The 72,089-nt window shown below is 37.8% G+C and overlaps 1 protein-coding gene across 1 annotated transcript; it reads left to right on the top strand.

The window, feature by feature from the left end:
• Positions 1-8,130: 8,130 nt before the first annotated feature.
• On the top strand, positions 8,131-55,268 carry LOC149811637 (eukaryotic translation initiation factor 4B2-like). The gene is made up of 3 exons (XM_089993173.1): positions 8,131-9,425; positions 53,965-54,387; positions 54,937-55,268. Exons 1-3 carry the CDS (start codon positions 8,341-8,343, stop codon positions 54,959-54,961), a joined length of 1,533 nt encoding a protein of 510 aa, XP_089849299.1. The 5' UTR covers positions 8,131-8,340; the 3' UTR covers positions 54,962-55,268.
• The last annotated feature ends 16,821 nt before the right edge of the window (positions 55,269-72,089 follow it).

Here is a 72,089-nt window from a genome sequence, read left to right on the forward strand (position 1 = left end):
TGCATTAACAGTTGCTCAAAGGCGAAGTCTATATTCATCTTTCTGTCGAACACTTTGTTTATAAAGTATAGCATCAATATGTTGTTTTTGTTGCATCAAATTTTGACACTTCATTATACTGAATTGTGAAAATTTCTAGAGCTTCCAACATGTTTATCAAACCTCTTCTTATCTTTCCTGTTATCAAATCCTTCAGATACAAATGCATTTGCACTAATCTTCTCTATGCTTTTTGGCCTGTAAAGATAATATTGTAAACAATATGCTTTAGGCTTACTTGTACTATACTCCAACCAATCCTTATACTCATCATACCAAGCTGAAATGAACCTTCATTTTTGGTGGTTTAGTTGAAACGTACAATCTCAAGGTTGACAAGGACCTCAGATCATATATGCTCTACGAACATTATCTTGAATATTAGGATGATAACTAGAAATAGAAGGACGAAGTGCAGGGTCTGCAGGTAACTCTGATTCATCAATTTCTGTTTTGCTTATTTTCTTACTTGGTTCTCTTTCTCGAGTTACAAAAGATTTATCAAAGATTGACCTTTTCATTATAAACTTATTTATTCATATGCAACGACAAAAAAAAATAAGGCAATGTTCTATGAGCCAAATCTCATTGAAAAAAAAATCAAGCAAAATGAAAATAATAATCTTCTATGAGGCTAGTAATATGCCACTATGCTTAAAATATTAGTAATATGTCGCTAAAAGAATAAACACACAAGCATAAGCCAAGCATTAACCCATCATCGTATGATCATACGAAGGGGCTCGGTTCCCCGCTTGCAGGCAGCAGAGGCTTTCTGCCTGCAAGCTGCAGAGGCAAAGGCAGAGACACCGCACCCTGCCTATAAGGGTGCTAGGGGCAAATGCCTCCTCACCCTTGTCTGACAAAGAGCAGCAGAGGCAGGGAGCAAGAGCTCCCTGCTTGCCAGGACAAGGAAGGCAGGGGAGGGAGAAGGGACTTCCTACCGAGCCTGCCACAACAGAACAACCCCCCCCCCCCTCGCTGGAAAGGAGAAAGGCAGGGACTCCACCCCTTCTGGCAACAAGAACAAGGCAGGGGGGCAAAGCCCCCTACCGGCAATCAGAGGAGGCAGAGCCCCTGCCGACAATCGAGGGACAGGAGGGCAAAGCCCCCTATCGGGAAGGGCTCACAAAGGCAAGGGGGGTGAAGCCCCGTGCCGAAAACACCAGCAGAAGCAAGGGGGCCGCCCCTCTGCCAGGAAACAACAAAAGAGGTGGGAGGGTCACCCACAATTGGGAACCAGAAAGAGGGCAAAGGAGCCTTCGACCCCCTATTAGAAAAACATCAAGGAGGCAGGGGGCAGAGCCCTCTGCCGCAAAACATAAGAGGGAAAGAGCACCCCCCCCCCCCCCCCCCGCCGGGAAACAAGGGGACAGGGGGCGGATCCCCCTGTTGGGAAACAACACAAGGCAGGGGGGAGCGAAGCCCCCTGCCGAACAACATCAAGAGACAGGGCCCCTCAAAGCCCTTGTCGACCACACCCACCGGTAGACCACGCCCTGCCAGAAAATGGAGAGACAGGCAGGGGCTTCAGCCCCTACCGATCAACTAGAAAAGCAAGAGAGAGGGAGGTGGGGAGGTTACCTGCGATGGCCGGCGGCTGGCGATGGTCGCCGGCGAAAGGAAGATGACAAAGGAGGTGGAAGGTTCGACACTGATGGCTCACATCGTCGAAGCTTGCAGCAAAGAGAGAGAAGCTCAAAGGGGGCACTGGGGGTTCACCAAAGGGAGGCCGGCGATGCAGTCACCAGTGGCTGTAGAGCACGGGGGAGGAGCATCGACGAATGTGGTCGCCGGACCGCCGGTGATAGATGTGGAACGGAAGGGCGGAGCAGAGGAGAGAGAGAAAGTGGCAAGGGTTTTACCCCTCGCCCCTCTCGGTCTGCATCTTTTAAAGACACAGGCTCTCGAATGATCGAGAGTCCGGGTCTGGGTCTAGCTTGGATCTAATCCGTGTCCAACTTAGGAGAGCACCATCGACACGTGTCTGATTTTTTTTTTTTGGGTGGGCAACTGCCCACCCCTGGCTCCGCCACTGCACAGTACTGACACTTGTCATTGCAAATTCAATAAAACTGTCAACACCATCCATATATTCAAGCGACACCTCATTATCAACTATTCTATGATACATCCATTCACGGTTTGCAGTCATTTTATCCTATGATGCTATGGATATTATCTTAACCAGTTAAAAGATAATCATAATAATGCTATGATGAAGAAAATATCTAATTTATCATGCATTGATGGTGGATGTAATGATTTGATATATATATATATAATGACATTCACTTCCAAGAAAACTACTGTCAAGCAAAAGTAGTTTTTCACACATTCAAATGAAATTACAAAGTAGGTTCCATTTTTCCAAGTTAACAGAAATGAAACAATTGATTTCTCCTTGTTGGTTTGCTATAATTTGCATATTGTAGGTCATAAAGTCTTTACTTTGCTTGTTGCTTGTGTTGAGTTGGTTAACACTTTATTGTGGTTTACAAATCTATTAGAAATTCTTGTTTGGTGATTGTTGGTGAGCAAATTTTTTATTTTAGTTAATGTGTAAATTCTCTTCTCCTCTCTACCAGAAACATGCTTAACATAAAATACAATTCCATGAACTATTATGCATGCATTGATAATTTAATATTTTCATGTGTAACACCATCACATCATATTTACACACATCACAATGATATTTAGAAAGATGAAATCACATTCACAAAACATGTATCTACAAAAAACACACTCCAATATCCCGCTAACTACAACTATGACTAGCATGAAATCCGTACTACAAAAATAAGAGCACTTCTATTCTCATATATTCAAATCATACTCAGCATAATCTCCAAACTCCAACAAAACAGTCCTAGATATCCATAACTAAGTGAGTGTGTGAGCAGAAAAGTGTTGCATCCAAGAAAGTAAATAACATGTGATGTACTTGCATCACTTACTCACCACGGGTATTTACCCGATTTGCATGCTTTTGCATTTGCATTTTTCTTGTTTTTTTTCGCATGACATTTTAAGCTGCATGCAATGTTTAGCATTAGGCATTGTGAATTTTGCTCTGCTACACACCTGCAATGCAGATTTATATAGGCAATACAATGCAATTTCTAACATTTAGATTCCTATCATACAACATGAATAACATTTTAAAACATGTACCCAAATCCAAGGGCTGGGGTAGATTTGGCAAACAGGCTGAGCTCGGCCTGAGCCTGATCCTAAGAAACGAGAGAGGGAGAAAAGGGAGGCCGGAGGGCTAAGGCTTTTCGGTCGGTGCTAAAAGAGAAGGAAAACAGGGAGAGGGGCGAGCCCCTCCCCTGTCAAACGAGAAGAGGGAGAAAGCGAGGGGGTGGGCTTGCCTGAGCCCGACCCAGAGCAAGCGAGGGGCCCCGGAGCTGAGGTGGGCTCGACAACCTAGCAGAGCCTAACCTGACCTTGCAGGAGGGGGGGGGGGGGGGGGGAGAAAAGGGAGGCAGTGCCAAAAGAGTGGGAAAATAGGGAGGGGGCCAAGCCCTTCTCCTATCAAACAAAAAGCAGGAGAAAGTGAGGAGGCCCAGAGCTGGGGTGGGCTCGACAACCTGGCCGAGCCTGACCCTGCCAAACAGGGGGGGGGGGGGGGGGGGAAGGGAGTTCGAAGGGCCAATGCCCTCTGGTCGGTGCCAAATAAGAGGGAAAACAGGGAGGAGGTTGAGCTCCACCCCTGTCAAACAAGAAGAGGGAGAAAGCGAAGGGGGTGGGCTTGCCTGAGCCCCCCCCGCAGTGGTGCCCTCCCCTCTGTCGCAAACGATCGGAGAAGGAGAAGGGAGATGAGAAGAAAGAAGATAAAGAAGAAGACAACGAAGAGGGGGGAAGAGATCACCTAAGAGAATCGAACGCAGAGTGGGGGTCGCCTGCGTTGGGTGGCCGGAGTACAGAGAGAGGGAGAGAGGGCTCACCCAAGGGAAAGCGGCGACAGAGGGGGAACGAGGGAGGAGAACAGGAGGTGGTCGGTGAGGTCTCCAGAGGGAGATGTCAGATGGTGGGTCTTCGGAGAGCGGAGGCAGAGAAGGCGAGCAATGCGAGGGCAATCGACGAAAGAGGAGAGAGAGAGAGAGAGCAGGGGTAGGAGAGAATTTTGTGCCCCAGTGGGCCATTTTATATCAAAAATTAGCGCCGAAAATATTTTGTCTCAAATGCCGATGCAAATTAGCGACGAAATAGCGACGGAAAAATTCTATCGCTCATCCGTTGTGAAGTTGTGACGAAGTTTGAGACAAAATATTTTCATCGCTAATTAGCGATGGATGTTGAGACAAAAAATTTTCGTCGCTAATTCCGTAACTAATTCTAATTTTAGAGACAACTAGTTTTCTCTAGCTAATTCGTCGTAAATTTACAACAGATTATTTCCGTCGCAAATTTTTGTTGCTAATTAACATTTTTCTTGTAGTGCCCGACCCATTATATACGTGGGCTGGGCACGGACCAGTCTGATGGGCTTGAGTTATTTATTAATTTTTTTAATAATATAAAATTTTTAAAAATTAACTATTACATAGTAACTTGGATAAGTATTATTATTTACCTACTTAGTTGTATGAAAACTTGTTATTTGTTAATTATTATTATTTACCTAATTAGTTATACTAATTAAAAATTAGTTGCATAGGGAACTTGCTATTCTATCATTAACCAATAATTTCAGTCAATCATTTATGCATTTTAAGATTGGGCCAAGCTGAACCTAGACCGCTTCACATTGGCTTTTAAGATTGGGCCAATGGGCCGGGCCATGGGCTTCTCTTCAAACCCAACCTTGTTAAGAATTGGGCCAAAACCCGAACCGTTATTAAATGGGCTAGGCCATTGACCGAGCAGCCCGATTCATTAGTGGTCTGGGCCGTTCACCAGGTGGCTTGATCCATTAGTGGGCCAGGCGCGGCCGAGCCAACCCTATGCCCACCCCTAACTAAAACACAAATATTGTGTTTTAAAATACAATATTTATGCTTTTATGACAACCATTGTGACATTTTGAAAATATCATGAGAAATTACTGTTAAAATTTTAGGTAATTTCATGCGATATATTTTCACGAATAATAAATATCATAATATTTGTCACATTGTCCAAAAGTCACCAATTTGCCTTCAAGGGTCCGATTGATGGTATTTACTATTGAATATTCTTCAAGTAGGTGGGATCTAGGAGCTTGGAGGCTCGCAACAATGGCGCTTTCTTAAAAGCAATAATTGTCTCACTGGGTGTGAACCTTGGTGCAAGAGAGTTGGATACTGGGATACAACCAAACTTGCACCACATGTGCAATGTCAATATCATATATCATTGCGAAGGCTGACCACCATAACATGACTACTCTGAGTAGCTTCACAAAAGAGAGAGAGCACAAAGAAGAGGGAGGAAGAGATCTAGAACTTGTCGATAAAGGTCGAGAGGCAACTGAGGTTTATATAGACCCCAACATAACAGTCTAGAAGACTGTTTGCATGACCCCATTAAGGTCAAATGGGTAGCATGAACTCATTATTGCTCAAATGGGTAGCATGCACCCATAATGGTCCAAACAACCACCCACAATGAGCTGCATGAACTTACTAACATCCCTACATGCCTTGGGACATTGAGGCTAGCCGTTAAGGCTAGGTGGCACATCACAAAAAAGGTTAAAAGTGACCTTTGACTGCCCTAGTCAAACACAAAAAAGAAAAGTTTAATAAAATTCTTCTATAAGGTTTGATGAGGTACATGACGGACAGAAAAATGTGTGATAAAAAGAATAGTCAGTCACACCAAGACCAAACCGAACTGAGAGCCAAGATGAATCTGAATCCAAATCCAAATCCAAGTTAAATCGAAGACCGAATCGAGTCAAGCTGGGACAAATCCGAATCGTAATTTAAATTCAAGTCTATACCAAAGCCAAAGCCAAATCCTTGTTGAAGTCAAAAGCTCAAATTTTAATATTTCTTCCAAATTTTATTTTCCAAAAAACTTAGTTAAAGAGAAGGTTATTTGGCCAAAAAAGCTTGATTAAAAACTAATAATTTTAAGCCAAAACCACATGTACCGCATCATGTGTAGACGATTCTACTGTCAATTTAAAACACTAATACAACTCTTCTATAAATACATACAAATTGAAAAATGGTATAAAAATTACTATTCTAAAGAAGCATACAAAATTTGAGAGATATAAAAGACATTTTTAAAAACCGGTTTGAATGCAGCTTCGATTGCGTCAATTCAGGTTTTGGCAGGGTATGAAACGAGTTTGAGTATAAACTAGGTTTGGGTTGGTTCAAGTATAAATTTCACATAACCAGAACTGGCTGGCCTCTTTGAGTTTTGAGGCCACTACCGAGGACCTCCTATTTTTTAGGGCTTATAAATTTGAGAAAATCTCGATAATAATGGTATTATATAAATATATGTATATCATCTTTCAAGGGACCTGAATGTTGTTTATGTTAAAAAAAAAGACTTGCATAATCAAAACTATGCCAGTAGGTAGATTTTATATTTTTTAAGATTTTGCAAAAAAAAAAATTACGAGATATCAATTTAAGCGAGTTTTTGAATATCTAATGAAAAAATGAATAATATATCATTTATTGTTTGTATTGTATTTTTTTGTGCGATATTCAAAATATGGACCATGTTTGAAAAATAATTTAATGCCTCATTTTGCATACTTTGCTTAGGGCCTCAACTTCTCTTGAGCCGTCCCTGCACGGAACCATTTGAGTTGGACATAAAAAATGGGTCAGATATAAGCGAATATTTTTTTCTTGCCTAAGAGCTGACCCATTTTGGAGATGGATATAGCTTTTTATGACCTAAACCTATGAGTCTATAAAGATCGGGTCGGGTACGGTTTAATTGGTTTGGAATATCGGTTTGGAGTGGGGAACCTTGTTACACGCCTAATTAACGGTGTCAATACATCATGCCATTACCAAACTTGGTGGGTTTGGCCGTGTACCCGACTCCAAGGTACTGGTCCTGGGTCTGAATCTGGGTTCAACCTGATTTACCATAGGCAAAAAGCCAAAAACATACCCAGCTCCCATAAGAATAGCATAAACGAAGCTTAGGCCAGACCCACTAGAATAAATAATTTTTTTTTATAGCTTTACATTAAAAAATTGACCCAATAAAATAAATATTTTTTTATAGCTTTGCATTAAAAATTTGACCCAATATAATAAATAATTTTTTATAGCTATACACAAAAAAAATTGCTATCAAGCAATCTCGCGTTTGGTATAAAATTTCCTAAACCATAACTTGGATCCAATATGAGTTAGAACAGATTCGTACACAACCCGATGTCATTGCACAAGTAGCTGCAGGGATGTCAATAGATAGGATTTTATCCAATATTCGACCGAACCCAACTTCGTTTAGTCAGACCAAAACCATATCAGATTATAATTGGATGTGGATATGGTTTTGGTTTTCTACTACCGAATCTGATAGGTATGCAGATTTAATTGATATCCAAGTCCGACTACATGTAAAAAAGAGATTAGGTACGAGCCTATGATTTTTTTTCCATCCAAGAATCCGAATCTGTTCGGGTAAGATCTTATCAGACCTGATTTTGAGTTAGGTCTAAAAGTAAGACCCAAACTCGACCCAATCTAATTCGGGTTCTGTTACAACTAGAAACTGTAGACCCATATAGGTTAACGGGTTTGGGTCTTTAGTAGACATATTTTGATTCGGGTCAGGTTTGGGTCTGGGTATCTCTGAAAAAAACAGACCCATATAGGTTGGTGGGTTCTGGTTTCAGCTCACTACAGGTCTATATTTGGACCCGACCTAAACCCACTGGCCAACCAATATCGGTTCTGGTCGAGACATCGAGTTGGGTCAGATATATACCCGACCCAGTTACTTAATATTTCAAGGATATTTCTGAAGAAGTTCCAAACTTAAACTTAAACGTGGCAACCTGCACGTCTTTACCTTTTTCCATCTGTGATCCCAAAATCATGCGTTTGTTTGTATGCTGACACGCCCATGAAGACCAGATTCTTTTCTTCTTTTGTCTCTTCGTCTTTCTTCTTCCTCTCTTCCCCTCGTTTTCATCAGAGAGAGTGAGTGAGAGAGAGAGAGAGAGAGAAAGAGAGAAGGCGCTCGCAGCCTCGCATGCTTTGTGAGCTCGGGCTCCAATAGGGAGCCAAAGCTCGACCGAAAACAACCAAAGCAGACGAAGCAGCAAACCCCCTAAACCCTAACCTTAACAACCCCCTTCTCCTCCTCCTGCATCTCCGAGGGATGTCTAAGCCATGGGGCGGGATCGGCGCGTGGGCGGCGGACGTCGAGCGCGAGGAGCAGGAGAACGAATTGGCCGCGGGCTCGCCGCTCACTGCCGAGTCGCAGAGCTTCCCCAGCCTGAAGGAGGCGGCGGCAGCCGCCAAGCCCAAGAAGAAGAAGCAGGTCATGACCCTGTCTGAATTCCAAATGGGCGGCTCCGTCGGGGGAAGCCGCCGAGATCCTGCTCTTGAGCCGAAGGGTCTTACTCCGGAGGAGATGCGCCGTCTCCCGACCGGACCGAAGGAGAGATCCGCGGACGAGGATTACAGCCGGCTCGGCGGTGGATTCCGGTCTTATGGCGGTCCCAGGATGGGCGGTGGTGGTGGTGGTGGGAGCGGCCGGTGGGATAGAGGGGAGGAGATGGATAGTTCACGGGGTTCCGGCGCAGGACGATCCTACGGGGGTTTTTCGGAGGAAAGGAGGCCCCCTAGGGTTTCCGATCTCGATCAGCCTTCGCGTGCCGATGAGGTTGATAATTGGTCTGCTGCGAAGAAACCAACAGGGCCACCACCAGATTCAGTCCGTAGCCAAGAACGGTACGGCTCGTTTGGTAGTGGAACCAGTTCTAAGGCCGATGATGTCGATAATTGGAACGCGGGCAAGAAGGCCTTTCCGGCGAGATCTGGGAGCTCCTTCGGTTCGGGTTTCAGGGATCTGCCGCGAGAATCTGAGCGGCGGAGAATCGTTTTGGATCCACCGAGCAGAGAGTCTGCGGTGATTGAGCCCCCGAGGACTCGGCCGAACCCGTTTGCGGCTGCCCGGCCGCGTGAGGAGGTTCTGGCGGATAAGGGTTTGGACTGGAGGAAGCTCAATTCGGAGACTGAGAGCCGAAGGAGCAACTGGCCGGCAAGCGAGCACTCCAGCCGGCCTTCCAGCAGTCACTCGAGCAGGCCAGATAGCCCGGCGGCTCAGCCGGAGCTGGTGCACAAGCCGAAGCCCAAGATTAACCCTTTTGGAGACGCGAAACCTCGAGAGGTGTTGTTAGAAGAACGGGGTAAGGATTGGCGGAAGATAGATTTCGAATTGGAGCATCGGGCAGTGGACAGGTTTCTTACCCCCTCCATTAATCTCATTGTCAAAGATCTTTTTTTGTTATTCTCTTTACTTCTCTTCCTTCCTTCAAAAGAAATCTCAACATTGTTATCATAAATATCATAGCATCAGCTTTTTGTGTGTTGGGTGATTGTACTGATAGTAAACTGTATTTGTTGCTTTGATGAACGTAGGAAGTTTTGTTGTTTCTATCTTGCTCCTCTGAGCCTAATGTGCTAAACTTTCCAGGTAGTTGCTTTATGTGTTGGGCTTTCCTATTAGATTTTATGTGGAAGCTGTTAGTCTTGCCCCGGATGTATACTGAACGGGAATTCTTCTGTTTATGATTCTTAATGCTGGTTTTTCTTTTACCATCTTGTCTTGGCAACCTAAAAAGTATGGGAATCAATGTTGACTGTCATTCATCGTGCATGTTCCTTTTTCCTTGTTATTTTAGTCTTAACTCAGGTCCTCTTTCTCATCCTGTTTGTTTCCTTGGAGGAGTTTGTTTTTAGCATGCCATTTCTGTTTGGTTCTGGGTATCAGTTGCACTTTATTAGACTAGCTGTTATTGGTTTTTTATGTAATTTTAATTCAATGATAGGACTTAATACATGATAATTGTTACGAACAACAGTACACCAATGATAAAGAAGGATATATAAACAAAATAGAAGGTGAGAATCTCTCGATACATATGAGCATCATGCAATATGATTTATGTACCCCCTGTTCATCAAGATTTTATCTTTAAATTGGTGGGCTTGATATTATCTGTGTACTTCGAACTCTAATGTCACTTAATTGTGATAACTCTGATAATTTAGTGTTCCATTGAAAGACAGGAGTGAAACTGTCATGGCTGGATTGGCATCTCTGGCGGAAAGCTAAATGGCTGCAGGTTCCATCATGTCTTGGTGGGTTGGTGGGATATGGTGCAGATGGTCAATGTGGTGTGTCTAGCCTTCTTCTGGACTACACTGATTGTCATAAGTATTTGGATGGCTTAAGTATGTCATGTAATGTATTGCTATCAAAATCAGATTGCAAGATCAGGACTTTTTGGAAGTTTCTGGGTTGCACTAGTGGTTAGTTTTCTCTGTCCACAAGGCTCTTTAAGGTGTTTGTGCACGAGGAGTATATACTGATGTGAACCACAAAACAGAGTGAGGTTGGTCTTTGTTCATTGTTTTATATCAGTCTATGATTTTATTGTGTGATCCAATGGTTGAACCATTTATAGATAAAACTATAAGGTGGAAGGGATGCAACCTTCAAGGTGAATCATCGCAAGATTGATCTCATGCCTGCTAAATAACAAAGAGGACAATTAGGTAGCACAAAGTCACAAACAGACCGTACTAAGGAGCTTGGATGCTGCCCATCTTTATGGTTGTCAGAAGGTGCCTACTTCAACCTTGAGTAGCGGGTACAGGTTGATGATGTCTTCTTTTAAATCGTTGTAATTTTGAAAAGATTTTTATATGAAAAACATGTGAAAACCAGACATCAAATAATAAAAACCGGTTCTCACTAGTGGATGAGACCGGGTCGAACTCAGGGAACGGGAATATTTTGTATTCAAGCACACAATTCTAAACTATTCTTTATTGCTGAATTATTGAAATGTAAATTGTTCTAAGAAAAGTAAAAACAACTAGCTATTACAACAAATGAATACCCTTCGCAGAGGGCGTAAAGTGCAATATTTACAAACCCAAAATCAAATTCCTAATTCTAAACTGAAAAGTAAAAATCTTCTATTCTTGCACTTCATGTCACGTAATCGCTTCCGTTCCAGTCTTGTGCTATCCTGCACAATTCAAAGGACACGAGCAATACCAGAGCTAGAACATGAAAGAAATGATAAAAGACATCTAAATGACTAATTACAATTGAAAAACTAATTATAATTAAATCTACTAACCAATTAACTAATTAGAAAACAATTAACTAACAATTACTTAACTAATAACTAATGCTTACTTAACAAAAGATGAATGTAAAAAACAAAACAGGAAATTAGAAAACACAGAAAATAGAAAATTACTAAATGACTAAAACATGAATTCAAGGATTTGTAAAACAGGAAGTTGCTGAATAAGGTAAAGAAACTTAAAAATTTCAGAAAACAAAATATGAGAGGAAAAACATGAAAAACTGAATGATGAACAAGAAATGAATGTAAATGAAGACAGGAAATGCAATACTATAAAACAAACAAAAGAAACATTAATGAAATCAGAAAATGCAAAACTAGAAATTCAAAACAGCAAAACAGAAAATTAATGAACCGAATGCTTAACTACAAAAAAAACAGAAAATGACATTATGAGAAAACAGGAAAATTAAACTAAGAACAGGAACAGTAAAATTCAACAAACAACAATTTGAATGGAAGAAAAGAAAATAGGAAAATCAAAAATTAAAACAAGAGATTAAAACCTATTTAACAAAACAGGAATTCAAAGTAAAAAAATCAAACAAGAATTTGCTGAAATGAAAACAGAAAAGAGAAAGAAACATTTAACGATAGCAACTGAAATAAAAGCAACTAAGAAAATGTAAATTGAATAAAGGAAAACAACAAAGATAAATTGCAGAACAGAAATTAAAATCGATCTAACATCGACAAACTAAAGAGAACAAAAACTACAGCTGAAATGCTAATATGAAACAGTAGAATGAAGAAATACAGGGGAAAGCACATGCAGCGATAATGCATAGAACAAAAACTAAAAAAAAACAAAGAATCGGTAAACAATGAGATATGATGAATTAAGACAGAGCAAAAACCGAAAGATGAAAACAAATCAATTTTTTTTCATTTTTTCTTTTCTTTAGTTTTTATTCAGAAATAACAACATTACAACATCGTTTTTTTTTCATTTCTTTTCATTTTCAGTTTTTTATTTTTTTTTATTTTTATTTTCGTTTTACATACTTATCGACAAACAGAAGAAGACCTGAAGAAGAAGAAGAAGAAGTAGAAGAAGAATATGACAATCGGAATAATAAGAAGAAGAAGAAGCTGAAGAAGAGGAAGAAGAAGAAGAAGAATTGATCGGATGAAGAAGTAGAGGTTCCGGTCACTTACCGTGAAGTGAGGGAAGAGGTGGCTTCCACTTCATGCGCCGCCATCGATTGAAGAATTCCTTGCCATCGGATGATGAAGATCGGCTGCTGCAAGAAGAAGAAGAAGAAGAAGAAGAAGAAGAAGAAGAAGAAGAAGAAGAAGAAGAAGAAGAAGAAGAAGAAGAAGAAGTAGAAGTAAGAAATCCGGTGACTGGGAAAGGATAGCAAAGGGCGAAAATCAAAGAGGGCGGGAAAGAAATTTTGGCGCATAGAAGATGAAAAACACCCCCCGATTCTGCTTTACGCCCCTTTTTAAAAGGGTTCAAACCGGTTGGAACCGGTTTGAAACAACCATTGTTTATTTTCAAAACTTCCAAACCGGTTCCAGCCGGTTTGGTTTTCACTTTCTTCTTTTTAGAAATACAAACCGGTTCCACCCGGTTTGTATTTAGATATTTTTTTCTTTATTTATTATTTTTATTTTTATTCTTTTCAAAAGTAAAGAAAACTGTGAAAATTTTCAAAAACAAAACTATTTATAAAAGAACTTCAAAAACTAATCTACTATAATTTTTTTTTTCTTTTCTAAAAAAAAAAAAAACCACAACACTTAAAATGAATAAAACTATTTTTCTCTAATTTTTTTATTTTTTCTTTTTAATAAAAACTAAAACCAACTAAAAAAACTAAAATAGGCATAAGAATGTAAAATAAAACTATTTTTTATTCATTTTCTAATTTTAAATCATTTTAGCACTTTTACTCAAAAACTAACATAATATTGGGTTTTTGAAACATTATTTTATAAAATCATGCATATTTAAATGTTAATAAACCCTGAATTATATGCTTGATCAAATACCCCCATGCTTATGTTTTGCTAGTCCTCGAGCAAAGTAGTTTAACTAGAAAAATGCAAGAAATCAAACTATCACCTAACTCACTTTCGTAGGAATCACAGTTGCATTTAGCTCATGCAACAAGCCCTTTCAACCCCTGGGTTACCCCAGTGGACGAGTAAGGTCTCGTGAGGGTTTGCATTGATGCTACCCACAAACATCTCTGTCATGTATGCATAATATTACACATCCTCATAAGCAGTAGGTAATTAAAGACTTTGTTTTCACAAATATTTCCTATTATTTCACAATCGAAATATAATTAGAGTCTTTTATATACCACCACAGAAAAAGAATTTCTTTCACTTTTCTAAATATCATAATTATTTATGTTTTATTCTTAGAAAATCCAATAAAAACATATTATTATTTACTTATCCTCACTCATATGTTTTCTGCACAGGTTTTCTCAATTACACTTCTAAGCATTGAACTTTTCTTTCTTTTTAAGCTCTTTTCTCTTTTTTTTTTCTTTTCACGCTTTTTCTTTTTGCGCACTTATTTTTTCTCATATAGCTTGCGTGTGGTCTGCTTTTATGCCTTGTGCAATGTCAATATCTTCTATACTTTTTCAATAAAGATATCAACTAAGACATAAAAGTGACTTCCTTCATTCACCTTTATAACATGAGAGTCAAACATTTCAACTTGTATCTGTTCTCAGTTACTTAGGATCACAAAGTTTTCCACTCTCCTTTTCGAAATGGAATTAAAAGTTTCAACTTACATCTAAGTTCCATCTACTAAGGATTGTGGAATTATCCAAACAACCTAACACATGCTATATATATATATTTTTCTTCTTTTGAGCTCATTTTTACGCTTTTTGTTCATTTGCTTAGTTTTTCAAAAATAAAACTGTGCATATTCATATTTATGATTCAAAATAAATTCTAACATGTATCTATCATCATTTCTTTGAAATACACATAAACAACTATAATTTTTAGATCTATGTCAGAAAAATTTTTCGTGGGGCTTAAAAATCCTCTAAAAACATTAGATTTGAAATAACATTCATATAAGTTCAAACTCCTTCTTTAAAAATCTACTTTTTATGAGAGATGTGTAAACATGTGCAAGAACGTAGACCAAAATATTCTGGTGAGCTACTACACCCTCCCCCATGCTTGAATTACACTGTCCCAGTGGCATTCCCCCATGCTTATGTGAAACTAAGTGAATGCACATGAGATAAAATCAATGAGGGAAAGAAAGTAAACTCAATGAAATCTAAAATGTGAAAATATGCCTACCCTGATCATGGTTTATGAATTATGCACATGAACTATATGAAAGTACTCTTAAAAAAAATTGTTTTTCTATGAATATTTACAAAATTTTAAAATATATACAAACATGTGTGAGTCCTAAACTTCTAAAAGATCAACATCCTCAATGTCTTGTCCTGTCCCAGTATCTGAGATATAAGGCTTCGGCCGTTGCCCATTTACTTTAAAAATAGCACCCGTACGAGGGTCAAAAAGATCTATCGCTCCATATGGAAACACCCTATGCACAACAAATGGACCATTCCATCTTGACTTCAACTTACCTGGAAAAAGATGAAGACGTGAATAATAAAGCCATACCTTTTGCCCAGGCTCGAACTGTTTCCTAACAATATATCGATCATGAAAATGCTTAGTTCGAGCTTTGTAAATCTTTGCACTCTCATAGGCCTCATTACGCAATTCCTCTAGCTCACTCAACTGTAATTTTCTCTCGACTCCAGCTTGGGTCATGTTGAAATTGAATTTTTTTATAGCCCAATATGCTCTATGTTCTAACTCAACAGGAAGATGGCAAGGTTTCCCAAAAACTAATCGAAATGGTGACATACCAATCGGGGTCTTAAAAGCAGTCCTATAAGCCCACAAGGCATCATCAAGGCGCTGAGACCAATCCTTGCGGTCTGGTCTGACTGTCTTTTCAAGAATCCTCTTTATCTCCCTGTTAGATACCTCAACTTGGCCACTGGTTTGTGGGTGGTAAGGTGTAGCAATCCGATGATGCACAGAATATTTCCTAAGTAAGGAAGCTACCTGCACATTACGAAAGTGCGTACCACCATCACTGATGATCGCTCTAGGAACTCCGAACCGACTAAAAATGTTGTGCTTAATAAATCGAAGCACCTCTTTATGATCATTGGTCCGGGTGGCCACAACCTCGACCCATTTTGAAACATAATCAACCGCCACTAAAATATATGTAAATCCAAATGATGGCGGAAAAGGACCCATGAAATCAATGCCCCAAACATAAAAAATTTCCACAATCAGAATAGGTAAAAGAGGCATCATGTTGCGCTTGGTAATGCGACCTGTTTGCTGACATCGCAAACACTTCCTACAGAATTCGTGAGCATCTCTATGAAGTGTGGGCCACCAAAATCCAGACTGAAGGACTTTTGCAGCAGTCTTCCGACTAGAAAAATGACCTCCACAAGCTAAAGAATGACAAAAGGATAAAATGGAATGATACTCTTCTTCGGGCACACATCTCCGAATCATCTGGTCCGGGCAGGATCTAAATAATTCTGGTTCCTCCCAAAAATAATGTTTCACCTGCGCAAAAAATCTATCTTTTTCATTCCGGTTCCAGTGCGCAGGATACTCTCTAGTTACCAGAAAATTTACGATATCCGCGAACCAAGGTAAACGCTTGACATGAAATAACTGCTCATCCGGAAAAGAATCAACAATCTGTCCTTGATCAATAGATGAATCTATAGTCAGTCTAGACAGATGATCTGCTACAAGATTCTTACATCCACTCTTATCTCGAATCTCAATATCAAATTCTTGTAACAGAAGAATCCAACGAATGAGACGCGGTTTAGCATCCTTTTTACTCATCAAATATCTCAATGCAGCATGATCTGAGTAAATGATAACTTTGGAGCCTAACAAATATGATCGAAACTTCTCAAGTGCAAATACAACGGCTAGTAACTCCTCAGTGGTAGTATAATGCATTTGTGTGTCAGAAAGAGTCCTACTAGCATAATGAATAACATGAGATCGTTTCTCAATCTTCTGTCCTAAAATTGCTCCAACCGAATAATCTGAAGCGTCACACATAATCTCAAAAGGCACTGACCACTCAGGAGATCTGAGAATAGGAGCAGTGGTCAGTGCTCCCTTTAGGGCTAAGAATGCCTTCAGACAGGCATCATCAAACACAAACGACTTGTCTTTCGACAACAGGTTACACAACGGTCTAGAAATCTGATTAAAATCCTTAATGAACCGTCTATAGAAACCTGCATGCCCTAAAAATGAACGCACTTGCCTCACAGAGGTCGGTGGAGCTAATTTGACAATGGTCTCCACTTTGGCCTTATCGACCTCAATACCTTTCTCAGACACAATATGTCCAAGAACAATCCCCTGCTGTACCATGAAATGACTCTTTTCCCAACTCAACACTAGATTTGTCTCCCTACAGCGCTGAAGTACATGAGATAATTTTTGGAGACAATCATCAAAAGAAGAGCCATAAACCGAGAAATCGTCCATGAAAATCTCAAGGACATCATCCATCATGTCAGAGAAAATCGCCATCATACATCTCTGAAATGTAGCCGGGGCATTACAAAGCCCAAACGACATCTTCCTATACGCAAATGTACCATAGGGACAGGTAAATGTCGTCTTATCTTGATCCTCGGGATGAACGACCACCTGGTTATATCCGGAATATCCATCTAAAAAGCAATAATATTGCTGGCCTGCAAGTCTTTCTAAAATTTGGTCGATGAACGGTAACGGGAAATGATCTTTCCTAGTTGCACTGTTCAACTTCCTATAGTCAATACATACTCGCCATCCCGTAGTAATCCTCATGGGAATGCTCTCTCCTTTCTCATTCTTCTCCACAGTGAGCCCAGACTTTTTGGGAACAACCTGGGTAGGATTCACCCACTGACTATCGGAGATGGGATAAATAATCCCAGCATCTAACAATTTAACTACTTCCTTCTTCACCACTTCTTTCATGTGAGGATTTAATCTCCTTTGTGATTCTCTTGAGGGTTTAGCTCTCTCATCCATAATGATCCGATGCATACAAAAGGAGGGGTCAATCCCCTTTAAATCCGCCACAGACCATCCAATAGCTTCCTTGTGCTCATGCAAAACCTGTAACAACTGATGCTCCTGTGAATCTGTCAGGTTTGCAGAAATAATAACTGGGAGAGTCTGCTCTTTTCCTAAAAAGACATACTTGAGTGAAGCTGGTAAAGGCTTCAACTCCAATTCTGGGGGACTCTCTATCGATGGCTTTGCGGGCTTCTCAGCTAACTCTGGAAGTGGTTCGGAATGCCAAATCCCACTGACATTATCTGCCTCACTATCTATCATATCAAGGCGATCCTCTTTGAATGATTCATCAACCTCCTCTTGAGGTGGATCACTCAACAACCAATCATGTTCAGCTTCTATAATATCCTGAATGATATCAACCTCAAAAGAAGCTTCTTCAGTATCAGACTCCATCGATGCACAAAAAATGTTCATCCTCATTTTCCTATTTTCAAATGAAACATCCATCTCACCAGTGCGGCAATTGATGCACGCATTGGCGGTAGCTAGGAAAGGGCGACCAAGAATAATAGGAGTCTGTCTGATGCTATCAACTCCCTCCATATCTAATATCACGAAGTCGACAGGGAAATAACAATCCTCCACCTTGACTAACACATCTTCAAGTATCCCTCTCGGGACCTTAATCGATCTATCCGCTAATTGAAGCGTCATAGGTGTAAATTTCATCTCTTTCAATCCAAATTTGTCATAGAAGAAACCCGGTAAAATGTTAACACTTGCCCCAAGGTCAAGCAAAGCACGCTCAACAGTAATGTTTCCTATGACACATGAGATGATAGGGGTCCCTGGGTCCTTAAGTTTGGGTGGAGTCTGGTGTTGCAATACTGCACTTATCTGCTCCGTCAAGTATATTTTCTTCTGCGCATGGGACCTCAACTTCCTTTTCTGCGTACAAAGCTCTTTGAGGAACTTTGCATATGCAGGGACTTGCTGGATGACATCTAGTAAGGGAAGGTTTATATGGACGTGCTTGAATATCTCAAGCATCTCTTGCATGTTTACTCCCGACTTACCTAATGCTCTCGGTTTCTCTAACGCCTCAGGAAAGGGGGCTTTAGGAATATGGGTTATGGAAGGCTCAAATGGAAGAACCTTCTCGCTTTCCTGAGGTACAACATTAGGGACAGGCTGCTTCTTACTTGTCTTCTCTGTTTCTTCTGCAGCCTCCCTCGAATGGTACTGCTTCCCACTTCTAAGGGTTACTACTGCCTGAGCTTGTTCTTGATGTGTATCTGTCATATGCAAACTCTGCAGAGGTTCTTTACCCCTAGGGTTAACTATAGGCTGACTAGGCAATGCTCCCTCATTTCTCCTGCTAAGTGCTTCAGCGAGCTGCCCCATTTGAGTTTCTAATTTTGAAATTGACTGGGTATGTGAGCTCAAATTCGCCTTAATATCTGAAAATGCTTGTAGAATTTTGTCCTCGAAGGACTGACTATGTGAAGGCTCCTGAAAATGGATTTGATTATAAGCAGGTTGGGCTGAAGGATCATTGGATCTGTGAAATCCAGGTGTATAACCACCTTGCCTGGATTGATTCTGGGAAGGGTTAGGAGCTTGGGCTTGTGAGTTACGCCATGAGAAATTTGGATGGTTTCGCCAGCTCGGGTTGTAAGTATTGGCAAATGGATTGGGTGCGGGCCTAGCGAAATTTTGAGCCATCTGAGCTTGCTCTTGGACAAACTCAGGATACTGTGGCGCAGCTGGACACTGGAGAACATGGTGTGCAGGACTCGCACACAACGCACACACCTGCATGGCAGGAGAGGGACCCAACAACAATTGATCTAATTTCTGGGACAGTTGGTCTACCTTGTTGCTCAACTCAAGGTTCATCCCTATCTCGAAAATACCTGCCTTCTTAGCGCTATCCTGTACAGGTGTAACTCTATCAGACCGTGAAGCTGTCGCGTGGTGCATCAAATTCTCGCTTAATGTCTCAAAGAGCAACCATGCTTCATCCTCACTCTTGAGCATGAAAGTGCCCCCACATGCGGCATCAACCATTTGACGATTCTTCTCAGTAAGACCGTCATAGAAATATTGCACCAGTTGCCATCGAGGCACCTGGTGGTGGGGACACTTGCGGAGAAGATCCTTCATCCTCTCCCAAGTCTCATGGAACAGTTCCCCCTCTATTTGCGAAAAACTGGTGATGGCCTTTCGATACTGATTCGTCTTACCGATTGAGAAATATTTTTTTAAAAATTCTCTTTGCATATGTTCCTATGTGGTAATTCGAACTGTATCTAACTCCTTCAGCCAATGTTTGGCTTTATCCTTTAGAGAGAAGGGAAACAGGGTCAACCTCATATCATCATCTCCAAAGTTGTTGATTCTCACTGTAGAACAAATCTCTAAGAATTTGTCGAGATGACGATATGGGTCTTCATTGCTAAGGCCATAAAATGAGGGTAGCATTTGGATTACACTGGCCTTAATCTCAAACTGATTTGCTCTTACATCAGGTCTTGTGATGCAGGAGGCGGGAGTATAGGTGTTAGGCATGAAGTACTCCCTCAGGGGACGAGTAATCTGCTGATTCTCAGCCTTGGTTGCAGATCTTTGGGCTCTCCTAATAAGGGACTCGGGGTCCTCAATCGGCTCTACCAGCTCAGGGTCAAGTGAGCGTCGCCCTTGCATACACCTCTTACTAGACCGGTGTCGCTCCCGTCCTAACTTTGGGTTTTCTACCTAACTAACGCACTAAGCGGCCAAACCACGCAAACCACAAAGCGAGTAAACTAAAAACAACAAAAACTAAACAAACACCACGCAGTTACACATAACAGAGATTATGCATGAGAAATATAAAATCTATGTGTACGGTACCAATCGTACACAGTCACCTTTAAGGGGATCCTAATAGGTGGGTTGTGCAGAAAAGTAAGCTCGTCTCTAAGATATGCACATACGTGGTTCTAAATCTAAATGCAACACAAACACTAGGCAATAAAGTGAATACTAATATTACGCCGTTCCCCGGCAACGGCGCCAAAAATTTGATGTCTTCTTTTAAATCGTTGTAATTTTGAAAAGATTTTTATATGAAAAACATGTGAAAACCAGACATCAAATAATAAAAACCGGTTCTCACTAGTGGATGAGACCGGGTCGAACTCAGGGAACGAGAATATTTTGTATTCAAGCACACAATTCTAAACTATTCTTTATTGCTGAATTATTGAAATGTAAAATGTTCTAAGAAAAGTAAAAACAACTAGCTATTACAACAAATGAATACTCTTCGCAGAGGGCGTAAAGTGCAATATTTACAAACCCAAAATCAAATTCCTAATTCTAAACTGAAAAGTAAAAATCTTTTATTCTTGCACTTCGTGTCACGTAATCGCTTCCGTTCCAGTCTTGTGCTATCCTGCACAATTCAAAGGACACGAGCAGTACCAGAGCTAGAACATGAAAGAAATGATAAAAGACATCTAAATGACTAATTACAATTGAAAAACTAATTCTAATTAAATCTACTAACCAATTAACTAATTAGAAAACAATTAACTAACAATTACTTAACTAATAACTAATGCTTACTTAACAAAAGATGAATGTAAAAAACAAAACAGGAAATTAGAAAACACAGAAAATAGAAAATTACTAAATGACTAAAACATGAATTCAAGGATTTGTAAAACAGGAAGTTGCTGAATGAAGGTAAAGAAACTTAAAAATTTCAGAAAACAAAATATGAGAGGAAAAACATGAAAAACTGAATGATGAACAAGAAATGAATGTAAATGAAGACAGGAAATGCAATACTATAAAACAAACAAAAGAAACATTAATGAAATCAGAAAATGCAAAACTAGAAATTCAAAACAGCAAAACAGAAAATTAATCTACCGAATGCTTAACTACAAAAAAAACAGAAAATGACATTATGAGAAAACAGGAAAATTAAACTAAGAACAGGAACAGTAAAATTCAACAAACAACAATTTGAATTGAAGAAAAGAAAATAGGAAAATAAAAAATTAAAACAAGAGATTAAAACCTATTTAACAAAACAGGAATTCAAAGTAAAAAAATCAAACAAGAATTTGCTGAAATGAAAACAGAAAAGAGAAAGAAACATTTAACGATAGCAACTGAAATAAAAGCAACTAAGAAAATGTAAATTGAATAAAGGAAAACAACAAAGATAAATTGCAGAACAGAAATTAAAATCGATCTAACATCGACAAACTAAAGAGAACAAAAACTACAGCTGAAATGCTAATATGAAACAGTAGAATGAAGAAATACAGGGGAAAGCACATGCAGCGATAATGCATAGAACAAAAACTAAAAAAAAACAAAGAATCGGTAAACAATGAGATATGATGAATTAAGACAGAGCAAAAACCGAAAGATGAAAACACATCAATTTTTTTTCATTTTTTCTTTTCTTTAGTTTTTATTCAGAAATAACAACATTACAACATCGATTTTTTTTTTCATTTATTTTCATTTTCAGTTTTTTCTTTTTTTTTTTATTTTTATTTTCATTTTACATACTTATCGACAAACAGAAGAAGACCTGAAGAAGAAGAAGAAGAAGTAGAAGAAGAATATGACAATCAGAAGAATAAGAAGAAGAAGAAGCTGAAGAAGAGGAAGAAGAAGAAGAAGAATTGATCGGATGAAGAATAAGTAGAGGTTCCGGTCACTTACCGTGAAATGAGGGAAGAGGTGGCTTCCACTTCATGCGCCACCATCGATTGAAGAATTCCTTGCCATCGGATGATGAAGATCGGCTGCTGCTGCAAGAAGAAGAAGAAGAAGAAGAAGAAGAAGTAGAAGTAAGAAATCCGGTGACTGGGAAAGGATAGCAAAGGGCGAAAATCAGAGAGGGAGGGAAAGAAATTTTGGCGCACAGAAGATGAAAAACACCCCCCGATTATGCTTTACGCCCCTTTTTAAAAGGGTTCAAACCGGTTGGAACCGGTTTGAAACAACCATTGTTTATTTTCAAAACTTCCAAACCGGTTCCAGCCGATTTGGTTTTCACTTTCTTCTTTTTAGAAATACAAACCGGTTCCACCCGGTTTGTATTTAGATATTTTTTTCTTTATTTATTATTTATTATTTTTATTTTTATTCTTTTCAAAAGTAAAGAAAACTGTGAAAATTTTCAAAAACAAAACTATTTATAAAAGAACTTCAAAAACTAATCTACTATAATTTTTTTTTCTTTTCTAAAAAAAAAAACACAACACTTAAAATGAATAAAACTATTTTTCTCTAATTTTTTTATTTTTTCTTTTTAATAAAAACTAAAACCAACTAAAAAAACTAAAATAGGCATAAGAATGTAAAATAAAACTATTTTTTATTCATTTTCTAATTTTAAATCATTTTAGCACTTTTACTCAAAAACTAACATAATATTGGGTTTTTGAAACATTATTTTATAAAATCATGCATATTTAAATGTTAATAAACCCTGAATTATATGCATGATCAGTTGACATCTGTAATATCTAGTTCCAAGTGATACTCCGCATAAGGAGTGAATTTGTATGGCACGGTTGTCATGTGTTTGAATCTTTTAGGAGATGAATAAGTAATGGTAAACAAAACAATCAGGGGATTGATTGCTATTTATCTTATCAAAACCTTCCATATGTAGCGCCTCTACCCATGTCCCAACACACTAGTATTTTTTATCACCTTTACTGGTTTGTTGGTTGCTTAGCTGTAGACTATCTTTTGTATTGTCTTTTGGATAGGAAAGCACACCCATGATATTGACACTTTCTTTTGCTACTTTTAGACATCCTACATATTTGCATTTAATGCATGATTTTTGGCCAACATTAACTAACTTCATGGTATCTACTTTTGCAGTTGCGGTTCTTCTACATGATTGTCACGTCCACTTAGTTCTTATGACTTTGCCATGGTGGAAGACTTGTTTTTGATATTTGAGAATTTTCTTTATTGCGCTAGATGTTGTATTTAGTGGAAAGGTAAAAGGGCTAGAAGCATATTAATGAAAACATAGTATAATATCAGAAAAACACAAAGACATAAAGAGCATGAAAACATGGGGATTCACATAGGTTTATAGGGGGCTGAGGATCTGCTTGTGCAGATAGTTGGAGAAATAGCAAGCAGAAAAAAAAGAAAAACCAAGTGATAAAAAAGGACTATAGGCTAAAAGAAGAGAAGAATAAAAGCTTTTATGTTATTAGGTAGAATCTATGTCACATGGAAATGGCTGCGGATTTGGGGATACAGCCATTTTTATGAAGTTTTCAATATGATTAGTATATAACAGGACATGATACGTGGTTCAAAATTAAGTATCAGTGTAACATAGGTTAGAATGGCTAGAATAAATCATAGTCACAGATATCAGTCTAGCCTATATCTTATGATAATAAATCTCAGCACTTAAATTTTTTAAAAATATAAAAGTAGCAGACATAAGAAAACAATATGTTCAGATAATAAAATGCACATATAAATATAATAAAAGAAATAAGTAAAAAAAAAAATAAAATAAAGAAGAAAAAACATATTTGAATATAGAAAAGAAAAAAGAAATAAAGCTGAAAATATAAAAAGATGTACATAGCTGATATTTTCATTTTATCGGCAATATCTGTGACTATGGAACAAATTAAAAACAAAATGCTACTATCTCAAAAAAAAATGTGATTTAAATTTACATAACTTTCCATATTGCATTATACATTTCAGGAAAATAGTAAGAGAACATTGAAAAAAAGAGTCTGAAGTGAAGCATCACATTTGAGTTTTTTTATTGGAATATGCATTCCTCTTTTCGATTTCTCCCAACCAGCATTAACAACCTTCCATTACTTAGTGGCATGTTCTCCTAATTAGAAGCACCATCTGTGCTCTTCTCTTTTCTCATGTTTGACAGCTGTGGTTGGAGAATCTCCTTCTACATGCGGACCATTTGGCTGTTGTAAAACCCGAGTCTGATGTCCATTGGATTAGCTGTGGAAAAAAAATATTGTTGCAAAAGTTAATGGACAATTTGGTATGAGGATTGATACTGTCTCTTGACTTCATTAATCAGCTTCTCGGTCATACATTTGATTAATGTCATTTATGTCTGAGCACATTTGTATGAGTTTCCAACTTGAACACTCACCTGAAACAGTGTTGAGAAGACTTGCCTCCCATGCATAGCTCAACATATGCTGATGTCATCTATCATTTTGATTCTTAGCATGCAGCTTCCTCATGCTTGACTTTTATGATGTGATGATTATTTTTGTTTGCTTGCACTATCAATGAATAAATGAATCAATATTCCATCAAACAAAATATGCAGGTTGATCTTACTTTCATTTCTAATTTTTTCTTCTTGAAATTACTAACTGAAACATGAACATTAGAACTTGGAAGATGATCTCTAAATTGCCTTGGTAGACACGAATCTGGTAAACGAAATACAATACTAGCTTTTTCTCCCACTGATTTAGAAACTTTTCCAAAGATTATAGTTACATTTTGTTGGCAAAATTTATGGATGTGTAGCTGTGCATGACTAAAATGGTTCATGGCACTATGCTCTTCTTTTTCATGATTGGAATTATCTGTCCTGTCTTAGTAGTTAATGTTGTTGCTTTCATGTTCTTTTCTTGTTTTGTGAATGTTTGCATTATTTTAGAAGATGCAAAATTTGTTTGAAGAATGTCAGGTATAGCTGTTGCATGATACTGTCAAATTGTAACTCATAAGACAATGTATTTTCTATATATATTTTATATGTATAAAAGAAGATACATATACATATATATTTCATATATATGTACATGTATCTATCTACTTATATATATAAAATATATTTTTTTCTTATATTAGCTGTAGGGTTATTTTAGTCATTTCTTCATTTTACGCATATTCATGTTTTTGAATATGATTGTAATTCTTTCTTTTTAAATTTTTCTTTTTTTCTTTTCTATGTACTATTTCTGTACACAGTCAGTAGCTGACTTTGTACAATGTACAACTATGTCACATGGGTGCGGGTGCGAGAGCGGGTGCAGGGATTCGGCACTTCCAAAAAACCCGGGTGCGGGGGTGCGGCAGGGGCAAAAATGTAATATATATATATATATATATATATATATATATATATATATATATATATATATATATATATATATATATATATATATATATATATAAGGGGGTCGGGGGTTCCCCCATCGCAGGTCGGGGTTCAGTTTTTTTTGCTGGTGTGTTTGTTTGAAGACTTGTTACCCATGTTCTGCTTGTTGTGTACTTTAGCTCAACGGGACAAAATTGATGAACCGAAAGGATTGGCAATCTGATCGACCCAGCCTGCTGCGTTCTGCTGACTGTCATGATTCAATCATGTCTGAAACTCCCTGGTCTTCACGAAAAAAAATATAAGCGAAAGGTTTGACGTGGTTTGTTGGAGAGAGAGTCTTCACGAGACCTATGACGCCACTGCCACGCCACTGCCTAGGGTTCTTCAAATTTCATTTTATATACAGTTGCACACAGATGACAGCTAAAAGAAATTTATTGGATTTGACATGTGGAAAAGAGAGGTCTACACAAGGCTACGGCTAGAGCACCTCGTCAGGAGAAAAGTGAATACTAATAGCCACCAAGGCTCTACTCTACCACCATCATTATCATTTATTATCATTTATTATGGAGAGAGAAAATCCTTGACGAAAAAGGATTTGGTTGGTTGAAGCATAAAGACTTCAAAAGGCTCTTGAATTTTGGTTTTAATTTTTGAGGAAGATGGATCATCATTTCCAAGTTAACAATATGTTTTCCAACGCTGTGAATTAATTGTTTGGAGGCAGGAATAGCATGGGATGCCAACAAAGCTCGTCAGATGTTGTGGACACAAGTGCCCCTTTATAAAACAAGAGCAGCAACTGTCCAGAATTTTTTTTTTTAAAAATTCTGCAGCCCATTTCGTAGGGCAATTTTTTTTTTTTAAATCCAAACAAAAATGGACCGAAATGATCCTGGGTGCGGTCAACGCACCCAGGAACGGGTTGACCGCACCCGCACCCGCACCCGTACCCGTACCCGCGTCGAGTCACGTCGACGCGGGTGCGGCACCCTGCTAGCCGAATCCCTGTGACATAGGTGTACAACAGTCAGCCACTGACTTATGTACACATTAAAAAAGAAGAGTCGTTGGGCTGATTCTCAATGGCTCTAATTAGACTCTTCAAGAGTCAATAGGCCTTATAAATAAGGAATGTGTGAGCCCATTGCAATGCATTATTACAGTAAGGAGTTTTGTCTCCTTAAGCTTATAAACACTATGCATTTATTGCACTTTTCTTTTGTGGTGTAAAGCATTTGAATGCTATTGTGTGTCTTGAGTATTTGAAGTAGCAAGTTACTTGAAAACTTGATTGTTTGCAAGGATTCTTCACATGGTATCAGAGTCGTTGGGAATCATTGAAGAAGGAACGTGATTATTGAAGAAGATCGTGTGCCTCGAAAAGTGTGCACCTACCTTTCTCTTGATCCTCGGTGTGGAGACCACTTACAATATATATCGAAAGAATCATACCACATCAAGTAAGCTCTAAAGACTCGCTTGAGGTAAGATTTCTTTACTCTATATTCCTTCTCAAAATGGGGGAAAAAGACTCACTTCTCTCTTGTGTTCAAACTCAATGACTCAAATTATCATATTTTAGCCGGTAATATGGAAGCACATATCAAGGGTAAAGGGCTTTGGAGATATGTCCAAGGCTCAATATCGGAACCGGAACCAATGATTACTTTGGTAGAAAGAGGAGAAATAAAGATTCTTGAAGGTGAAGAGAGAATCAAAGCGCTTGAAGATTATACTAAGAAACATGAGGAACATGAGATGAGAAATTTTAAAATCCTATCATGGATCTTCTCAGATCTTCTCATCTGTTGAAACAAGAATCAATGCCAACATTCTCAAATTAAAAAAAGCCTCTCAGACACGACAATATCTTGAAAAAATGTACACTTGAAGAGACTTATCCCACAAGTAGTATCTTCAAAAAATGGCCTTGACCCTCCAACAAGGCGAAATGACTATTAAAGAGTATTTCGCGAAGTTGTCCTCTATTTGGGATGAGCTTGCCATGCTTGAGCCCAAATGAAGTGGTGAAACCATTGAGCTTAAGCATATACAATTAGAAGATGATCGATTTTTCAACTTTCTAAATGGGCTTAGACCTGAATTTGAACAAATACGATCCTCTTCTATCCGCCTTTACTTCCCCTTCTCTTGAAGATGTAATTACTAAATTAAGTGAGGAAGAGACTCGTATGGGTCTAAGCAAAAATAACTCAAGTGTTCTTGCTATACCTTCCAACCAAGAAGAAGGTGAAGGTGTTAATGCCGTTTCAAGATCGGGAAACAATTTGAGAACCTAAAAACTTTCTCACTTTAAAAATCAAAATCAAGGAGCAAGGGAAAATAGTGGGCAAGGCGGAAAAAGAGATTATAACAAAATTGTGTGCTACTTTTGTAAGGAACCGGGGCACATCAAACTGGTTTGTGCAAAATGGAAGAAGTTGCTAGCCATGACTACCACATCCCAATCCTAAAAGGAAGAAAGTTCATCTTCTTCCAATGGCGCTCTCTTTACATCAAATTATAGAAGCGCTTCAACCTCTTCTCAAGGGAGCAATTTTCGGAGCCGTCATGTCAACTTTCTCTCCTCCCGGTAAGACTTCTTGGCTTTTAGATTCAGGTGCCTCCTTTCATATGTCTTCAAGTATTTGTTCTTTTTTCGAATATTCAAAAAATTCCTCTTCATCCTTTGTTTCAACCGCGGATGAAACTTCTCTTGAAATCAAAGGAATTGAAAATTTTGAAAAACAAGGTTTTTTTTATCTCAAAAACTAGATTTATACCAAAATTGAACTTAAATTTGCTTTCAGTCTGTCAACTCTCGGACCATGGATGTGATATAAAATTCTCATTTGATAAATGTTGGATACAGGATCGTCAGTCTGGGAGGTTGATTGGGGAAGGCTCTAGGAAGAGAGATCTATACTATGTCGACTTCCTTCAAATTCCAAAAAACCCTTTTTGTAATGTTGTCTAACATAAAGATATTAATGTATGACATAAAAGGCTTGAACATCCTAATATTGTTAAAATTTCTTATTTACCTTTTGTTAAACATCTTTGTAAAAGTGATTTCACTTGTAATGATTGTACTTTTGGAAAGATGAGAAGTTTATCTTTTAATCAAAGATCTATGTTTACAACAAGACCATTTGAAATTGTCCATTCGGACGTTTGGGGATCGGCACCTGTTTTTATCAAAAGGAGGGTTTTCGTATTATGTGATTTTTGTTGATGATTACACTAAATATTATTGGATATTTTTTCTTAAGCACAAACATGAGGTATTTACGATATTTAAAATATATCATATGATGATCAAAAATCAATTTAAGGGTGACTTGAAAATTCTTAAAATTGACTCTGGAGGAGAATACCTATCAAATGAATTTAAAAGATATCTTGAGAGTTATGGTATTCTCCGTCAAAAATCTTGTCTGAAAACACCTCAACAAAATGGATTAGCCGAAAGAAAACATAAACATATTATTGAAACTACTCGATCCCTTCTCATTTCACAAAACATACCAAATTTTTTTTGGGCAGAAGCAACTCTCACATCCGTCTATCTCATAAATCGGCTTTCATCAAAAAATTTAAACAAAATTTCACCTTTTGAAATGTTGTACACAAAAAAACCTAATTATAATAGGTTAAGATTTTTTGGATGCAAATGTTTTGTTCTTACGGACAAGAATGATAAGCTTTCACCAAAAGCTATCACATGTGCTTTTCTTGGTTACTCTGAAACTCAGAAGGGGTTTCGATGTTACGATATTGAAAACGATAAATTATATATGTCCAGAAATGTGAGTTTTCTGAAAAATGTTAGTGGTTTTGAAAGATGTGAACCTCATGAAGAAAATGTGGATTATTCTTTTTTATTTGAGTTATTATCTAGAAATGATGATGCTAGTGATTGATGAGTTCTCATATAATGACTCTAGTGATAATGAAGTTGATTAAAATAACTCTTTATTACACCCACCTACCTTTCAACATATTGATGAATGGACATCTAGAGATCCTATCACATATTCCCATAGAGATAAAAATAGTTTTAGAAGTGCAATAGAAAAATATAACGAATCTAGTGGAACTACCTTTTCAGATAAGGAAAATCCACGAAGAACTGAGAGAAGTAGAAAAGTCTCTTCTAGGTTCATTTCTTATGATTCATTCACACCTAAACATAGAGCTTGCCTTAGTGCCATTTACTCATACGTAGAACCCAAAAACTTTGAAGAAACCCAAAAAAATATTGAATGAATAGAAGCTATGGATAATAAACTTAGAGCTCTCAGAAAAATGAAGACCATGGAATTTCAAGATCTTCCTAAGGGTAATAAAACCATAGGGTGTAGATGGGTGCTTAAGGTCAAAACCAAGAGCGATGGATCTCTTGAAAGATATAAAGATCGTCTAGTAGCCAAATGATATAGTCAAGAATACATGATTGACTATAAAGAAATATTTTCCTTTATTGCATGAAGAGTTACTGTCAGATGCCCTATTACCATCGATTCTATTAAAAAATGGAACATCTACCAAATGGATGTTAAAAACGCCTTTTTAAATGACAATCTTAATGAAGAAGTGTATATGGATGTTGCTCTAAGAATAGAGACTCCTAAATGAAAAATACCTTTATGGACTAAAACAAGCTCCCAAGGCTTGGTATGACATATTTAACTTTGTAATGTTGAAAAATGGTTTCTCCTCATGTTTTACTGACACCGCTTTATTTGTCAGAAAATCCAACGCAGGAATAGTAATATTGCTTCTATATATCGATGATATAATAATAACCGGAAGCGATTCTAAAGGAATTAAGAGCATAAAGTCTATTTTAAAAGATAAATTTGAAATGTCTACTTAGGATTTTTTACCTACTTTCTAGGAATTGAAGTTGCATATTCACATAGAGGTTATTTTTATCTCAAATTAAACTCGTTTATGAGTTTCTTGACAGATCAGGTATTACAGATGATAAAATTTGTGAAACTCATGCTATAGTAGGAACCAAAATGAAAATTGATGATGAAATTCTTCTCAAAGACCCTACTCCCTAGAGGCAGCTTGTAGGCTCCTTATGTATCTAAGTATTACTAGACCATATATTTCACATGCAGTTCATATTGCCAGTCAATTTCAACATGCACCAACATCCATTCATATGAGTGCAATTTTGCGGATCATCAGATACATAAAGAGATCGTTGAATAAGGGAGTATTTTTATCCTCTTCCTCTGAATTAAATTTAATAGCTTATACTGACTCTGATTGGGGAGGTGATCCAAATAACCGTCTCTCCACCACTGGCTTTTGTGTATTTTTAGGAGACTCACTAATCTCATGGAGATGTAAGAAACAACAAAAGGTATTGTTATCCTCTACCGAAGTTGAATACCGAGCCTTGACAACTACTACCATGGAGATTGTATGGATTCATCAGCTACTAGAAGATATGGGTATTAACGTAGAAGGGCCCACCAAGCTATGCTGTGACAACAAGAGTGCAATTTATATTATAAAAAACCACACATTTCATGAGTGGACCAAACGCATCGAGATGGACTGCCACTATGTTCGAGAAGCATATCTAAAAGGAGTCATAGATCTTCCATATGTAACTTCAGAATATCAGCTGACAAATTTCTTCACCAAATCGTTGTACTCTCCGAGATTCAACTTCTTTCTTGGCAAACTTTCAGTCATTATGCCCTAAGTTTGAGGGAGGGGGGTTGTTAAATTGTAACTCACAAGACAATGTATTTTCTCTCTCTCTATATATTTTATATGTATAAAAAAAGATACATATACATATATATCTACATGTATCTATCTACTTATATATATATATATATATATATATATATATATATATATATATATATATTTCTTTCTTGTATTAGTTGTAGGGTTATTTTAGTCATTTCTTCATTTTACGCATATTCATGTTTTGAATATGATTGTAATTCTTCCTTTTTTAATTTTTCTTATTCTTGTAATTTTTTATTTTTCATTTTTTCTTTTCTATGTACTATTTCTGTACACAGTGCTGTGTACAGTGTACAACAGTCAGCCACTCACTGTTGTACACATTAAAAAAGAAGAGTCGTTGGGCCCAACGACTCTAATTAGAGCTGTTGGGAATAGCCCATTTCCCAACGGCTCTTCAAGAGTCAATAGGCCTTATAAATAAGGGCTGTGTGAGTGTAAAAATGTCTACGAAGAGACAATACTCATACAAGCACTAATAGCTCACAAGAGATGTGCACAAAGGCACTCAAATAACACTTGAACAAGTACACACAAAAGCGTAAAATAATATCAACATGCACAATGGCATGAAAAAGAAATATATATTGAAAGAGGTACAAGAGCTTGAGCTCACAAGCTTGACATTAACAAGGGGGAACACCTCTATTTATACATCACAAAAGGAGCCACATAGGGGACTCCCAAAGTAGTCGTTGGGAGCCCCCAACGGTCACATTTGTAACCGTTGGGGGCCCCCAACGAATCTTTTGGGGAGCCTTCCCTAGGTGGCACAAACCACAAAAAATAAAAAAGAAATAAGAAAAGAAAAAAAAAATAAAGAAGAAAAAATACAATCATATTCCAAATGGAATATGCACAAAATAGGAAATTACAAAAATACCCTTTTTGGGTATTATGAGCAATATAGATATGTATATATATTTATATATAGAGAGAGATATGTATACATAATATATATATATATATATATATATATATATATATATATATATATATATATATATATACACACACACACACACAACGAGATTAAGGATTACATTTTAACACCTCCCTCAAACTTACGGTGCGATAATCGTAGGTTTGCGAAGAAGAAAATTAAATCTAGGCGAACAAAGGGCCTTAGTGAAGAAATCAACTAGTTGGTACTCAGACGTCACGTACGGGAGATCAATGACCTTCAAATATTCTTCCCTGACATAGTGATAATTCATCTCTATATGCTTCGTGCGTTCATGAAAAGTATGATTCTTGGTAATATATATTGCACTTTTATTGGCGCAGCATAACTTTGTTGGCTCTTTAATATAGACTCCCATATCTTCTAGAAACCGCTGAATCCATACAATTTTCATGGTTGTGGATGCCATGACTCGATATTCGGCTTCGATGGAGGACAAATAGATCTTTTGTTGCTTCTTGCACCTCGAAGAGACCAACGATTCACCTAAGAAAACACAGAAACCAGTGGTGGAGTGACGGTTATTGGGGTCACCTCCCCAATCAGAATCAGTATAGGCAATTAACTTTAATTCAGAAGATGAAGACAAAAATACTCTCTTATTTGCAGTTCCCTTTAAGTATCTGATGATGCGAAGAACGACACTCATGTGAACCGTTGTAGGAGCATGTTGGAACTGATTGGCAATATGGATCACATGTGACAAATCAGGCCGAGTGATGCTAAGATACATTAGCGAGCCTACTAATTGTCTGTAAGGAGTAGGATCGGTTAGAGGAATCCCATCATCGATCTTCATTTTTTAGCTCACTATTTCAGGAGGTTCGCAAATTTTGTCATATGAGATTCCAGACTTGTCAATAATCTCACAAGCAAGTTTAGTTTGAGATAGAAAATAACCACGTTGGGAGTAAGTAACCTCAATTCCCAAGAAATATGTCAGAAACCCTAAGTCTCATATTTCAAATTTCGAAGTCAAGACGAATTTGATATCCTTGACTCCTTTGATCACCTGTTATTAACATATCATCAACATATAATAATAATATCATAATACCTGCATCGGATTTTTTGATAAATAATGCAATATCAGTATAACAGGAAGAAAATCCATTCTCTAACATAACATTGTTAAATCTGTCATACCAGGATTTGGGTGCCTGTTTCAAACCATAGAGAGCTTTCCGAAGACGAAAAACTTTATCTTTAGGGACTTTCATACCTGGTGGGCATCCATATAAACTTCTTCATTAAGATTACCATTTAAAAAAATATTTTTAAGATCCATTTGAAAAATGTTTCATTTTTTAATAGACGCAATAGTGATGATACATCTGACTGTAACCATCCGTGCTATGGGTGCAAATGTCTCTTCATAGTAAATTCCATATTCTTGACTATACCCTTTCGCGACTAAGCGAGTTTTATACCTCTCCAGAGATCCATCGCTTTTAGTCTTAACTTTAAACACCCAACAACAACCTATAGTTTTCTTTCCAAAAGGTAGAGTTTGAAATTCCCATGTCTTAGCTTTCCTAAGAGCTTTAAGTTTATTTTTCATAGCTTCTTGCCATTCTACACATTTTTTTGGTTTCCTCAAAATTTCTTGGTTCAAAATAAGAATGAATGGCAATAAGCCAAGCTCTATACTTAGGTGAAAATAAGTCAAAAGAGACAAATCTTGTTGGAGGCTTCTTATTTCTTTCATATCGTCAGAGATCATGTGTGGGAATAAAATCACTATATTGCTCAATTGCACTTCTGAAAGTATTTCTATCTCTACGAGAATAGGTTATTGGTTCATTTGATGTTCTATCTTCTTGAGTACTGGGTGAGTTGAAGTCATTAATGTCTACTTCATTATCACTATCATGGTTTGATGATATTTCATCATCACTAGACATATCATCATTATTAGATAATAGGTCAAATAAGAAAGAATAGTCAGCATTTTCGTGGTGAGAATCATTTTTTTCAAAGTCACTCTCATTTTTCAAAAACGTCACATTTCTTGAAACATATAACTTATCATTTTTAACATTGTAACAACGAAATCTTTTTTGAGTCTCGGAACATCCAAGAAAGATACAAAGGATAACTTTAGGTGAAAGTTGTCATTCTTATCTGTAAGAACAGAGCATTTGCAATAAAAAATTCGCAATTTGTTATAATCAGGTTCCCTTTTATATAATGTTTCAAAAGGAGAGATTTTACCCAAATTTCTAGATGGTAAACAATTGATAAGGTAGACGGATGCAAGAGCCGCTTCGGCCCAAATTTTTTTTGGAATGTTTTGAGATATGAGAAGAGTTCAAGTGGTTTCAATGATATGCTTATGTTTTCGTTCGGCCAACCCATTTTGTTGAGTGGTTTTAGGGCATGACCTTTGATGAACAATACCACTATCTTCAAGATACTTCTTGAATTCATTTGAGAGATACTCTCCTCCTGAATTGGTTTTAAATATATTTAAATTGCTATTAAATTGATTTTTAATCATCACATGATATGATTTAAAGCATGAAAAAACTTTTTTATGCTTATGTCTAAGAAAATATATCCAAGAATACCTAGAAAAATCATTCACAAAAATCACATAATAAGCAAATTCTCTTTTTGAAACAATATGTGCTGGTCCCCAAACATTCGAATCAACAATTTTAAAAGGTTTAGAAGTAAACATGGATCTTTGTTCAAAAGACATAATTCTCATTTTTCCAAGAATACAATCATTACAAGAGAATGCATTTTTACAACGATTTTTAGCAAAATGCAAATAAGATAACTTGGTGATATTGGGATGACCAAGTCTTTTGTATCAAACATGTATATCTTTATGTTGGGCAACATTATAAAAATAATTTTTAGGAACTTGAAGAGAGTCCATATAATATAAGTCTCCCTTCCTAGAGCTTTTTCTAATCAATTTTTCGGACCGATGATCCTGTATTAAACATTTATCAGAGAAAAATTTAATATCACATCCATGGTCTGAGAGTTGAGAAACAGAGAGAAGGTTCAAGTTTAATTTTGGTATAAATCTAATTTTGGGAATGAAAAAGTTTTGAGTTTCAAAATTGCCAACACCTTTAATTTCAAGAGAAGTTCCATCTGCAGTAGAAACAAAAGATGAGAAAACATTTTTTGAATATTCGGAAAGAGAATACATGTTTGGGGACAAATGAAAAGACGCACCCGAATCCAAATGCCAAGAAGTTTTACTTGGAGAAGAGAAAGTAGACACAACGGCTCCCTTGAGGAGCGGTTGAAGTGCCTCCACAATTTGGTTGAGTGAAAGAGATCCACTTGAAGAAGTCTCCTTTTGCGGTTGAGAGGTGGTAGCCATGGCTAACAACTTCTTCAACTTGGGACAAACGGGTTTGATATGCCTCAGTTCTTTACAAAAGTAGCAAACAATTTTGCTATAATCATTTTTTCCACCTTGTCCACCATTTCCTCCTTGATTTTTAAAATGAGGGGACGATAGGTTCTTAAATTGTTTTTGGGCCTAGACACCACATTGACCCCATCATTCTCTTCATAATTAGAGGGAACCACAAGCACATTTGACCCTTGCTTACTTATACCCATAAGAGTTTCTTCCGCACTTAATTTGGTGAGAACATCCTCAAGAGAAGGGGGAGTGAAAGATGACAAAAGAGAAGACCTTATTTGCTCAAATTCGGGCCTTAGTCCATTCAAAAATTTGAAGAATCGATTTTCTTTTAATTGTTTGTGGCGAAGTTCAATCGCCTCTCCACTCAATTTTGGTTCGAGCATAGCAAGCTCGTCCCAAATGGAAGAAAGTTCGACGAAATGTTTCCTAATGATCATTTCGCCTTGAAGAAGAGTTAGAGTCTTTTTTTGAAGATAATATTTATAGGACAAGTCCCTTTAGGTATACATTTTCTCAAGATACTCCTATGCTTGAGAAACCTTTTTGAATTTGATAATATTCGCGTTGATTTTTGTCTCAACGAAAGAAAAAATTCAAGACAATATTTTGAAATTCTTCATTTCCCATTTATCATGCTTTCTTCGAATATTCCTCAAGGGCTTTGATTCTTTCCTCTCCTTCAAGAATCCTAATTTCACATTTCTCAATCAAGGTGATTTTTGGTTCTGGTTCCGGGATTGTGCCTTGCACATAACCCCAAAGACCTTTTTCTTTTATATGAGCCTCCATGTTTTCGGCCCAAACGTGATAGTTGGAGCCATTTAGTTTAAATCCAAGAGACAAAGGAGACTCTTTTTCACCCATTAGAGAGGAAAGATGTTAGAAGAAATACGTACTACAATAAGACTTTTAAGTCTTGTCGTAATTCCCTTGTAAAATATTGAAGGAAGAGAAGCCACCTCTCCAATCTCCAAGAAGCCAAAGCCACATTTTTCGAGGCACCCGAAAAGTGAAGAATCACACGATCTTCGATCTTTAACCTTGCTTTGATACCATGTAAAAATGTCTACGAAGAGACAATACTCATACAAACACTAATACCTCAAAAGAGATGTACACAGAGGCACTCAAATAACACTTGAACAAGTATGCACAAAAGCCTAAAATAATATCAACATGCACAATGGCATGAAAAAGAAAAAAAAAATATATATATATATATATATATTGAAAGAGGGACAAGCGCTTGAGCTCACAAGCTTGACATTAATAAGGGGGAACACCCCTATTTATACATCACAAAAGGCGCCACATAGGGGGCTCCCAAAGGAGTCATTGGGAGCCCCCAATGACTCTTTTGGGGAGCCTTCTCTAGGTGGCACAAACCACAAAAAATAAAAAAAAATAAGAAAAGAAAAGAAAAAAAATAAAAGAAAAATATACAATCATATTTCAAATGGAATATGCGTAAAATAGGAAATTATAGAAATACCTTTTTCGGGTATTATGAGCATTATATATATATTTATATATATATATATATAGAGAGAGAGAGAGAGATATGTATACATATATATACATAGTATATCTGTATATGTATCTCTCTCTCTATATACTAATATATATATGTACATACAACGAGATTAAGGATTACATTTTAACATTGAGCCCATTGCAATGTATTATTACAGTAAGGAGTTTTGTCTCCTTAAGCTTATAAACACTGTGCATTTATTGCACTTCTTTTCTTTTGTGCTTCACAGATACACACTGGCAAGATAAGCGGCTGAATGCATATCTCGAACCCCGGACAGTGGGTGGGAAGATGCTGTGTGGCGTGGATACACAATGGAGGCTGCGAGCAGCCTCTCGCGAGCACGGATGTGTGCAGGTGAACAAGGGTAAGAAGGGGGCGTGGGATGAAGAGAAGGGATTCTCCTTCGAGTTCCAGAGACCTCCAAAAGCACAAGGCTAATACTTCGTTGATGCTTTTGCCAAAGTACATGGGCTTATTTATAGCCTCTCAGCCCTTCTTTGGGCCTCACCTAATTGGACCCTATAAACAGATCCATCCTAACCTATTCTCACTAGTGCCCCATGCTCCCATATACAATCCTTATTGATTATACCTCCCGGATCCCAAACCCAAATATACATAATCTTATTACAATGGTCTTTAGCCCCAAACCCATCGACACCCATGAGCCTGGCTTCCTTGCCCATGTGTGCCCTTGTCCGGCCCACTCCTTGATGTCCACCTTGCCCTCAAGTGGCTCATGCATTTCTGTTCGTAACATTCCCAACTTCAAATCCACCTTGTCCTCAAGGGGGACATGCGTTTCTGCCCACATGCGGTAGTGAGAAAGGTGTGTAAGGCATGCAGCCAGGTATGCTGCAGTTTCCATGGTTTGTGGCAGCGCAATTGTTGCAGTGTGTCGATTACCCAAACCGAGGTGCTGCCATGGAGAAGCAAGGGGGCAAACGAAAATGCAGTTTCCATTGCATGTGCTAGGATGGAAAACTGAGACTTGAGGGGATCTAGCAACTGTGCTCGAGAAGCTTGTGCATCAGGACACAAACAGGGTAGTTAGCCCTGCAGTGTCAGGCTGTCAAGGTTTCAGGGAATGTCATTCAAATTTGCACCAATTCAGCAACCGTGTGGCAGTGTTGCTTGCATGGGAGAGGGTGAGTGCAGGTGTGCCTCTGTTGCAGCAATTAGGAGAATGCAGCGTGACACCTATCAGTAATGCACTGCATAGCAGCATGTGACACTGCTTATTGCGTGCTTGTGTCATAGGGAAGGGGGCGTTATTGTGCATGCAAGGGCCTTGCCGATTCAGTATAGTGGTGAATGTATGCCCGCTTGGCGGTGGTTCCCATTTTGATGGTGGTTCCCTGGAGTTGCTTCTTTAAGTTCAAGATGCAACCACCCCGAGTCGGAACACCTCTGCTCTACAATTGGTTGGAGTCCTTGCGACGTTCGTCCTTGTGGGCAGTTGCTGTTACTCTTCAGCTGCATGCACCAACATACATACTGTGCTCGGTTATGACATGATAGCATGGTGTTAAGCAGCTTATGATCTACCGAGTTCTGCCTACCCACAGGTTCCAACTTTATCTCGATGACATGAGTAGCTACCTCCTTGTCATTTGTGATGGGGCCACAAATTGGAAGCCCATTCCAGTGGCAATGTGGTCCTGGGTCATCCTGAATTGTGTCTGTCTCTAGTGGTCTGTCAAACGAACTCGTTTGATCTCTGCACAAGCTTGGAGTGTTCGGGCTGCAACATTGAATAATAGGTAGCACGCGAAAGAGAGCGAGTCAAAAATATGTCTTGAATAACACAACATAGTCCAAGCACATGGTCAGGCAAGTCAAGCACATTGAGAACCTGAGGCGGCCTGATGTCTAGGGTTGCTGCTGATGGAGCATTGTAGTCAATGCTTGGTGGCCATCTTCTTGAGCTTGTGAAATTACATAACAACAGAGAGCTCTCAACCCGTTTGCCATAGCATTGCACACTGGGAAGCATTTCACAGCCATATGAACACTCCATCTCACCTCAGTGCTCATCATGTCCCTTACACCGTCATGACTGAATGTGGTCACGACGCAGGTGTAAAATTCCTGCAACCTGCATTCTATGTGCTCCAAGTGTGCATAAGGTGCATTGGCAACCATCTGAGGGTTCCCTACCACAACTCCCATAGGTTGTAAATTCTCTTTCTCAGCTTTTAGTTCTGCACCTCTTTCAGACATTTCCACAAACAGGTTGGGGGCGTCTTGTCCAGTCTTCATACCCTCTATGCTAGCATCGCCCCTTAGTCCTCCAGGGTCAATCACACCCAACACCTTAACGCTGCACTTTTTCTGGCCCCACTGAAATATGACAGGTGGCTGGGCACACTTGATGCACACCTCATGCTTGGAACTCCAGCCTCCTGAATCAAAGATGCCTTGGTAGTTGTTTTGCTCTGCTGAGTTCTGTAGCAAGGCTAGTTGTGGCCCATCCTTTGGTCTTCCTAATTGTGTCTAAATGGACTGCTTCCCCCTACTTCCATGCTTGCTGTTATGTTTGCCCAGTGTACAGGAAGGCTTGCACAAACCGACCGGGTGCTCTTGTGTACGACCATCATGGCTTGTTGGCAGTGAACTTCTGCAAGTACTGGCCCATAGAGTTGTATGTGATGCTTCATGCTCGCATGCGTGCTGCTACTTAGGCTTTGATCATGGGAGGGATGACTGTCCTTTGTTGGCTGCATTTCATCAAGCATCTTGTGGTCAGTGGTGCCCTGCCACCTTTTTTCCACACAGCTGTTTATCTTCCATTGCGTGTGGTGCTCAACACAACTGTTGTAGGTAGCAGAGTTCAAATAACATTCGGTTGTACCTTCGTTGCCCCACTTGGGCGTTTCTGGAATGAAACAAGGCCACTAAGGGCAATCAAGAGACACAATAATGTGCACAAGCACTAACCCAATAAGGCACAATACACAAGCTACTTAAGGTCAAATACAAGAATCCAAAACACACTCACAATAACCACTAATGGGCAAGCACAAGAGAACAAAACAATGTAAAAAATAATGTTTTTATTCACTAACAATGTTTAAGAAAAGCATGCCTGCAATATGGGAGAGATCCCATATTTATAGGGGATGAATCATGAAACACACAAAGGGGCTAGCCTAACTAGCTGTTGGACTAGCCCAACAGCTAGTTAGGCTAGTCCTAAATGATAAAAAAATAAAAAATAGAAAAACAAAAAAGTAAATGTATAAAAGTGCCCCTAATGGGCACCACCTATTATATTAAAGTGAAAAGACAAAAATGCTTCTAATGAACATAACCTATAACAAATATAAATCAGCAAAAATAAGTATATATACGTGCATATAAATATATACATTAATGTGTTTGTATGTACATATGTTTATACCTATACAATTTAACACTCTTCTTCAAACTTACGGTGTGATAATCGAAAGTTTGCCAAGAAGAGAAATAAAACGAGGTGAATGTAAGGCCTTAGTGAAAAAAATCTGCTATCTTACATTTAGAAGTCACATAGGGCAACTCAATTGTTCTTCAAGTATTCTTCTCTAACATAGTGACATTCCATCTCTATATGCTTGTTCATTCATGAAAGGGTATGGTTGCTCGTAATGTAGATAGCACTCTTGTTGTCGCAACACATCTTTGAAGGGCTGGAGATGACAACTTTCATATCTTTGATAAGGCTTCTCAGCCAAATAATCTCCATCATTGTTGTACGTATTGTATCGTATCTTACGATTCGTATCGTTATTTTTGGGTCTTCTGATACAATACATACTCTTATCACGATACAAGTGTATATCGTACCCGTATCGGGTGTATCATACGATACACTCATGTATCATGCTGCATTGTACAATACAATGTGTATCGTATGATACAATTTCAGTGTACTTAAAAAAGGCCGAAAGTTATCTTTTTTCATTTTGGGTTTAAAAGGCATCTTGAGGGCCAAGTTCTCTATATGTCTATAGTCTGTTAAAAGAAAACCCACATACCTTAAGTTCTCTGAGATCAATTTGGGAGCCGATTCATGCGCAAGGGAGATGACTTTTGCGATTTTATCAAGAGTGCATTTTTACCATTTTTTCACTCAAGAAAGTGGGTTAAGGTACAAAATCCCTATTTTTTGCTTCTTATTGAGTGTTCTTGGGGAAAGGTGTGTCTGGTGCTTATTTTTTGCTTCTTATTGAGTTTTTTAATTGGTTATATTTTATTTTCGATCGTTCAATGTCGTCTTCACGTTCATGTCATAGAGATGGTCCTGCATGGCAATACTAAAGAAGCATTGATGATGCACTACGACTAGAGTCACCATTGAATTTGAGATGTCTGTTTTTTTATACTACTATTAGAGGTGTACTTCATAGATTTAAGCAACATATTGCAGGTCAAGTTCAAAATGTATGTCCATGTGATTTTTCATCTATTTCTGCCACTTTTCGTGTTGATGTTATTGTTGAATTAGAAGAAATTCAAATAAGAATTTTGCAAAAATGCAAAGACGAAGTTCTTCCAACCGTTCCAAATTTCGAAAATGAAGATGACCAATTGCCAAAAAAATGGCCGAAGATAAAGAGATCATCGTGTGGCAGTTGTATGCAACATTGAGGAAATACTATTCTAATGTTTTGCAAATAGGCTTTAGAAAATAGTTTACTTTTAGGATCTTTATAGTTTAGAACTTTAGAGATGAAGATTAGCATGTAAGAGTTTGGTTAAATGTAATATTTTTAGTTGTCTTGAACTCTTAGTAGTTTAGTTATGACTTATGACATTTTAGTATGACTTGTATGTGAATTTAATATTGTTAGTTAAGGCTTTAATTGTGTTTAAAATTTAAATTATGTAGTTGCCTTTTATTTACATTGCCAGTTATCACATGCATGGTTTGTTATTAATTTAAATTATGTAGTTGCCCTCATATGTGATTTTATGGTTGTATTTTGTGCAATTCATTATTGTTTTATGTGATATGTTTTTTAGAATTTTTGCTATTTTTTTGTTTTTTTAGAATTTTTGAAATTTTTTTATTACAAATTTATGATACGATATGATATGGTGTTACTTTGGGCCCGACCGATACGAGTAACAATATGATACTTACAACTGTGATCTCCATAGTTGTTGCCATAACACGATATTCAGCTTTCATTGAAGACAATGTGACATGTTGCTTCTTGCACCTCAAAGATATTAGTCTCTTAAAAATATACAAAATCCAGTAGATGAGACTCTATCACAAGATTTCCTCCTCCCCAATCTGCATCGGTATAAGCAATTAATTTAAAAAAGAAGATGATAAGAAAAGCCCTTTAGATATAGTATTTTTGATGTATCTAACTATCTTCAAAGTCAAGACGACACTTATGCACTGTGGTTAGTGTATGCTGAAATTGACTTGCTTAATGAACAACATTAGCAATGTTCGGTCTTGTAATGAACAAGTTAGAAACCCGATCTGTTGTCGATATGGCGTTGGATCTTCAAGAAGAGTTCCATCTTCTAGTCTTAATTTCATATTTGATAACCTCCGATAGACACTTTCTTGTCATCTGATATCCCTGATTTGACAATAATATATTATGCCAACTTCATTCGAGATAAAATATATCCTTTGAGAGAATGCGCCACTTCTATACTTAAAAAATATCTCAAATAACCAAGATTAGACATGTCAAATTTTTTTTAAGAATTATTTTAATTTTATCAACTCTTTTTTTGTCACTTCTTGTAATGATTGTATCATCCGTGTGCAACAAAAGAATAACAATGTTAGAACTTGTATCTTTGACAAAAAGAGCAGAGTCGTTATAACAAAATCTATAACCCAAATTCAACATAACCTTGTTAAATCTATCATACCAAGCTTAAGGGCTTGTTTAAGCCCATATAAGACTTTTCTCGAACGAAGAACTTTTTCTCTTTCAATCTCAAGACCGAGCGCGAGATTCATGTACACTTCCTCGTTTAGGTCACCGTTTAAGAAGGCATTATTAACATCTAGTTGGTAGACAAAACATTTCATAATGGATGCTAAGACAATAAGAGTCCTTACATTAGTCTTAACGTGTAATGAAACGTGAGATCACAAGAGGCCATAGAGAGATCTTAACCACCCAATATTAAAGCCACTAATGGGCAAGATACATAAAACCACAATGTGCTTAAGCACTTGAGCACAAAGAACATAAAAATAAATAATTTGTATTAATGAATGCTAAAAAGCATGAAAAAGAGCGAGTGGCAATGACCCCTATTTATACACAATGGAGGACCAAGGGGAGACTCCCATTGAGTCGTTGGGAGCCTCCCAATGGTCATATTTATGACCGTTGGGGAGGGTCCAAACAACTCTATGGTTAGGGTCCAAAATGCCCTTGGTTATTAAATGAAAAGAAAAAGGGAAAAAATAAAGTAAAAGGTTACAAAAGAGTTCCTAGTGGACTGCCTTAATTACATACGGTATAAAGAAAAAAATATCCCTGAGGGTTATGGCAATTTGTATATATATATATATATATATATATATATATATATATATATATATATATATATATATGCACATAAATTTTAATATCCTCCCTCAAACTTACGATGAGATCACTGAAAGTTTGTTAAGAAGAAATATAAAATGAGGGGTAGAAAGGGCTCTGGTGAAGAAATTGACGAGTTGATACTCCGATGTGATATACGATAACTCAATAAATTTTTTTAAATATTCATCACGAACATAGTGACAGTCTATCTTAATGTGTTTGGTTTTTTTTATGAAAAGTGTGATTGCTTGCTATATAGATTACACTTTTGTTGTCACGACACATCTTTGAAGATTTTGAGATGGAAACTCCCATGTCTTGGAGAAGAGTCTTGAGCCATATAAGCTTCATTGTTGTCGTTGCCATTGCTCGATATTATGCTTCAGTTGAAGATAACAAGACCTTTATTGTTTTTACACCTCCAAGAAATTAAAGAATCCTTTTAAAAAACACAAAAATCAGTAGTTGGTATTCTATCATTTGGGTTACCACCCCGTCAACATTAGTGTAAACAGTTAATTCTAAAGATAATGAAGAGGATAAAAAAAGCCCTTTTGAGATTATGTTTTTAATATATCGAATAATCCTCGTAAATGCAGTCATGTGCATTGTGGTAGGAGCATGCTGAAACTGACTTGATGCATGAATCGTATGAACGATATCAGGTCGGGTGATAGAGAGGTAGGTGAGAGATCCAATCAATTGGCGATATGGAGTAGGATCTTCAAGCAATACACTATCTTTAAGTCTTAATTTGACATTTATGATTTCTGGGGTTTCCACCTTCTTTTTATCTAAAACTTATGACCTAGCACATATATCCGCAGTAATCTCAATAACTCATTTGTCATTTTTTGTGATATCATCAACATATAGAAGAAGAATCACACATTTACTACTTGTTTTCTTGACAAAGAGAGCAGGGTCAATATGACAAAGAGAAAATCCCAAATTAATAAAAACATTACTAAATTTATCATACCAAGCCATGCACATGTCGCGCGGTTGTGCATCAGTGTAATGCACACCGTGCACGTGCACGTCCGCAGATTGTACATCTCGCACGTAAGCACCAAGCGCATGCGCATTGCGTGCATATATGCCACTCTTGTGCATCACGCGCAAGTGCGCCATACGCGTGTGTGTCGCGCGCTAAGGCACCAGAATTATGTGCATCATGTATGCAAATGCCAGGCGAGTGCGCCTCGTGCGCTTGAGCACCAGAAGGGTGCACACTGTGCGCCTGTGCGCCCGCCGATCCGGTTCCTGTTCTTGCGGCGCGGGCCGCTTGCCTTATTTTCGAAAGTGCTGGTGCATCTTTTTCATCATCTGCGCCAACTACTGCTGCAGTGTGGATAACCGAGTTTCAATTCTACTCATCCGGCCATCCACACCGGATATTTTACCTTCGATCGCATTGACACGGGCGGGCATGTCTTCGATGCTCACATCCACTTGCTGCTGCAACTATTCCATCATGACATCCTTCTTCAACATAGCTTTGGGTGGCATGAATGCTCTGATACCAATTGTTGCGGTCAGACCCCGCTGCTCACAAGGATCTCATACCGCACTTTGCCGCAGACGCTCACAGGGTGTGATATGGACTGTGTAGTGACACAATGCACAATCTTTTCTCCTTCACTGCTCGCAGGCGCTATTCGCAAGATGCGCACACAAGTGCGGTAGATGATTGTAATGAAATATGCGGGAAAGCAAAGAGTGCACTAAGCACTTACAACATTTACTAATGAACAAACAAAGAGGGGCTAATACCCAACCCACAAGAGACAACACAACATAAAAATATAAATGCCTCTTATTGAAAGAGAGAGAGCTCTCAAGAGTGAGAAATACAAGAGGGGAGCACCCCTATTTATACACAAGAGAAGGAGAGGGAGAGGGCCAAGAGGCCTTAAAAGGAGAGCCACCTAGGGGGCTCCCCATGTAGTCGTTGGGAGCCCCCAACGGTCACTAATGTGACCGTTGGAGGCCCCATCGACTACATGGTGGGGCCCCTTTTGAGTGAGCAAAAAACAAAAAATAAAAAATACATTTTACAAAAAATAAAGAGAAAAATAAACTAAGAAAAACAAGTACCCCTATCGGGTACTTGTGAAATGACAGAAATACCCCTATCGGGTATTATATATATATATAAATATATATATATATATATATATATATATGAATTACATATATTTTAACACCCTCCCTCAAGCTTTACGGGGATATAACCGAAAGCTTGTTAAGGAGAAACAAAAACCGAGGAGCCGCAAGAGCCTTAGTGAAGAAGTCCGCCAACTGGTACTCTGATGTGACGTAAGGTAGTGCTATAGTTCCTCTTAGGAATTCATCCCGAACGTAATGGCAGTCCATCTCAATATGTTTAGTACGCTCATGGAAGGTGTGATTGCTTGCAATATAGATTGCGCTTTTGTTGTCACAACACATCTTCGAAGGAGTAGAGATGACAATGCCCATATCACTGAGGAGGCTTCTTAGCCACACAAGTTCCATGGTTGTAGTGGCCATAGCACGATATTCTGCTTCCGTCGAGGACAATGATACTTTGTGTTGCTTCTTGCATCTCCACGAAATCATAGTCACCTAAGAAAACACAAAAACCGGTAGTTGAGACACGGTCATTGGGATTTCCTCCCCAATCTGCATCAGTATAAGCAATTAAATCAAGTGACGAGGCAGAAGAAAGAAAAACTCCCTTAGTTATGGTATCTTTGATATATCTGACAATCCTTAAGACTGCACTCATGTGCACGGTTGTAGGTGCATGTTGAAACTGACTGACAGAGTGGACAACATGAGCAATGTCTGGCCGAGTGATGGATAGGTAGGTTAGAGACCCAACAAGTTGCCGGTAGGGAGTAGGATCCTCGAGAGGTGTTCCATCTTCCAACCTTAATTTTGCATTGATGACTTCTGGGGTTTCTGTCTTCTTGTCATCGGAGATACCCGATTTGGAACAGATGTCAGCAGCAAGTTTCATCTGAGAGAGAATGTACCCTCGAGGAGAGTACGCCACTTCAATTCCTAAAAAATATCTTAAGAAACCAAGGTCAGACGTATCAAAATTTTCTTTCAAAACCTTTTTAATATCATTAATGCCTTGCTCATCACTTCCTGTGATGATCATATCATCAACATAAAGTAGTAAAATAACTACAGAAGACCCTGCACTTTTCACAAACAAAGCAGTGTCAGTATAACATGAACGAAAATTTAAACTTGTCATTACATTACTAAATCTATCATGCCAAGCCTTTGGAGCTTGTTTTAAACCATATAATGCCTTTTTAAGTTTAAGAATTTTATTTTTACCAATACATACTCCTGGTGGGGGATCCATGTAAACTTCTTCATTTAATTCGCCATTTAGGAATGCATTCTTAACATCAAGTTGATAGATAGGCCATTTCTTTACAGACGCAATAGCAATAAGAGTCCTAACACTAGTCATTCTAGCAACAGGTGCGAAGGTTTCTTCATAATCTATACCATATTACTGAGCATATCCTTTAGCTACTAATCATGCTTTATAGCGATCTAATGAACCATCACTCTTGGTTTTAATTTTGAAGACCCATCTACATCCTATTGATTTCTTTCCAGTGGGTAACGAAGTTATTTCCCAAGTTTTTGCTTTTTCAAGGGCACTAAGCTCTAAGTTCATGGCTTCAACCCATTGGGGAATATTTTTGGCCTCATTATAGTGTGAAGGTTCATGAAATGAATGTAATGCAATTAGACATGCTCTATATCTAGGAGTTAGGGACTCATAGGAAACAAACCTATTTGGAGGATTGGAGATCTGACTGGATCTCCTTAAAGATGTTTCTTCAATGTCGGATCCTTGAGAGTATTTTTCTAAGGCACTTATCTGAGTTTGTTGACCACGCCTAACATATGTTTGGATTGGTCTATTATTCTCATCTACAGCATTATCAAGAGGGATTTCCTCTAGGTCATTCAAAGACTCATTAGAGATTTCCTCTTCTTGAGGAGTCTCATCTTCTTGAGATAGAAGATCAAATAAAAAAGTATATTCACTTTCATCAATATCTTTAGTTTTCACAAAACCATTTTCATTTTCCAAAAATGTTACATCTTTGGATACATAGAGTTTGTTATTTTTCAAATCAAAACATCTAAAACCCTTTTGATTTTCTCCATAACCCAAGAAAACGCATTCAATAGCTTTAGGAGATAATTTGTCCCGTTTATGAGTAAGGACAAAACATTTACATCCAAAAACTCTTAATCTATTGAAGTCAGGTGTTCTTTCAAATAGTTTTTCGTATGGAGATGTATTTTGTAAGGATGAAGATATCATTCTATTTATTAAATAAGTTGAGGTTAAGGCCGCTTCGGCCCAAAAATTCTTTGGAATTTCTTTGGAAATAAGGAGTGTCCTAGTGGTTTCCATGATATGTCTATGCTTTCTTTCGGCCAAGCCGTTTTGTTGAGGAGTCCTAGGACACGATCTTTGATGACAAATCCCATTTATTTCTAAATAGTTTTGAAATTCATTTGATAAATATTCTCCACCCGAATCGGATCTAAGAGTAGAGATATTACTTGAAAATTGATTTTTAACTATCATATGAAATTTTTTAAAAAACTCAAAGACTTCGGATTTTAAATTGAGAAAGTAGATCCATACATACCTAGTATAGTCATCGATGAAAGTGACATAATAGGAGTACCCTCCTTTAGACATGACAGGGGAAGGACCCCAAACGTCCGAATGGACTAACTCAAAAGGTCTTTTGGAAACAAAAGTCCGGTTTGGAAAAGGAGTAGATTTCATTTTGCCAAAAATACAATTCTTGCACACAAAATGTTTCTCATTACAAAATTTCTTTCCAAATGGAAAGTAGTACATTTTTGAGAAACTTGGATGTCCAAGTCTTTGATGCCAAATATCAATATTTTTATCTTGGACATGGTTACAAAAAGAGTTAATGGGGAGTTTCAAGTTGCTCATGTAATAGAGATCTCCCCTTCTATGGCCTTGCCCAATCAACTTCCCGGACCGGAGATCCTGTATAGAGCAATCCTTAGTTGAGAAGGAGATTTTACATCCATGATCGCATATTTGAGCAACAGAGAGGAGATTTAAATTAAGTTGAGGTACAACTCTCACGTTTGGCACAAAGAAGTCTTTTGAAAAGTTTAAGGTTCCAAGACTTTTAACTTGTAAAGATGTACCATCGGCAGTTGAAACATAGGAGTTTTTAAAGTTATTACATAAATCGGAAAGCTCATTTTCAAGGGGGGGTCATATGAAAGGAAGCTCCAGAGTCAAGGATCCAAGACGACATACCTGGAGGAGAGGAGGAAGCTACGGCGGCACCCGAAGTTGATGGAATCTTGAGTAGAGTTTGTAGTGCCTCCGATAGTTGAGCAAGAGAAAAAGAGTCCGTTCCTTTGATTGCTTCCTCTTTCTTTTGAGTAGCTTCTTCAACGGAAGCAACTTTATTTTTTTGGTGCTTCATTCAACTTAGGGCAATTAGGTCATATGACCCGGTTCTTGACAATGATGGCAAATGGCTTTTCTGTAGTTGCCATTATAGTTATTTTGTCTTCCAAAATGTGGAGTTTTGTAGGTTTTCATATGGTTGCCGGGTTTGGATACGGCCAAGACATCATTTCCTCCTTTAATCATGCCAAGACGGGTTTCTTCTTGGCATATTTCGGCTATGGCATCTTCCAAGGGAAGAGGCTTTGATCTATGTAGGAGGGAGGATCTCACTTGTTCATATTCGGGCCTAAGCCCATGTAAAAATTGGAAAAAGTGTTTTTTTTCCATTTGTTCTCTCCTTAATTCCACATCTATACTAAAAACCCATTTTGGTTCTAGTAAGGATAGCTCATCCCATAGAGGGCCAAGAGTGCTAAAGTAATCCCTAACACTCATTTCTCCTTGCTTGATAGTCCGGATTTTTTCTTGAAGAAAGAATTGACGAGCAAGGTCTTTTTGTGTAAACATACCTTTCATGAAGAACCATGCTTCATTTGCCATCCTAAATTTGGCAATGTTGGCGCAAATCTTGAGCTCCACATTATTCATGAACCAAGCAAGAATCTTGGCATGCTTACTCTCCCAATCTTCTATTTTAGATTGGTGATCTTCAATGGCCTTTATGCGGGCATCTCCTTCAAGAGCTTTTTCTTGATCGCCTTCCATCTTAGTTAGTTGGAGTTGTGGTTCCGGAATGGTGCCCATAACGTATCCCCAAAGCTTTTTCCCTTTGAGGTTGTTTTTCATGGCGGCGGCCCACATCATGTAGTTGGAACCATTGAGCTTGAAGGAGAGATCAATCTTTTGTTCTCCTTCCATAACAACCACTTACAAGAGAATATCAAGGAGAGAGAAACAAAGAAAAAAAATATAGCTACACCACTAGCTATATTAAAAAGAAGAGCATACCCTAGGCTCTGATACCATGTAATGAAATATGCGGGAAAGCAAAGAGTGCACTAAGCACTTACAACATTTACTAATGAACAAACAAAGAGGGGCTAATACCCAACCCACAAGAGACAACACAACATAAAAATATAAATGCCTCTTATTGAAAGAGAGAGAGCTCTCAAGAGTGAGAAATACAAGAGGGGAGCACCCCTATTTATACACAAGAGAAGGAGAGGGAGAGGGCCAAGAGGCCTTAAAAGGAGAGCCACCTAGGGGGCTCCCCATGTAGTCGTTGGGAGCCCCCAACGGTCACTAATGTGACCGTTGGAGGCCCCATCGACTACATGGTGGGGCCCCTTTTGAGTGAGCAAAAAACAAAAAATAAAAAATACATTTTACAAAAAATAAAGAGAAAAATAAACTAAGAAAAACAAGTACCCCTATCGGGTACTTGTGAAATGACAGAAATACCCCTATCGGGTATTATATATATATATATATAAATATATATATATATATGAATTACATATATTTTAACAGATGATATGGCGCACACTGGCGCTGGACAAAGCAAAGCACACGTAGGCGCGATCCTTATGTGGCGCATGTAGGCACTAGAAGATCCAACACGCACACAGGCACAACTGAGTGGATGCGCATGCAAGAGCGGTATCAATAGCCTCAGTTACAAGCATTGTCACAGGCTGCAAGGTGGAGGCGCACATGCAGGCGATCGGGCTGATGAAGCTCACAGGAGCACGTCAGGTCTGGCGCAGGGGTGTCCTGGCACTCCCATGATGATCATCTGTCATAAGCATCATACAACATGGATCAAGTGCACATAAGAACTACAAGTGCTAGCGTCAGTTGCCGATGCACTTAGCTGATCTTTGCTTAAAGGCATGTGAGCTCAGCTCATGCATACACCGATGCGGCGACCAAAGTCACAATGAACCGTTCGCACGGTCCAGCACAATGGCAGCCTTTCAGCAAGAAGCGACGATGATGCAAATTATCGGCCCGTCATAAGCAACACAATGTCTGCCTATAATGTCACTCAGAAATTAATCACAATAAGCTGTGTGATTGCACTTGGCTGGATCTGTGATTTCGACAAAGTGAGCAGTGTGCTCGGCATACGTCGAATGCAGGGATTACACTGACAGAAGTCCAACTATGGCGATAGATCGTGCACCGACAGGAATTCGGTGCATGCACAGGCTGTAGCACAATCAAGACGATCAGGAGCAGTCAAGAGAGCTTGATGAGTTGTCTACAACAATTGAAGGCTGCTACGGCGATTTAGCACTCGGTGATCTGCTGCGGCAGTCCGGCCAGCGCTGGATCGTCAATCATCTGCTCACAAAGCAATTGCTGTGAAGATGCTGTTGCAGAGATGATCAACAGCAGCAAGGAAGGCGTCTCAGCTGGAGTGAGGCGTCTATAGGAATAGATGTGCGATGGAGAGGAGGATGGAGAAAGAAAGAAAATCCCTCTCTTGGAACTTGAATTCTCAAAAGAGAGCCAATCCTCAAATGAGGCCAAATCTCCAGAATTGGAGCCAAATGAATTTCATTAAAAAATCACACATATATCATCTCTATCTCATTTACACTTGCATTGCACTATTTATAGGGCTTACAAAACCTGGCGCCAACCTCTTGGACGGCCCATACATTAAATCCTATCATTGACACTCTTATTCTGCCAGTTGGGACCGCTCCAACCGTAGCCTCCATTCTGTTGGCGCACACATGTGATGTGGTGCGCATGCCTGTGCTGCGCCCTCTATCGTGATGCGGTGATGCTTGGTGCCCACACGTGCTGCTACGCGCTCCTGCAGCTGTGCGGTGGCACATGCAAGTGCTCGCTGCCGGATGCATTCAAACTTGAGACCTCATCACAAGTGCCTCAAATCTCTTTGATGGTGCTAGCGAGGTCCTTGGCCAGCCACAAAGGAGGAGGCATGGAGGGAGTTGAACAGATGAGGAGGACTGGAGGAAGCCAGCCACTGTGGCGCAACATAGGAACAAGCCAACGAGAAGGAACCTTTAAAGCCCCTTATGCAGGCTACATCTGAACCGTTGATCGATTTATGTTCAACGATTCAGATTAAAACATTATATATACTGTTATTTTAATGAATAAATATATTATATGCAAAATTCCATAATGTAATTTTTACCGAGCTTAATCAAGCCTAATGGTGCTTATCAAGCTCATTAGGTTGTTCAAGCTTGGGCTCATTTACCCGACCGAGCCTGAACTCATGTCCAGACTCAGCTCATTTACCGATTCGAGTCAGGCTTAAGCGTGCTGAGCCCAGGCCAATCTCAAGTCAACCTGGTTCGTTGTGCTTCCCTAACAAGAGATTTTGAGTGCACAACCTCTATGGAATGGATAATCATTATGCAAGTTCTTTTGGATTTATCTAGATGTTTCCAGAATTTAGTCTTTTTCTTCATTGACATCAACCATGCTGAAAGAGTCAAACTATTTCGTGCACATAAATTTTTATCGCTGGTGCTTTGTGCAGATACATGCGTATGTGGTGTACTGTGATATCTGCCATGGTGACTAAACGCTCTTATTTTTGAAGGTTATATCATTGCATAATATTTCTAGTGCAGTTCCGGGCCTAGCTGCTGTTAACAGGTTAAACTAAACTTTTGACAAATCATTATTAACCCTTTAGAATGTGTTAGTTACCCATTAAGCTCTGTTTAATTTTTAATGATTTAAAAATGTCAGATTTTCTAATTTTCACTAATTTTTAATTTCTATTTTCTGTTATTGCATAAAAATCTAGAAAATCAAAATTCATTCTGTTTGCTTTTAACTCCGCTACTTTGTCATTACGTGGTGATTATTTTTCTGGCTGTGGAGTAATGTATCATGAAAATCCTATATCCTGTTTAACATCGTAGGACTTGCCTCTATTTACCCAGCAGCAAATACAGCTTGAGTTGAGCTTCAAAAAGGGTGACTGGTCTAAGGCCACACACCAAGTTTTCGGGATATGCTATGTTGGCATTGTTAGTTTACTAAGTTTTGTAGGATCTAGGATCATGGATGATAATTACAAGTTCAGATCGTGAATCTATTTGTCTTGGCTGATTTCACTGAAATGAGATTATATGTTGAGGTTCCTAATTTTCTTAATGTAAGGACTATATATGTAGCCAAGCGTAAATACACTGAGGAACATATATATGCTGTCTGTAACTATCATGTGTTGTGCCTGCTCTTACCATAGTAAGAATTGCCTAATCCTTTTTCTCGCACAAAATGGAATAAATATTTGTCAGTAGTACATCATTGTATATCAAACATTGCATATGTTTATGCTCTTCTTTGTGTTTACAGCTTTTCCTCTTTAATTAGGAAGCTGTCCTCTCACGTTTGCTTGTGCAATTGTGCCATGCCTGCACCTTGGCATGAGATAGAGCTGTTCTGTCTCAAACCTTGAATCTAATATCAGAATGAACTGTAGTTTCGACGGTAATGATGAGTGCATGTATTTATCAAAGTGATCCTGTTGGGATGAGCTATATGGAATGTAACTTTTCTTTTGGAAGGCCTGATGTATGCTTGTATATTGATTGATGCACTTTGTTACCTTCTAAAAAGTTAGTTCTTTAATATCCTCCATATCTTCATGATTCTTTTGTTTTTTTGACTGCACAATCTTCAGACCAGAGACAATGGAAGAAAAGCTATTAAAGAATGAGATAAATCAGCTGAAGGAAAAGCTATCAAAAGATCCCCCAATGAAGTTGAATGGAGAATCCGATCAAGATTCTACCAGATTGCTTCAGGATCTGGTTGCAAAGAAAGAGAAAGAACTAGAACTGTTAATACAGGAGTTGGATGACAAGGTCCGGTTTGGCCAGAGAAGTGGTGACAGGCCAGGCTCTGGGGCAAGCAGAACTGGTGTTGGATACTTAGAGAGGCCACCTTCTCAGTCTGGTGTTTCAGAGGATGCGAGAAGTGTGGAATTTGCAGAAAGGCCTCGTTCTCGTGGAGGTGCACCAGATGTGTGGACTAAAGCTGATGACCGGAGAGGATTCCAGGGTAGCAGGGAGAGGGGCTTTCTTGGCAACAGGGACGCAGACAGGTAATAAGTTTAATTTTGTAATTGTTTGATAAAGTGCTTTGTTGTTTAAAAAGATGCCTGCAAGTCTTTTCGCAAAACAATCTGCGTTTTCAAGATGTTCATCCCTTCCACCCTCTGAATTCTATCCTTCTCAATGTGGCGGATAGTTTGGTGGAGCTCAACACTGGGGGTGACTCCCTTTTAAACTACTGGCCTCAAAGGTTGAGCCTATCCATGGCGTTTGAAAGATGGGTGGTAGTTCAACATTCATATTTTGGATATTCCGCTTGCTTTCTATATGAAAACTGTCTTAAACATAGATAAGGTCTGTCACTGAAACTCTGAATGTGTTAAGCGGCATAAGGCATGAAACTCTCTACACTGCAAGGTGCACAAACATGATGGAAACCAGTAAAACTGATAGAGCCACTAGTACCATTTGCATCTAGCCGCTTTAAATGGCAATGCACCATGCTGTAGACAGTAGTGTTGAAAGTAAAAACCTAGAGAGAGAGAGAGAGCATTCTGTTAAGTGGAAGCTAATGTGTTCGTTTGTGTCTGGGTTTGTAGGTCGAGCTCAAAGGAAAGATGGTAATGCAGAATCTGATGCGAGCTTGTTGGTCCCTTTTTGTTTTGAATCAAAACCTAATAACTTGTTTAGTTTCCATTTCCTATTCGTGCTTTCCCACTGGAAAGTGAAGAGATTTTGGCTGTTGATAGACCTCTTATGATTTATTGTCTACCTTGATGCGGTGTACAATTACATTTTTTTTCCAAGGCAAGCAACCTCGTGGTGTTTTTGACTCAATTCTTCGTTTATTCCTTGTTTAATTCCGAAGAATTGCAATGTACAAACTGACATTTACTTTTGTTGGTGGTTCTTAAAAATCTTTTATTGTGCATGATGGGTGGGTTTTGTCATGATTTAGTTGGTTGTGTTTGGATAATTTATATTCTCTGTCCTTTGAAACTTGCTGCAAGATTCTAAAGGAGTCCACTACCTTTAATAATTCTTTCAACATACTAATATACAGTAAAAGTGGAGGTGGGGTCATACAAACAGGAGGGCATGGTTGAGCGTGTAGGTCCAGTACGTCTCAATCTATGTCACAACTCTCGTTCTGGGCACAAATTAGGTAAGAGAAAATAATGCATTAAACATCTAGTTTTTGCGAAAATATCTGTAAATATTATAATTCAAAAAATGCATAAAATGTATATAAATATATATTTGCAAACGTTTTTATTGCATTTAAATTATGATTAAAAATGCAATCTTCGTGTTTTTTGATTTGCAATATTTTCAAAAATTCGGTGACATTTGTGAGAAGTTTCAAAGACGACCAACACCCCTGGTCTCCGCTAGTCTGTCCGGAGCAGTTAGTACACGTCACCATGTTGGGACGTTGCAAGTTCGAATTCCAATGGTATGGTTGTATAACTGGTAGGGGGTCTGCCTAACCCCAGCTTTCTCTGTCGGAAAAAAAAGTTTCATGGATGACCATCTTCAACTCAGATGGGGCTTCAACTATGTCCAATCAGACAGCTAATTGTTCGAGTTTTTTTCCCTAAAAAAAAGGAAAAGAAAACTATGTCCAGGGCTTTAGAGCGAGAACTGTTGCATTTTCGGGAAAAAAAAGATCTCACATTATATTACTGGTGGCTGTGACTACAATCTTAAGAGTTTTACAAATTTCACCTAAGAGATCATTGGGTCTAGGTTGTACAAGTAATCATGATGCTCACAAGGGCTCCGTTCATGTGGTAGAGGTGACTTTAACTGTCACCTGGTTGACGGGACACGGAGAGTTCAAAACCCGTAGAAGGTATCCCTTGCCAGAAAGTCAAAGCTGGGTGTACTTTCCGGTGGTTAGGAGGCCCTGCCAATGTGCGGTTGATGATAGGAGATTTTCCTTGGCCTAGTAAAAACAAAAAAATAAGCACATGAATTTCCAGAGCTGATTGGCCAACTCATGCATTATCTCGGAAAGTCCAAGCAATCCCAACCATTAAAAATGTTGAAAAATAATCGTATTGTCCTCAAATGCTCTCCATGTCCAAAATGTTTGATTCTCGATTTTTTTGGAATGTTTTTATCCCGAAAAACTAGAATATGTTTACCAGCACCAGCAAACCCTGTTTGCTGGTTTGAAATCTGGGGATCAAACAACTCTTTTCTCTCTCCTTTTCACCCAATGGTCCCACCATCTCCACCACCACGCCACCGGCCTCCTCCACAACGACCACCGCCGATCCAGCTGCCTTGCCTGCGACCAACCCGCCGGTTTCCTCCCCACCACCCGCGGCCTCCATTCTCATCATACCACCACCTGCCTCGGTGGCTCCGATCTCCACATCAACCACTTCTCTCGCCTCCACACCGCCCACTCCTCTGCCTGCCACTACTCCGCCCGCCACCCCTCCTCCAGTGGCCTCGCCAGCAGCCATCCTAGTGAGCTCCCCACTGCCTGTCGTGCCTCCTCTGGCTCTGCCACCATCGACCTAGACTCCGACCTCCCCACCACCGGTCGAGGAACTTGCTCTGGCAGCCAACAACAAGAGGAAGACCTCCCCTGTGCAAGGGCCTCTGCATTGGGCAAAGAGGAGAAATAAGGGAGCCATCCGATCCCCAGATCCGACGACTACAGTTGGTTCAAACCAGCAACACATATTCCATTTTTCCTTTTTACCCATCCACAAATATAAAACGATGTTTGCAAAAATGATTTGTGAAGGTCTGCGGATGTATCACAATATTATTTATTTAAAGGAGGTTCATACATTTTGAGGACATCTTAGTACAATATTTGCAAACATACGTTAGGAGTATTTAGTTAAAAGAAGGTTCACATCATGTTCAATTGCATATTTTGTTTGTCTTTTATAATTTGATTTCATGTGAAATAACTTATTTCAATAGCATATTTCATTTCTCTTTTGCCCGCTTCTTATAAATTTTATTCCCGTAATTTTTAATTATTAGTAAACATTAGTTAATAAACCTGTATGATAACCCTAAATTTGTTAGGAAGAAAATTTGGTGAGCTAGTCAACAACTACAAAAGCCTTGACATTATTTAGAAGTGCATTGCAGAGGACCCTATTATTGTTAGGTCCAGTTAAGAAGGCATAGTTGCAAGTTATTTTTGCTTAGCATGAATTTGTAGACATGTTTATCATGGAAGACTAAAGTATAAAAACATGTATGAGATTATGTACTTTACACGTCTTCGAGATATTTTTTGAGACATAAAAAATCAATGTCCTCAATTGCACTGACTCAATGTTAAAATATTAAAGTTTTTTAATAAATAATTTCTATCAAAGACATGTTTTTTAATAAATAAATAATAAACTTGGCTACATGTTCTTATTAAACAAAAACACATACAATTATGTTTTTTAAATTGACCTGAGACCTAATAAAATTGAGTCACGTAGATCTAGCCACCTAATGGTAAATCCAACCATACAGATGAGCTTATTTTGTTTTATTTAATATATTATAAGTTTTTTTTATTTCTTAATTTGATATACCTCTATCCTTGAATTTGATTGTTTATCTTGTATTATAAAGATGACTAGGGAACGCTTGCATGATTTTGAAGTTTTTTTTGCATTTTCAATAACTTATTTTGTTTATTTTTGTAATTCAATTTTTTTTATGAAATAACTTATTTTCAATAGTATATTCCATTTGCTTGCATCTATCATCGGATTTGTTTATATAGAAAATTATTTATTTATTATAAATATGATGAGTAAAAAGACTGTCACAAAGGCAACAACACCTAGTGATGGAACATAGCAATAAATAGATTACACACTGGTTGATCTGTCATGTTATGACATACAAAAGAGGCTTGACACGTAGAGAGAAATGAAACCTATTCTATGGTCAAGAGTATGGGTGTTCGAAATATTTCACAACAAATGCAGCATCAGTAAGATGATGCTGAGTTCAAATAAGAAGCAACAAACATATTCTATAGGAGTAAGAAAAGTTTTTTTTCCATGAAAAGTTGAAGCGGTAGTGTCCAAAGTATAGTGAAGAAGTGCAAGGAGCCATTAACATGAGAGTTTTTAGTAATTTCTAACCTGCATGTTCGACTGAAGAAAGCATGAAACGTAACCACCTGCAATGGTAGTGGTAAGACGGATAGGCAGAATATGACAATGTGAGGATGGAAAGGGTGGACAAAAAACCTCAACAAGAAGATGATGCCAAAGCTGAGGTGGAGGAGACTGTGGAGAATAGAGAAGAACTGTCTCTAGCAAACAAAGATGACAATGCTGAGTTGATGGGTGAAGTGGAGAGCGAGGGTGCGGTCAGGGAGAGGGTAGAGGAGGATCCTCAACAAAATGAGGAGGTTGAGGTGGACATGGTGAAGGATCCTGAGGCGGCTGAGGTGGAGAGGGCGGAGAATGATACTCAAGAGTTTGATGTAGAGAGGATGGAGAAAAAGGTGAAAGCTCATCCCTTAGAGGAGGAAGTGTATGCTCCGACAAAGAGGTCACAACGATAAAGAAGGTCTAGTGGTCATAGACAACTACTTTCTTAATTTATTAGTGTATGCAATATGTTTGTAAGATGTTTGCAATAAATTTCAATGTTACATTCAATCAATAATTAAATTGTCATATATGTGTGTGAAGCATGTTTATAAGATAACTAATTTGAATATTGCAATTAAATGATTAAACTGTGATATGTGTGCGTGCTTGTGAAGCATGTTTGTAAGATAACTAGTTTGCATAATGTAATCATGATAATATATTTAATGTAATAGTGAATCAGTTATTTGTTATTATGTGTTGTAATTCTATTTAGTCTACTAAAATGAATCAAGTTTATTGTTATATTCAATGATTGATATATGATATATGGCTGATTCTATGCAAATTCTTGTTAATGCCTGCAATTGTAACAAGGCTACTAAAATGAATCAATTTGAGTGTTATATTCATTCAATAGTTAAATAGTGATATGTGTTTGATTTCATGCAAATTCTATTGTGATTACACAATCCACAACCACAAAGAGTAGATGATCCAATAAGCTATATGTATAAGTTCTACTGGTTCGAAGCACACAAGTGGTTCTTTACACTATCAGAGGATTCAAATAAGTGGTTGGATCAAATGCACATTCGATGAATCTTGGATGTTTCATCATGGAACAATAGTCATAGTCTTGTAGATTCTATGGTACAGTTTTGGAATTTCGTAAAGTGCATGTTTCAGTTCTTTTTTTATGAGATAATCATCACCTTGGAAGACGTGACACAAATCACAAGATGTGCCATGGGAAGTCAGTAAATGCGGCTCAGTTTGAAAATTTCAAGCACCAATGTGAAGTTTTATTATGATCAATTGAGGATGCATTTGAAGGCGAAAGACTGAAGTTGTCATGGTTGAGGAAGACATAACAATAACAAGGCGAGGAGACTAAAGCAGAAGATACCCCGTGTGGGAGGGAAGGCCGAACCTAGGATAGATATGCAGTTAAGGGCATTGTTACTCGACTTCTTTGAAACTCGTGTATTCATAAACACTGGTGGATAGTCAATCCATGCATCCTATGTACAACTGGTGCAAAACATGCATTATGTCGATGAATATGCATGGGGAGCAACTTCACTTACACACCTATATGCAAGTTTGAGTTTAGTGAAGCATGAAAGAAAAACTTGGCCTGCTGGTTTTGTTGGATGTACTGCAATTGTTTCATTGATTTGATTTGATTCATATGAAAACTTGAATTTGTTATCTTTATGTACGAATCTATGTAATAGTTCATGTATTGATCATTGTAGGTTTGGATATAGGAATACATATCCATTGAAAGGCCTCTTAGACTAGACCAAGTCCCTATGTTTTCACGTATTACTATGTGGAGTATGTCACATAAGGGAGAAAACAAAGACGAAGAGAAAGAAGAAGCAGGTATGGGTCATCCCATAGGAAGGGCTCTTTGGACTGCAAAATTGTGCTTGTTGACGAAAGCACATATAAGTACACGTGAAACAAGTGGTTACATATTTTATAAATAATGCAACATATGACTTATTAATGAATAAAACTTCATTATGAAGGAAACATGGTGCCCTTAAAGAAAAAGTGTAGATGATGACGAGGATATGGTAGTCCATGCCATAGAGCTCACGAAAAAAGACATTTGGCTACACAATATAAATGAAGTTGAACGTCAAATGACCAGCCGAGTGGTCCGACAATTTGGATATGCTAAGCCACAACCCCATCACCCTCTCTGTGTTAGCAGAAGCATTTCATGTTGTTTAAAGGATCGATCAAACAATTACCCCACCCTGTTCTTTACTGAACTGCAAAACTAGCACAATAACGATAATAACATCAAATACTATTCCATTGTATGTGTCTGCAGGGAGAATGTACATGCTCACAACCCGTAGTTGCCAAGCAGTTTCAACACCAAGAGGGGCAGTGAAATGATAATGCACTTATACATATATACTTTGATTTTAACATATAAATTTTTATTTTGATTATAATTTTACTCTATTTATAAATTTATTACCTCGTACACTTATATATACTTTGATTATAAATACAAGAGGGGCGAGCAAGTTGGGGCTAAAAGTTTGAAGCTTAGAAGGACTTCAAGTGGAGTGAATGTAGTAGCAGAGTTAGCTCTTGCAAAGGCTGAAATCTGTAGGCTGAAGGATTTGCTTACAGCAAAGGATGAACAACTCACTAAGAAGGAGATCCTTTTAAAAGCCTAAGAAGAGCTTTTACAAGCACAAGTAGAGTTGCTCTCTACCAAAGATAGAGAGCTCAGAACATGAAGGCATGATGCATAATACCCATAAGAGTCGCATACCCTAATTTGTCACAGTTCTGATGCTTTTATAAACATTTATGTGTTGTATATATTGTTATAATTATGTTATTATATATATATATATATTTATTATAATTAATTGTACTTGAATGACATGTTTATGCTTTGTTTCATTGTTTGAATGTATATACTGTGAATATGTGGATATAATATTTTATGTATGGATATATTGGTAGGTTTTTTTGTATTGATGCTTTCAGAAACATGTGTAAGAGGGAATATTTTTTTAAACATATACTAAATTATGTATATATATATATATATAATTTGTATAAGTTTTTTTTATACTATGTATGAATGTTTTGGTAGATTATATAACATGTATTTTATATTGTATTTGAAAGTCTTAATGGCTTAATGTAATGGCATGAATGTATGTAAATAACATGTGTTTGTATTATTTTTTAATGATGACATTGTTAACATGCATACATGGAGACATTCACACCTTGATATTAGCCTTATCAATTTGATGACATTACACATCAGAGTGTGTGAATGTTCTCATGTTCTTCGCAAATTCTGATATTATCCTTATCAATTATACGACATTCACACATCATAGTGTGTGAACATGAGGACATTCACACACTCTGGTATTAACTTTATCAATTGGATGACATTTGCATATCAGAGTATATGAATGTCCTTATGTTATTCTCACATTGATATTAACATTATCAATTGAAAAACATTCACACATTAGAGTGTGCAACCATGATGACATTCAGATATTATGATATTAACCTTGTCAATTAGATGACATTCGCATATCTGAGTATGCGAACATGAGGACATTCATACACTCTGATATTAACCTTATCAATTGGACGACATTCACACATCAAAGTGTGTGAACATGAAGACATTCATGCACTTTGATATTAACCTTATCGATTGGATGACATTCACACATCAGAGTGTGTGAATGTCCTCATGTTATTTGCACACTCTGATATTAACCTTATCAATTGGATGACATTCACACATCAGAGTGTGCAAATGTCCTCATGTTATTCACACACTTTGATATTAACCTTATCAATTTAACAATATTCACACATCAGAGTGTGCAAACATCAAGAAATTCACACACAAAACTGCGAAGATCATGTAATCATATGGTTTGTCAAATGTGTGAAGGTAAGGACCTTCACAACATATGTGAGTGAACTTCGGGCATAGATTTGTGGTCGCCAGTCTTGAACCTAAAGGAGGTTCAAATACAATCAACAAATATTTGCAAACTTAGACCCATATTTGTGAACTTAGACCATATTTACAAACATCATTCTTAAGCCTAAAAGCGGTTTGCATACAATCAACACATATTTGCGAACTCATACCCATATTTACGAATGTTAGTCTTGAACGTAAAAGAGGTTTCCATACAATCATCACATATTTGCAAACTCGGTACCATATTTGCCAATATCATGAGTTCATAGAAATTTATGGTGCGAACATCATTCAGAACCTGCTATTACCATCTCTTTGTTATTATCATCCAAACAATATCCATAATAAATCCGTAGTCACAAACACCTGTTATTATCATGAATTCATAGTATAAAAAAGATAATGTATAAATTCATATATATATATATCAATGACAGTATAAAATATACAAAAAATTTTATTACAAATGCATACATATCAATGACAATTCAAATATTTCAATTCAGAAAAATCTATATCTCATTAATATCAGCTTCCTTATCACAAGCCTTTGGCTTGTCATCCTCTACTTTGTTGGATGCTTGTGGACCTTTTGACATGGTTGGCTTGGCTTCCCTAGCCTTTGTTTTGGGCTGCAGACCTTTTGTCTTGCTTGCCTCTGCCTGCAATTGCATCTTCTTCAATTTCTCATAGTATATGACCATACACACCCTTACTTGTGTTGCATTATCCTGAAAAAAAGTTATTAGCTTATATCCTAAATACCTAACAAAAGGTATATATGACAATATACCTGGGTGAAAGTGAGTTTCATTTCTCTGCCCAAGAACTTCATGTATAGTAGGACAAATACACTACAATCATGCTTATAACAATTCTAGAGTAAAAAACTTGTACATGTACATATTGAGTTAACAATCATATACAAAGTAATAAACCATTATTTTGTTAAGGAATTCCACTCACAGAAAAGACTTGCCAATCAGAGTAATCGTCATAGCCAAACATTTCTGAAAAAAAAAACTTGAAACCCAACATTAATCTTACATAATATGAGAGAAAACTAAAAATGTCATTGAATAAGTAATGAGTTTATACTAGATTTTTGATGTCCTCGTCTGCATGAGTTGTCGTCTTTGTAAAATTGTACAACCTTAAATCTTTTTCTTTCATGACCATCGCCCATAGAACTGAGTGTTGAGTGCCCTAGTTGAGAGGAATTAAGATCTACAACATAAATTCAGTTGAAGATATAAGCATACATCGTATGTATTGTAAATATAAATGTAAGTATGCAAAATTATTAAGTGGATACCTTGTCACATTTCTCAAAAGGAAACAAGTTTTGGTTCTTGAAGAAAGAATGAACCCCAAATCGCAAACTTAGAGAAACAACCAATTGTTGTAAATAATTAATGTTAACCAATTAATTTATATTAGTTGATAAAAAAGACTTATCACTTTTGGGACACATCGAAAACCACATGTTCAAGTAAATGGTCTTTGGTAGTTATATTCCTTTTGCCATGTCCTGTTTGTATTTGATTTAATTTTGCCTATAAATCTTTTTAGATGATACATAATCAACATATGTGATTCATTCTTGTTAGATTTAAATAAATCTACATACAAGCCTAACAAGCATGCGAACATAATATGAACGACTCTCTAATATACAAACAAACAAACATGCAAACCTAACACTTACATCACTACTAAAAAAAGTGTCAATGAAAAAATCACACTCATATAGTTCTTCTGGTGGCTGCTGCTCATGTGGCTGGTTCTCGTTCACCTCTTTATATGGCCAACTGTAATTGAATAGAAACACATAAATGTACTATCACTAATTGTATACACATATAACTTGTTTTATTATACATCTTACTGGAATTGGATCTGTGCTTGAGGGTGAGGCTTTGAATCGTGACTTTTTATTGTCATATTTCTCTTTAGTTGTTTTACCCATATCACGAAAGACCTAAAATATACATATAATACATAAGATATTTGAGCAGTTTATTAAAAAACTCTTGATAAATACATAGAAGTAATTCATTCAACAATTCTTAACAAATACACATACAAAAACACTTATTTTGCAACAAAAAGTACTCAAATGTATTGTTATGTGTGCTTTTATCTTTTGTGGCCAACCTCACCACATATATTATACTTGTATGATAGAACATCTTTTGGTGATATTTTTAGTGTCTTCACCTTAGGTTGCCCTAATTTATGCATCGCCTTTGATGGATATGCTAAAATAAAAGTCAATAGAGTATTGTGTTGGCCATTATCTACCATAAAAAAAATGCAAATATATGATATAGAGCTATGTACGAATCAACTTTGAAGTACTTGCTGTAGTAATCCACTGGTAGCTTTTCCATATATAAATGCATGCAATCACATATTAACATGTAATCTCACTCACCTGTCACTCATGACAAGAGCATCCCCCTCTTTTCAAGATGAACAATGTAACCATGAGATCAGTCACAGGTCTCATATAGACGCCGGTGGCAATATACGATAACCACACATAGTTGTTGTGCCTTTCTTTTTAGTGCTTTTGTTTTTTTTTACCCAGGCACAACAATGTATGATATTTTTTGCTCGATATTCTTTCTTTTCACAAACAATATCATTAACATGAGACAAAGTCTCTCAAGAAGAGGCACTAGGGGCTTATCATGTATAGCGAGAATCCATGAATTGAAGCTCTATGTTATATTAGATGCTAAACACCCATATCTTTTTCCTAGAAAGTGAGACGTAGCAAAAAATTGCAATTTCACGTTAGTCACAATACAATCATATGCAGCTTGATCTTGCTCTCGGATATGTGCATTGTGGTTTCATGACTGCTTAAGCTATGATCCACCAAAGTACACTGAGTGGTGAACCAAATTTTTTAGCAAAGTTATATGTCAAGTGCTTCATACAATATCCAACATGATACCTAGGCCATGTGTGGGTGACAACAAAAGAGCTCCGAGTGCCTATATGAGATAAATAGCAATCATCTTCTCTTGCTAAAGTCATTGAAGTGTATGAGTTCTTGCTTCATACACTCTAATTGGGAGCTGAGGGACTTAGATCATAGATGCTGGCTAAACCCCTATTTATAGGTATAGAATTGGGTCCTGAACTTAGGTTTAGATGATTCTAGGTAAAAAGATTCATATCCAAGTGTCATGCAGGAGCCTGAATATGATTGGCCAGAAGAATGATATGGTGAACTCCTATTAGTTGTTGATCTAGCTTAGAGGCTAAAAAATCAGATTTGGTAAGTCTTATAGGCTAAGTCCTAATATTTAGGAATGTTCTAGGGCAATCTTTTGAGGTTTCTGGTAAGTTTTAGGGTTCAAAATACCTTTCAAGTGTGAGCTGGGCAAAAAATGGAAAGTTCTTGTTGGGTCCCACCTAGGGTTATCGTATAAGCTAGGTTGTCGTCTGAACAAAATGGGTCTGGATCCATACCTGGGGATCACAACTTAGACTGCACAGGCATCAACTCAGACTAGATTTGATCCAGATCCAAATAGCAAGGGAAACAACCTAGCTCGGGAGAAAACTTCTTGGATCTGATTAAGATCCAAATAGCAAGGGCACCAACTGAACTGGATTTTATCCAGATCCATTCAGTTCAAATGACAACTTGAGTCTAGATCCAAACTTAGGATGACAAGTTGGGTCCATATCCAAACAGTTTAGGCAACAATTGGGCTTGGACGACAACATAGGGGCAACAATCGAGAATTGATCTAGATCCAGAACTAGAACCGACCAGGCTAAAAATCTTGTTTTTGTCATAATTGTTGGTGTCAATGTTTGTTTGAGGTGATTTTTGGTGCGTTGGAAAGCTTTTGATGTCCTATTTAACTTCTACAACAACAAATAACAACAACTACGCCTTCATCCCAAAACAATTGGGGTCGGCGATATGAACCAACAAAGAAAATCATTCTGGGTCTTCCACATGAATCCTTCTCCTCCATTCATTTCTATCCAATGCCATGTCCTCGGTGAGGTTCAAAGCATTCATATCCTTTCCTATCACCTCCATCCATGTCTTCCTAGGCCTACCCTGACCTCTTTTAACTAATATATTTTCCCATTTCTCCATCCTTCTAACTGGAGCATCATTAGGCCTTCGTCGAATATGTCCAAACCACCGTAAACGATTCTCTCTCATCTTATTTTCAATGGGTGCAACGCCTACCTTCTTACGTATCTCCTTGTCCTATTTAACTTCTCTTTAAAAAAAATCATGGAAAAAGTAATTTTCTAAGCCAAAAATTTATTTGAAGTAGATCTAATAGTTTTGAATAAAAGACATCGGTGTTTTGAGAAAACAAACATTTAGACAAAATTCATGAAATGATAATTGGTCAAAATTGGGGTGTCAATATATATATATATATATATTGGGAAATGAAAACCTACAAAATGGGCACCGTGCTAAATGAAACATGTTATTGGATTTTCAATGTTTTTTTCAAATTTTGATCGTACACATGTGATCTATATGATTGTTTTTATAGTAATCACTTGAAACATTTGATTCTGATGCACAAATAGTTTTTTATAAGGTTTCTAAAATCAACGACCTATAATTTTCATAAATTTTTATGCTCCAAATACCATTTTTTATCCAAAAAGCATGATCCAAGTATCCATTTCTAGTAAATCTATCATGTTGAACATATAGGGTTGAAATTTTGAAAAAAATAACAAAAATCCATTAGCATGTTTCATTTAGCACCATGCCTATTTTGTAGGTTTCATTTCTTTGTCCGTCTCTCTCTCTCTCTCTATAGAAAATGGTAGTTGTGCAACCCTTAGGTGCACAACCATAAGTGAAATGCTGTTAAGCGTCCATCACGCAAGTGATGAAAGCTCATTGTGTTTTCCTAAAAAAAATCGTTGATCAACATCAAAATTGCACAAAAAATACCTTTAGGCATTTTTTGACTGCTGCTAAAGGTCTGTTTTCCGTTGGGAGCTTACCACTGCGAACGTCCCAGGGATGCATGCATCATTTTAAAAAAAGTGGCGGTTTCAACCACTGCTAAAGCTCCCTCCTTTAACGATTGTTCAAAACCGCCACTAAAGTTCTTTTGGCGTGATTTTGATGTAGAACAACATTATTTGCTCAGAAAAAGACGCTGAACATCCATCAGTAGTGTTCCACTCATAGTTGCACACCTATGTATCAATAGGTATATATATATATATCAAGGAGAAACCACCATTGTGGTTCAGACGTCCCACTATGACCTGAGAGGTGCCATGTTGACCATGGCCAACAGTGTAAAACTTTATGAATACTCCTTGACAATTATGGGTAGTTTTTCATTGGCTTGAACCTTGAGGCAAGAAACACTGATACAATGAACACGAGGATCACTCCCGAACCCCACATATTGATACCCTAGCTTGAATCCTTATTTTTCTACGAAAGCAAGATTTAATGAAAAATAACTAAAATTCATAAATAATCTATCATCAAGCTCCTTCGCCCCTCTTTACAAGAAATATTTCTGACTATCAAAGAGAAACCCTAATCCTACAACAAATCTGAGATAGATTTGATGTCTAATAAGATCCAAAACATAACCCAAATCCAATATTCACTTAAATAATTATAAAAAAACTCAAATAATCAAAGTGGATCTGAATTGACCCTATAGACTCGGTGGTGACTGGCTTATGCTCCTGCATGTTTCTCCTTGGGTTAGAGAAGACTTGGCGTCAAGTCTGGATCTCGCTTGCATTTTTTTAGTTTCACTCCATTGTTTGGGTTACATGTATACAATGTGCCATATGAACATGACCCACTATGAGAAGTGTAGAAAAGCCAAATATGCTCTTGCCAAACCATCCATGGTCTTTGATTAAGCTTCTATGTAAATCTAGAACAAATGGATAAGATAGATCCATTATAGGTATAGTCAAATACTCCACATGCTGATTTTGAAGGCCCATAAGCAAATCCAACACTTGAATTAGGTTTGGGTTCAGAAAAATGGATAAGAGAGGCTTTTGGATCTGGATACCAGGTTTGGTATGATAGGCTTCACTAGGGAATAAATCCAACGAGTTTTGGGCATTAGGATATTGGTTTGAAGTATTGGGTAAGGTAGGAGATGACTTACTTTGACTTAAACCTAATGGAGTTATGATATCAAGGATTTGGGTCTGGATATGAGAAGGTTCACTTTAGATTGGATCTGACAAATTTTGGTTCAAGTCCAATTTGGGTTTTAGCAATGGATTGACAAAGAGATTCTAAATTGGGTATTGGGATGTCCAATAAAGTGGATTTGGATTCATTATAAGATTCTAGATCCAAATCTTCTTAAATTTGATTTGGGTATTTTTGGTTCTAGTGGATGTTTGGGTTGGATCCTAATGAAGTTTTACCTATTTGGGTTTGGGTAGTAGTTTCAAGAATAATACTAGGAAAGGGTAGCTTCTCTTGGACATATTGCTTTAAGGCTACTCGAGCATGATCAAAAGGAACCAACCTGGTGCGCATCAAATGCCACATCTCTTCCCATGTTTAAGTCCTAAACCTTGATTCGCTTGGTCTTTCTGCAACTCATCCCACCACACTTGGGTTGGACCTCAAAGTCATGTTGCAGCCAACGAAACCTTATGATGCTTTGGAATGTAACGGTACTGAGAAAAACACTGCATAGGCCCAATCATAGAACTCCTCTACATCCAATTGACCATGATGAAACTTTGGAAGCTCCACTCTAATCCCGTATTTGTTGGCATGACTTAGTGGATTCAAATTAATCTTGGGGCCCAACGGTTATTCTAGGCTTGAGAATGGGTTTTGATCAATTGTGAATCTATTTGTGTTTGGAGATCTTGTGACTGATAAGGTCCCACCATAAAATTGAGGTTATGCTGGGAAGGCCTAGGTGGGTTATGTGTTGTAGAATTGGGTTGGGTTTGGATTTGGGCCATGTATGGATCACAACTTGGGTTAGGGTATATGTAGTTTGGATAATGGGTTTGATTAAGAACTAGTTGGATAACGATCAAATCAGGTACATTACAAGTCAATAGACCTAGAATAGGGCAAGATGGGGAGGAAGACATGGTAGTTACCTACGGTGGTCGCCGACTGCCTCCCTCCTTGGCATCTCGAGGTAAGCTCTAACTCTCTCTCTCTCTCTTTCGCTCTCACTCTTTGAAACTCTCTCTCTCTTTCTCAAACTCTATCTCTCTCAAAAAAATTTTCTTTGACTCTCTCTCTCGCTCTATGTATATCAAGGGGGGGAAGGGGGTTCAAGAGGGCATACCGTGAGAGCGCTTTATAGAGCTCTCATGATGGGTGAGGGAAAGAGCCCTCATGGTGGCTGAGGATAACCCTCACCCTCCACATGCTATTCATGGGGGGTGAGGTTTATCCTCCCCCCTTTCCACACTGATTAAGGGAGACCATCTTCCTCATTTGTCACCCCCTTTTTTTTTCTTCTCCACCCGACAAATTCGTTGGATGGGTTTTACAATTCTATTCAACTTAAAAGAAGATTCGTCCCAAATCTTACTTGAAAATAATTATAGAAATTATGCATAGATGTCAAATTCGTGTTTCCATGTTACTTCATTTTTGTTGTGATGACTCTATTTGACCAATACTAACGATATATCTTTGTTTCACAGCTTATGCTCTTTCACATCTAAGATTTCTATGGGTTTTACACTCATACTTAGGTCATTCTGGTTTTTCAATACTAACTCAACTGCAACCAATATGTGAGAGGGATCATACACATTTGCGCAACATAAAAACATAAAATACGTTATGAATTTTAGACAAGAAAGGTGACAAAGTTAATCGGTACACTGTTTGACCAACTCTGGCAAGTATCTCAAATGGTCCAATATATTTTGGACTCAATTTTTTCCTCCGACCAAAATGCATTACTCCGTTAAAGGGAGATATCTTCAAGAACACATGATCACTTTGCTCAAATTCTAACTCACGATGTCTTTGGTCTGCATAACTTTTCTCTCAACTTTGTGTTGCTAGTAGACGCTCTCAAATAAATCTAACTTGATCTACCATATGCTACACCAATTCAGGCCCTAACAATCTTCTTTCTCAGACCTCATCCTAACACAAGGTTATTTAACACCATCGACCGTACAGTGCCTCAAAGGGAGTCATACCTATGCTTGCCTGAAAGCTACTATTGTAGGCAAACTCCATTAAAGGCATAATGTCATTCCATGAATCATTATACTCTAATATACACATGCTCACAACATGTCTTCTAGGGTCTGAATGGTTCACTGTGATTGCCCGTCTATCTGAGGATGGAATATCATGCTCATTTTTAACTGTGTCCCCATTGCCTCCTAGCAATTTTATCAGAATTGCAAAGCAAATTTAGAGTCTCTATCCGAAACAATTGAATCGGGTACTCCATAAAGTCTCACTATCTCTCTAATGTAGAGTTTGTGCAACTGGTCACAAGTATGAGTCATCTTATAAGCTAAGAAGTGAGTTGACTTTGTTAGTCTATCTACAGTCACCCATACTAAATCTATCTCATTCCTGACCTTCAGAAGTCCTGAGATAAAGTCTATAGTAACATTCGCCCTTTTTTACTGAGGTATAAAAAGTGGTTGTAGTAGTCTTCCAGGTCATTGGTGCTCAATCTTCACTTGTTGGCACACCAGACACTTTCTTACAAACTCAACAATGTCTCTCTTTATTTCGCTCCAAATATATCTTTGAGATCTTGATACATTTTGGTACTCCCAGGGTGGATGGCATATCTTGAGTGGTGTGCCTCATCTAGTAACCGATTCCTGAGTTGATCATCCTTAAGAATGCACACTCTATGATGAAATCTAATAAGACCCTCATCATCCACCATGAAGCCTGACTCTTCATCGTCATAAATTTTATTTCTAACTTTGGCCAAATCCAGGTATAAGTGTTACTTTTCTTTAATCTGCTCCCACAATTCTGACTTCAATGTGGTTTACACAAACAATAATGGACTTGGTAAGCATCAAGATTCTGATTTCTGATGTGCAACTAAGGAAAACAAATCTCAATCTACGAGTTTGACTAATGCTCCTAACTTTCTACTAAGAGCGCCAACGACTATATTTGCCTTCTCTGAGTTATATTTCAGCTCAAAGTTATAATCTTTTAGAAATTCAAGTCATCTTCGTTGTCTCAAGTTCAAATATCTCTATAAAAATAGGTATTTGAGGCTTTGATGGTCAATAAATACTTTAAATTGTTTGCCGTATAGGTAGTGTCTCCATATCTTAAGGGCAAGTGCAACTATTGCTATTTCCAAGTCATGTATTGGACAATTAACTTCATGCATTTTCAGTTGGTGAGATGCATAAGTTATCACCTTACCATACTGCATCAGAATACAACTCAATTCATTATGAGAAGCATCATTGTAAATAGTGAAGCCCCCAGATCTAGAAGGTAAGACCAAAACTGGAGCAGTGGACAAACACTTCTTTATCTTCTGAAAACTCTGCTCACACTTGTTATTCTGCTCGAATTTTATGTCTTTCTTAATGAGTTTGGTCATTGGAGCTGCCAGCATAGAAAATCCTTTCACGAATCGCCGATAGTACCTAGTCAATCCCAAGAAAC

The sequence above is a fragment of the Nuphar pumila genome, chromosome 17 (genome assembly GCF_984573655.1).
Source record: "Nuphar pumila chromosome 17, dmNupPumi1.hap1.1, whole genome shotgun sequence".
In the NCBI taxonomy this organism is placed as follows: Eukaryota; Viridiplantae; Streptophyta; class Magnoliopsida; order Nymphaeales; family Nymphaeaceae; genus Nuphar; species Nuphar pumila.

Excerpts from the sequence above, each read along its gene's own strand:
- LOC149811637 (XM_089993173.1), top strand. The coding sequence starts at position 8,341 with ATGTCTAAGCCATGGGGCGGGATCGGCGCGTGGGCGGCGGACGTCGAG. Across the intron at positions 9,426-53,964 it reads GAGCATCGGGCAGTGGACAG|ACCAGAGACAATGGAAGAAA; the intron begins GTTTCTTACCCC and ends CACAATCTTCAG. Across the intron at positions 54,388-54,936 it reads GGCAACAGGGACGCAGACAG|GTCGAGCTCAAAGGAAAGAT; the intron begins GTAATAAGTTTA and ends CTGGGTTTGTAG.